At 35.6% G+C, this 72,089-nt stretch overlaps 2 protein-coding genes and 1 pseudogene across 2 annotated transcripts; all 3 read right to left on the bottom strand.

Moving 5' to 3' along the window:
* Positions 1–25,856: 25,856 nt before the first annotated feature.
* Positions 25,857–56,996, bottom strand: LOC130966840 (callose synthase 5-like). The gene is made up of 42 exons (XM_057891661.1): positions 56,810–56,996; positions 56,599–56,699; positions 53,749–53,870; positions 53,467–53,563; positions 50,325–50,435; positions 50,119–50,247; positions 49,916–50,008; positions 49,719–49,810; positions 49,496–49,622; positions 49,216–49,353; positions 49,051–49,127; positions 48,797–48,869; positions 48,572–48,697; positions 47,065–47,179; positions 46,630–46,964; positions 46,084–46,136; positions 45,917–45,977; positions 45,739–45,820; positions 45,581–45,630; positions 45,391–45,477; positions 44,685–44,807; positions 44,511–44,605; positions 44,319–44,403; positions 44,090–44,250; positions 43,787–43,910; positions 43,349–43,440; positions 31,441–31,558; positions 31,202–31,353; positions 30,707–30,816; positions 30,423–30,548; positions 30,281–30,349; positions 29,988–30,177; positions 29,758–29,869; positions 29,553–29,672; positions 29,355–29,470; positions 29,195–29,278; positions 28,575–28,687; positions 28,207–28,436; positions 27,195–27,992; positions 26,846–26,896; positions 26,505–26,690; positions 25,857–26,321 (listed from the first exon to the last, which is right to left on the bottom strand). The coding sequence occupies exons 1-42, from the start codon at positions 56,994–56,996 to the stop codon at positions 26,091–26,093; spliced, it is 5,742 nt and encodes a 1,913-aa protein (XP_057747644.1). The 3' UTR covers positions 25,857–26,090.
* Positions 56,997–60,064: 3,068 nt separating this feature from the next.
* On the bottom strand, positions 60,065–61,589 carry LOC130966839 (transcription factor TCP7-like; annotated as a pseudogene).
* Positions 61,590–61,825: 236 nt separating this feature from the next.
* Positions 61,826–66,074, bottom strand: LOC130966358 (probable inactive ATP-dependent zinc metalloprotease FTSHI 2, chloroplastic). Its single transcript, XM_057891149.1, is given in 12 exon segments — positions 61,826–62,027; positions 62,029–62,183; positions 62,273–62,329; positions 62,420–62,542; positions 62,648–62,726; positions 62,837–62,922; positions 63,033–63,191; positions 63,278–63,418; positions 63,576–63,740; positions 63,827–63,928; positions 64,147–64,319; positions 64,525–66,074. Coding segments are annotated over 12 exon segments (2,664 nt in total). The 5' UTR covers positions 65,891–66,074; the 3' UTR covers positions 61,826–61,969.
* Between the last annotated feature and the right edge of the window lie 6,015 nt (positions 66,075–72,089).

Below are 72,089 nucleotides of genomic sequence, written 5' to 3'. Positions count from 1 at the left end.
ACCGGTGCTTAAGCTAGCAGTACCAGCTCTAGTCTGTCCGGTACCATGTATTTTGGAAAATAAGATTTTGAAAAGGCAAAAATAATTTAGAATAAAAAACCAGACACTAATTTTAAAGGTTTTGGCCCAAAATGGGTCGAAGGGACCTTAAAACGCTAACGGGTTGGACCGGGTCCAAACTGAGCCCAAGACTCAACATATATGTGCTCACTAAATGAGTTTTCGGCTCATTTTCACCACCAGAGAGAGAGAGAGAGAGAGAGAGAGAGAGAAATGCGGATTGAGAGAGAAGGGAGAAGAAAAGGGTGTCACTATTCATTGTCACCTTCCGAGAGTGATAACTTGAGCTACGATGTTTCAATTGATGAGTCATTTGCGGCCACACGAAACTCTCGTCGAGCCTGTCATTTCTAACAAAGTTTTGTAGGTAAAAACTCGAAACTCATGCTCCATTTTTCAGTCCTATCAATTTTGTATTTTTATGTTTGATTTTTGAGTAGATTTTGTGATTTTATTTGTTTAGGGGTGATCTAGGATTAGAATATTGTTGGGTTTTACCCCTAATCTCATTGGGTAAGGTAAGATCTCACTAAATCCTTGTGTTTAGTTATTTTTGTGATCCCTAGGTTTGATGTTGGTATGTTGTATGATGTTAGATTGAGTTTTGGTGTTTGTTGGAGTTGGTTTAAGGCTTTGGATCGAGCTTGGTGACTTCGTTTTGGTATTTGGTGCTTTTTAGAAATCGGCCAAGGTATGGTTTTGGTTTTTTTTATGTAATATGTAATGTTTCTGGACACTTAGACTAGTGAACCTTAGGATAGGATTGAATTGGTTATTGAAAATTGTGGATTAATGATGTATGATGATTTTGATGAATGTGATGACTTTGATGATATTATGATGTTAATGTTAATGAATGATGTTGAGGATTGATATTGATGTTGAATGATATAATTTATGAGGATTGAAGGTGTCATAGGATAGATGGAATTTATGAATGGTTGGATTGTGTAAATTGGTTAATATTGATATTTTGATTTGGAAGTTGTGAATTGTGTTGGATTTGTGGTGGGAAGAGTTGGAAAAGAATGAGTGGGAATAGGTGTTGAAATTGATGGAAATGCTATGAAATGGTGAATTGATGTAAGAGGTAGTGTTTTATGATATTTGGATATGTTTTGGTTATGGAATTTGAAAATTAGAGAATGTTGATGTTCTGTGTAAAACTTAATTTTTAGTGAATTTTGGTGGATCATAACTTTAGCATCAGTTTTCAAAATTGATTAATTTTTATCTTAAATTAAAGATGATTTTAAGAGCTTTAAATTGATATAAAGTTTTATGAAAATGAATTTTTGTAGAAGAAGTTATGAACGTTTAAAGTTTAGTGTTTAAAACTGATTTCTGCAACTTTACAAAATTTTGCAAGTTTAGAGGGGTATGCGTATGCGAACCCACCATACGCGAGCGTGCCATTCTGTTTGGCACCTATGCGTATGTGAACTCTTGTATGCGTACGTGAGATGGACAAAATTTTAAGTATGCGTACACATACATTTGGCATTCGTACGCATATATCCTGTTTTGCTAAAAAATGATTTTCTTCATTTTTAAGGGTTCTCTAACTTTCCAAACTTCCTTCAAATGCTGTTTAAGAGTTTTACCTAGTAATTAGGCCCTAAAAATAATAGAGATGGATTAGTGAACTAAATTGGTAATTTATGCATGAGTTTAGGGCCGATGACTTAGGTCCTGGAATGTTGTAGACGAAATTAGTATATGTTGAGTTGTGCAGTATGTTTTTGAGGAGATTTTGAGAAAGGAGAATGATTATGATGAAAATGAAAAGTTGATGATGGTTATGATTACATTGGAACTTGAAAACGAAGGATTATGGTTAATAGAATGAGTATGAATAGAAGTATGCTATGAGCAGTGGCCTATGAGACGGATTATTTGACTGTGATATGCTTTATTCTTCGTCGTAAGGGCTATGTTATGGTAGTCTCCCGCCTATGTTCGGATATGAGGGTTGAAACTGGGCTTCCCACTCACATTTCTCACTCATGGAAAAGCTGGTAGGGCACTCATCCTTCGAAATTATTCCTCCTGAGTATGCGTTTTCTCTCTGGTTGTAAGGTGGTAGGGCACTATCCCTCGGAATCATGCGGCATTGGTGCACGAAATTGTGATCAATACAACTTCGCAAAACTAACCAGCAAGTGCACTGGGTCGTCCAAGTAATACCTTACGTGAGTAAGGGTCGATCCCACGGAGATTGGTGGTATGGAGCAAGCTATGGTCATCTTGTAAATCTCAGTCAGGCAGACTCAAATGTATAATGGTGATGAACGAAAATAACATAAAAGATAAAGATAGAGATACTTATGCATATCATTGGTGAGAGCTTCAGATAAGCGTATGAAGATGCCTTCCCTTCTGTCTCTCTGCTTTCCTACTGTCTTCATCCAATCCTTCTTACTCCTTTCCATGGCAAGCTCGTGTAGGGTTTCACTGTTGTCAGCAGCTACCTCCCATCCGCGCAGTGAAAGCTAATGCACACACTCTGTCACAGTGCTGCCAATCACCGGTTTGGTTCCCTCCCCTACCGGAATAGAATAACTCTTTTGCGTCTGTCACTAACGCCCAGTAGGTTACAGGTTTGAAGCACATCACAGTCATTCAATCATTGAATCCTACTCAGAATACCACAGACAAGGTTTAGACCTTCCGGATTCTCTTGAATGCCGCCATCAGGTCCTGCCTATACCACGAAGATTCCGAAGAATCCAAGAGATATTCACTAAGCCTCGGATGCTTGTAGAACAAGAATGGTTGTCAGTCACTTTGTTCATAGGTGAGAATGGTGATGAGTGTCAATCATCACCTTCATCAAGTTGAAGAAAAAGTGATATCTTGGAACAAGAACAAGCGGAGTTGAATAGAAGAACAATAGTAATTGCATTAATACTCGAGGTACAGCAGAGCTCCACACCTTAATCTATGGTGTGTAGAAACTCCACCGTTGAAAATACATAAGAACAAGGTCTAGGCATGGCCGAATGGCCAGCCTCCCAATGATCTAAGAACTAGATGTCCAAAGATGAAAAATACAATAGTAAAAGGTCCTACTTATAGAAAACTAGTAGCCTAAGGTGTACAAAGATGAGTAAATGACATAAAAATCCACTTCCGGGCCCATTTGGTGTGTGCTTGGGCTGAGCATTGAAGCATTTTCGTGTAGAGACATTTTCTGGAGTTAAACGCCAGCTTTCATGCCAGTTTGGGCGTTTAACTCCAAGTTTTATGCCAGTTCCGGCGTTTAACGCTGGAATTTCGTGAGGTGACTTTGAACGCCGGTTTGGGCCATCAAATCTTGGGCAAAGTATGGACTATTATATATTGCTGGAAAGCCCAGGATGTCTACTTTCCAACGCCGTTGAGAGCGCGCCAATTGGGCTTCTGTAGCTCCAGAAAATCCACTTCGAGTGCAGGGAGGTCAGAATCCAACAGCATCTGCAGTCCTTTTCAGTCTCTGAATCAGATTTTTGCTCAGGTCCCTCAATTTCAGCCAGAAAATACCTGAAATCACAGAAAAACACACAAACTCATAGTAAAGTCCAGAAAAGTGAATTTTAACTAAAAACTAATAAAATATAATAAAAACTAACTAGATCATACTAAAAACATACTAAAAACAATGCCAAAAAGTATACAAATTATCCGCTCATCACAACACCAAACTTAAATTGTTGCTTGTCCCCAAGCAACTGAAAATCAAATAAGATAAAAAGAAGAGAATATACTATAGACTCCAAATTATCAATGAAACATAGCTCCAAATTAGATGAGCGGGACTAGTAGCTTTTTGCCTCCAAACAGTTTTGGCATCTCACTCTATCCTCTGAGGTTCAGAATGATTGGCTTCTTTAGGAACTCAGAATCCAGATAGTGTTATTGATTCTCCTAGTTAAGTATGATGATTCTTGAACACAGCTACTTATTGAGTCTTGGCCGTGGCCCAAAGCACTCTGTCTTCCAGTATTACCACCGGATACATACATGCCACAGACACATAATTGGGTGAACCTTTTCAGATTGTGACTCAGCTTTGCTAAAGTCCCCAATTAGAGGTGTCCAGGGTTCTTAAGCACACTCTTTTTGCCTTGGATCACAACTTTATTTCTTTCTTTTTCTTTCTTTTTCTCTTTCTCCCTTTTTTCGTTTTTCTCCTTCTTTTTCTCCTTTTTTTTTTTTGTATTCACTGCTTTTTCTTGCTTCAAGAATCATTTTTATGATTTTTCAGATCCTCAGTAACATGTCTCCTTTTTCATCATTCTTTCAAGAGCCAACAACTTTAACATTCATGAACCACAAATTCAAAAGACATATGCACTGTTCAAGCATACATTCAGAAAACAAAAAGTATTGTCACCACATCAAACTAATTAAGCTAGTTTTAAAGATGAATTTGAAATCCTGTACTTCTTGTTCTTTTGTGATAAAAACAGTTTTCATTTAAGAAAGGTGATGGATTCATATTCATAGCTTTAAGGCATAGACACTAAGACACTAATGATCATAAGACACAAACATGGATAAACATAAAGCATTTTTCGAAAAAAAAAATAAAGAACAAGGAGATTAAAGAACGGGTCCACCTCAGTGATGGCGGCTTGTTCTTCCTCTTGAAGGTCTTATGGAGTGCTTGAGCTTCTCAATGTTTCTTCCTTGTCTTTGTTGCTCCTCTCTCATGATCCTTTGATCTTCTCCAATTTCATGGAGGAGGATGGCATGTTCTTGGTGCTCCACCCTTAGTTGTCCCATGTTAGAACTTAATTTTCCTAGGGAGGTGTTAATTTGCTCCCAGTAGTCTTGTGGAGGAAAGTGCATCCCTTGAGGTATCTTAGGGATCTCTTGTTTGCTCCATCCTTTTCTTAGTGATGGGCTTGAGGTCATGCCTTCTCAGTTGAACCGGCTTTGGATGCCATAAATGGTTATGGAAAAACAAAAAGCAATGCTTTTACCACACCAAACTTAAAAGGTTTGCTCGTCCTCGAGCAAAAGAAGAAAGAAGAGAGTAGAAGAAGAAGAAATAGAGGAGAGGGAAATGGCTTTGTGTGCGGCCAAGGAGGGGGAGAAGTGGTGTTGAGGTTGTGTGAAGATGAAGGGGTGAAGAAGGGTTTATGGTGAAGAGGTATGGAGGTGATTGGTGAATGGGTGAAGAAGAAAGAGAGTGGTGGGGTTGGTGGGGATCCTGTGGGGTCCACAGATCCTGAGGTGTCAAGGAAAAGTCATCCCTGCACCGAATGGCATCAAAATCCACGTTTTGAGCCATTTCTGGCGTTAAACGCCGGGCTGGTGCCCATTCCTGGCGTTTAACGCCAGGTTGTAGCCCTTTTCTGGCGTTTAACGCCAGTCTGGTGCCCCTTTCTGGCGTTAAACGCCCAGAATGGTGCCAGACTGGGCGTTAAACGCCCAACTGCTAGGCTTACTGGCGTTTAAACGCCAGCAGCTTCTTCCTCCAGGGTGTGCTGTTTTTCTTCCTGTTTTTCATTCTGTTTTTGCTTTTTTCATTGTTTTTGTGACTTCTTATGATCATCAACCTACAAAAAGATAAAATAACAAAAGAAAATAGTTAACTATAAAAGTTGCCTCCCAACAAGCGCTTCTTTAATGTCATTAGCTTGACAGAGGACTCTCATGGAGCCTCAGAAATACTCAGAACCGTGTTGGAACCTCCCAACACCAAACTTAGAGTTTGGTTGTGGCCTCCCAACACCAAACTTAGAGTTTGACTGTGGGGGCTCTACTTGGCTCTGTTTTGAGAGAAGCTCTTCATGCTTCCTCTCCATGATGATAGAGGGATGTCCTTGGGTCTTAAACACCAAGGATTCTTCATTCACTTGAATGATCAACTCTCCTCTATCAACATCAATCACAGTCATGATTGCTCCAAGGTATTTAGCAACTTGCTCTTCAGTGACATACTCATCCTCTTCAGAGAAAGAATACTCATCAGAGCTCATGAATGGCAGAAGTAAGTCCAAGGGAATCTCTATGGTCTCAGTTTGAGCCTCAGATTCCCAAGGTTCCTCATTGGGGAACTCATTGGAGGCCAGTGGACGTCCAGTGAGGCCTTCCTCAGTGGCGTTCACTGCCTCTTCTTCCTCCCAGAATTCGGCCATATTTATGGCTTTGCACTCTCCTTTTGGATTTTCTTCAGTGTTACTTGGGAGAGTGCTTGGGGGAAGTTCAGTAATTTTCTTGCTCAGCTGACCCACTTGTCCTTCCAAATTCCTAATGGAGGATCTAGTTTCAGTCATGAAACTTTGAGTGGTTTTGATTAGATCAGAGACCATGGTTGCTAAGTCAGAAGTATTCTGCTTAGAACTCTCTGTCTGTTGCTGAGAAGATGATGGAAAAGGCTTGCCATTGCTAAACCTGTTTCTTCCACCATTATTATTGAAACCTTGTTGAGGTCTCTCTTGATTCTTCCATGAAGAATTGTAGGTGTTTCCATAGGGTTCTCCTAGGTAATTCACCTCTTCCATTGAAGGGTTCTCAGGATCATAGGCTTCTTCCTCAGATGAAGCTTCCTTAGTACTGCTTGGTGCATTTTGCATTCCAGACAGACTTTGAGAAATCAAATTGACTTGTTGAGTCAATATCTTGTTCTGATTAATTGTTTGTATCTTTCCCAAGCTTCATAGAGGGATTCTCCATCCTTCTGTCTGAAGGTTTGGACTTCCACTCTAAGCTTACTCCATCTTTGTGGTGGAAAGAACTTTGCCAAGAAGGCATTGACTAGCTTTTCCCAAGAGTCCAGGCTTTCTTTAGGTTGAGAGTCCAACCATATTCTAGCTCTGTCTCTTACAGCAAAAGGGACTAGCATCAGTCTATAGACCTCAGGGTCTACCCCATTAGTCTTGACTGTGTCACAGATTTGCAAGAATTCAGCTAAAAACTGATGAGGATCTTCCATTGGAAGTCCATGGAACTTGCAATTCTGTTGCATTAGAGAAACTAACTGAGGCTTAAGCTCAAAGTTGTTTGCTCCAATGGCAGGGATAGAGATGCTTCTCCCATAGAAATTGGGAGTAGGTGCAGTAAAGTCACCCAGCACCTTCCTTGCATTGTTGGCATTGTTGTTGTTTTCGGCTACCATGGGTTCTTCTTCTTTGAAGAATTCGGTCAGGTCCTCTAAAGAGAGTTGTGCCTTAGCTTCTCTTAGCTTTCGCTTCAAGGTCCTTTCAGGTTCAGGGTCAGCTTCAACAAGAATGCCTTTGTCTTTGTTCCTACTCATATGAAAGAGAAGAGAACAAGAGAATATGGAATCCTCTATGTCACAGTATAGAGATTCCTTGAGGTGTCAGAGGAAGAAAAATGGAAGACAGAAGTAGAAAATTCGAACTTATCAAAGAAGATGGAGTTCGAATTTTGCATTAAGGATAGTGTTAGTCCAAAAGTAGAAGGATGTGAGAAGAAGGGAAGTAATTTTCGAAAATTTAAGTAAAAGATTTTGAAAACATTTTGAAAAACACTAATTGATTCTCAAAACTAAGAATAGAAAAAGAATCAAGTGATTTTTGAAAAAGATTTGAAATTAGAAATCAAAAAGATATGATTGAAAACTTATTTTGAAAAAAATGTGATTGAAAAATTATGGTTTTAAAAAGATATGATTGAAAAGATATGATTTGAAAACAATTTTAAAAGATATGATTTGAAAACAATTTTAAAAAGATTTGATTTTAAAAATTAATGACTTGCCTAACAAGAAAAGATATGATTCAAACATAAAACCTTCCTCAAGGCAAAAAATGTTCAATCAAATCATTAATTGTTAGTAAGTATCTTTGAAAAAGGAAAGAAATTGATTTTGAAAACATTTGATTGAAAAGATATGATTTGAAAAAGATTTGATTTTAAAAAACTTTGAAAACTTGAAAAAAAATTGATTTTGAAAACAAAATCTTCCCCCTTTGCCATCCTGGCGTTAAACGCCCAGAATGGTGCACATTCTGGCGTTTAACGCCCAAAACTATACCCTTTTGGGCGTTAAACGCCCAACCAGGCACCCTGGCTGGCGTTTAAACGCCAGTCTGTCTTCTTCACTGGGCATTTTTGAATGCCCCAGCTTTTTCTGTGTGATTCCTCTGCAGTATGTTCTGAATCTTCAATTCTCTGTATTATTGACTTGATAAGACACAAATTAGAAATATTTTTAGATTTTTAATAATAAGGAATAATCAAAATGCAACTAAAATCAAATAACAATGCATGCAAGACACCAAACTTAGCAGTTTGTATATATGAGAAACAACAAAACACTCAAGTCAATAGAATTCAAAGATCAAAACAAGGAAATCATCAAGAACAACTTGAAGATCAATTAAGACACATGCAAAAATTCGAAAAATGCAAGAAGAACAGAAACATGCAATTGACACCAAACTTAAAATGAGACTCTAGACTCAAACAAGAAATATTTTTGGATTTTATGATTTTGTAAATTTTTTGTGCTTTTTCGAAAATTAAGTGAAAAAAATAAAGGTATCAAGATTCTTAATGAGAATTCCAGGAATCATGCAATGTTAGTCTAAAGCTTTAGTCTAAAGGAATTAGACATAGCTAGCTAAGCTTCAGCAAGACATTGCATTCAAGAGCTAAATTGATGATGATCAATCAGCTTTGGTGATGATAAGAACATCACCTTGAAACACTAGAATTCATTCTTAAGAACTCTGAAGAAAAATAATACCTAATCTAAGCAACAAGATGAACCGTCAGTTGTCCATACACAAGAACAATCCCCGGCAACGGCGCCAAAAACTTGGTGCACGAAATTGTGATCAATACAACTTCGCAAAACTAACCAGCAAGTGCACTGGGTCGTCCAAGTAATACCTTACGTGAGTAAGGGTCGATCCCACGGAGATTGGTGGTATGGAGCAAGCTATGGTCATCTTGTAATCTCAGTCAGGCAGACTCAAATGTATAATGGTGATGAACGAAAATAACATAAAAGATAAAGATAGAGATACTTATGCATATCATTGGTGAGAGCTTCAGATAAGCGTATGAAGATGCCTTCCCTTCTGTCTCTCTGCTTTCCTACTGTCTTCATCCAATCCTTCTTACTCCTTTCCATGGCAAGCTCGTGTAGGGTTTCACTGTTGTCAGCAGCTACCTCCCATCCGCGCAGTGAAAGCTAATGCACACACTCTGTCACAGTGCTGCCAATCACCGGTTTGGTTCCCTCCCCTACCGGAATAGAATAACTCTTTTGCGTCTGTCACTAACGCCCAGTAGGTTACAGGTTTGAAGCACATCACAGTCATTCAATCATTGAATCCTACTCAGAATACCACAGACAAGGTTTAGACCTTCCGGATTCTCTTGAATGCCGCCATCAGGTCCTGCCTATACCACGAAGATTCCGAAGAATCCAAGAGATATTCACTAAGCCTCGGATGCTTGTAGAACAAGAATGGTTGTCAGTCACTTTGTTCATAGGTGAGAATGGTGATGAGTGTCATCATCACCTTCATCAAGTTGAAGAAAAAGTGATATCTTGGAACAAGAACAAGCGGAGTTGAATAGAAGAACAATAGTAATTGCATTAATACTCGAGGTACAGCAGAGCTCCACACCTTAATCTATGGTGTGTAGAAACTCCACCGTTGAAAATACATAAGAACAAGGTCTAGGCATGGCCGAATGGCCAGCCTCCCAATGATCTAAGAACTAGATGTCCAAAGATGAAAAATACAATAGTAAAAGGTCCTACTTATAGAAAACTAGTAGCCTAAGGTGTACAAAGATGAGTAAATGACATAAAAATCCACTTCCGGGCCCACTTGGTGTGTGCTTCGGCTGAGCATTGAAGCATTTTCGTGTAGAGACGTTTTCTGGAGTTAAACGCCAGCTTTCATGCCAGTTTGGGCGTTTAACTCCAAGTTTTATGCCAGTTCCGGCGTTTAACGCTGGAATTTCGTGAGGTGACTTTGAACGCCGGTTTGGGCCATCAAATCTTGGGCAAAGTATGGACTATTATATATTGCTGGAAAGCCCAGGATGTCTACTTTCCAACGCCGTTGAGAGCGCGCCAATTGGACTTCTGTAGCTCCAGAAAATCCACTTCGAGTGCAGGGAGGTCAGAATCCAACAGCATCTGCAGTCCTTTTCAGTCTCTGAATCAGATTTTTGCTCAGGTCCCTCAATTTCAGCCAGAAAATACCTGAAATCACAGAAAAACACACAAACTCATAGTAAAGTCCAGAAAAGTGAATTTTAACTAAAAACTAATAAAAATATAATAAAAACTAACTAGATCATACTAAAAACATACTAAAAACAATGCCAAAAAGTATACAAATTATCCGCTCATCACAACACCAAACTTAAATTGTTGCTTGTCCCCAAGCAACTGAAAATCAAATAAGATAAAAAGAAGAGAATATACTATAGACTCCAAATTATCAATGAAACATAGCTCCAAATTAGATGAGCGGGACTAGTAGCTTTTTGCCTCCAAACAGTTTTGGCATCTCACTCTATCCTCTGAGGTTCAGAATGATTGGCTTCTTTAGGAACTCAGAATCCAGATAGTGTTATTGATTCTCCTAGTTAAGTATGATGATTCTTGAACACAGCTACTTATTGAGTCTTGGCCGTGGCCCAAAGCACTCTGTCTTCCAGTATTACCACCGGATACATACATGCCACAGACACATAATTGGGTGAACCTTTTCAGATTGTGACTCAGCTTTGCTAAAGTCCCCAATTAGAGGTGTCCAGGGTTCTTAAGCACACTCTTTTTGCCTTGGATCACAACTTTATTTCTTTCTTTTTCTTTCTTTTTCTCTTTCTCCCTTTTTTCGTTTTTCTCCTTCTTTTTCTCCTTTTTTTTTTTTTGTATTCACTGCTTTTTCTTGCTTCAAGAATCATTTTTATGATTTTTCAGATCCTCAGTAACATGTCTCCTTTTTCATCATTCTTTCAAGAGCCAACAACTTTAACATTCATGAACCACAAATTCAAAAGACATATGCACTGTTCAAGCATACATTCAGAAAACAAAAAGTATTGTCACCACATCAAACTAATTAAGCTAGTTTTAAAGATGAATTTGAAATCCTGTACTTCTTGTTCTTTTGTGATAAAAACAGTTTTCATTTAAGAAAGGTGATGGATTCATATTCATAGCTTTAAGGCATAGACACTAAGACACTAATGATCATAAGACACAAACATGGATAAACATAAAGCATATTTTTCGAAAAACAGAAAAATAAAGAACAAGGAGATTAAAGAACGGGTCCACCTCAGTGATGGCGGCTTGTTCTTCCTCTTGAAGGTCTTATGGAGTGCTTGAGCTTCTCAATGTTTCTTCCTTGTCTTTGTTGCTCCTCTCTCATGATCCTTTGATCTTCTCCAATTTCATGGAGGAGGATGGCATGTTCTTGGTGCTCCACCCTTAGTTGTCCCATGTTAGAACTTAATTTTCCTAGGGAGGTGTTAATTTGCTCCCAGTAGTCTTGTGGAGGAAAGTGCATCCCTTGAGGTATCTTAGGGATCTCTTGTTTGCTCCATCCTTTTCTTAGTGATGGGCTTGAGGTCATGCCTTCTCAGTTGAACCGGCTTTGGATGCCATAAATGGTTATGGAAAAACAAAAAGCAATGCTTTTACCACACCAAACTTAAAAGGTTTGCTCGTCCTCGAGCAAAAGAAGAAAGAAGAGAGTAGAAGAAGAAGAAATAGAGGAGAGGGAAATGGCTTTGTGTGCGGCCAAGGAGGGGGAGAAGTGGTGTTGAGGTTGTGTGAAGATGAAGGGGTGAAGAAGGGTTTATGGTGAAGAGGTATGGAGGTGATTGGTGAATGGGTGAAGAAGAAAGAGAGAGTGGTGGGGTTGGTGGGGATCCTGTGGGGTCCACAGATCCTGAGGTGTCAAGGAAAAGTCATCCCTGCACCGAATGGCATCAAAATCCACGTTTTGAGCCATTTCTGGCGTTAAACGCCGGGCTGGTGCCCATTCCTGGCGTTTAACGCCAGGTTGTAGCCCTTTTCTGGCGTTTAACGCCAGTCTGGTGCCCCTTTCTGGCGTTAAACGCCCAGAATGGTGCCAGACTGGGCGTTAAACGCCCAACTGCTAGGCTTACTGGCGTTTAAACGCCAGCAGCTTCTTCCTCCAGGGTGTGCTGTTTTTCTTCCTGTTTTTCATTCTGTTTTTGCTTTTTTCATTGTTTTTGTGACTTCTTATGATCATCAACCTACAAAAAAGATAAAATAACAAAAGAAAATAGTTAACTATAAAAGTTGCCTCCCAACAAGCGCTTCTTTAATGTCATTAGCTTGACAGAGGACTCTCATGGAGCCTCAGAAATACTCAGAACCGTGTTGGAACCTCCCAACACCAAACTTAGAGTTTGGTTGTGGCCTCCCAACACCAAACTTAGAGTTTGACTGTGGGGGCTCTACTTGGCTCTGTTTTGAGAGAAGCTCTTCATGCTTCCTCTCCATGATGATAGAGGGATGTCCTTGGGTCTTAAACACCAAGGATTCTTCATTCACTTGAATGATCAACTCTCCTCTATCAACATCAATCACAGTCATGATTGCTCCAAGGTATTTAGCAACTTGCTCTTCAGTGACATACTCATCCTCTTCAGAGAAAGAATACTCATCAGAGCTCATGAATGGCAGAAGTAAGTCCAAGGGAATCTCTATGGTCTCAGTTTGAGCCTCAGATTCCCAAGGTTCCTCATTGGGGAACTCATTGGAGGCCAGTGGACGTCCAGTGAGGCCTTCCTCAGTGGCGTTCACTGCCTCTTCTTCCTCCCAGAATTCGGCCATATTTATGGCTTTGCACTCTCCTTTTGGATTTTCTTCAGTGTTACTTGGGAGAGTGCTTGGGGGAAGTTCAGTAATTTTCTTGCTCAGCTGACCCACTTGTCCTTCCAAATTCCTAATGGAGGATCTAGTTTCAGTCATGAAACTTTGAGTGGTTTTGATTAGATCAGAGACCATGGTTGCTAAGTCAGAAGTATTCTGCTTAGAACTCTCTGTCTGTTGCTGAGAAGATGATGGAAAAGGCTTGCCATTGCTAAACCTGTTTCTTCCACCATTATTATTGAAACCTTGTTGAGGTCTCTCTTGATTCTTCCATGAAGAATTGTAGGTGTTTCCATAGGGTTCTCCTAGGTAATTCACCTCTTCCATTGAAGGGTTCTCAGGATCATAGGCTTCTTCCTCAGATGAAGCTTCCTTAGTACTGCTTGGTGCATTTTGCATTCCAGACAGACTTTGAGAAATCAAATTGACTTGTTGAGTCAATATCTTGTTCTGATTAATTGTTTGTATCTTTCCCAAGCTTCATAGAGGGATTCTCCATCCTTCTGTCTGAAGGTTTGGACTTCCACTCTAAGCTTACTCCATCTTTGTGGTGGAAAGAACTTTGCCAAGAAGGCATTGACTAGCTTTTCCCAAGAGTCCAGGCTTTCTTTAGGTTGAGAGTCCAACCATATTCTAGCTCTGTCTCTTACAGCAAAAGGGACTAGCATCAGTCTATAGACCTCAGGGTCTACCCCATTAGTCTTGACTGTGTCACAGATTTGCAAGAATTCAGCTAAAAACTGATGAGGATCTTCCATTGGAAGTCCATGGAACTTGCAATTCTGTTGCATTAGAGAAACTAACTGAGGCTTAAGCTCAAAGTTGTTTGCTCCAATGGCAGGGATAGAGATGCTTCTCCCATAGAAATTGGGAGTAGGTGCAGTAAAGTCACCCAGCACCTTCCTTGCATTGTTGGCATTGTTGTTGTTTTCGGCTACCATGGGTTCTTCTTCTTTGAAGAATTCGGTCAGGTCCTCTAAAGAGAGTTGTGCCTTAGCTTCTCTTAGCTTTCGCTTCAAGGTCCTTTCAGGTTCAGGGTCAGCTTCAACAAGAATGCCTTTGTCTTTGTTCCTACTCATATGAAAGAGAAGAGAACAAGAGAATATGGAATCCTCTATGTCACAGTATAGAGATTCCTTGAGGTGTCAGAGGAAGAAAAATGGAAGACAGAAGTAGAAAATTCGAACTTATCAAAGAAGATGGAGTTCGAATTTTGCATTAAGGGATAGTGTTAGTCCAAAAGTAGAAGGATGTGAGAAGAAGGGAAGTAATTTTCGAAAATTTAAGTAAAAGATTTTGAAAACATTTTGAAAAACACTAATTGATTCTCAAAAACTAAGAATAGAAAAAGAATCAAGTGATTTTTGAAAAAGATTTGAAATTAGAAATCAAAAAGATATGATTGAAAACTTATTTTGAAAAAAATGTGATTGAAAAATTATGGTTTTAAAAAGATATGATTGAAAAGATATGATTTGAAAACAATTTTAAAAGATATGATTTGAAAACAATTTTAAAAAGATTTGATTTTAAAAATTAATGACTTGCCTAACAAGAAAAGATATGATTCAAACATAAAACCTTCCTCAAGGCAAAAATGTTCAATCAAATCATTAATTGTTAGTAAGTATCTTTGAAAAAGGAAAGAAATTGATTTTGAAAACATTTGATTGAAAAGATATGATTTGAAAAAGATTTGATTTTAAAAAACTTTGAAAACTTGAAAAAAAATTGATTTTGAAAACAAAATCTTCCCCCTTTGCCATCCTGGCGTTAAACGCCCAGAATGGTGCACATTCTGGCGTTTAACGCCCAAAACTATACCCTTTTGGGCGTTAAACGCCCAACCAGGCACCCTGGCTGGCGTTTAAACGCCAGTCTGTCTTCTTCACTGGGCATTTTTGAATGCCCCAGCTTTTTCTGTGTGATTCCTCTGCAGTATGTTCTGAATCTTCAATTCTCTGTATTATTGACTTGATAAGACACAAATTAGAAATATTTTTAGATTTTTAATAATAAGGAATAATCAAAATGCAACTAAAATCAAATAACAATGCATGCAAGACACCAAACTTAGCAGTTTGTATATATGAGAAACAACAAAACACTCAAGTCAATAGAATTCAAAGATCAAAACAAGGAAATCATCAAGAACAACTTGAAGATCAATTAAGACACATGCAAAAATTCGAAAAATGCAAGAAGAACAGAAACATGCAATTGACACCAAACTTAAAATGAGACTCTAGACTCAAACAAGAAATATTTTTGGATTTTATGATTTTGTAAATTTTTTTGTGCTTTTTCGAAAATTAAGTGAAAAAAATAAAGGTATCAAGATTCTTAATGAGAATTCCAGGAATCATGCAATGTTAGTCTAAAGCTTTAGTCTAAAGGAATTAGACATAGCTAGCTAAGCTTCAGCAAGACATTGCATTCAAGAGCTAAATTGATGATGATCAATCAGCTTTGGTGATGATAAGAACATCACCTTGAAACACTAGAATTCATTCTTAAGAACTCTGAAGAAAAATAATACCTAATCTAAGCAACAAGATGAACCGTCAGTTGTCCATACACAAGAACAATCCCCGGCAACGGCGCCAAAAACTTGGTGCACGAAATTGTGATCAATACAACTTCGCAAAACTAACCAGCAAGTGCACTGGGTCGTCCAAGTAATACCTTACGTGAGTAAGGGTCGATCCCACGGAGATTGGTGGTATGGAGCAAGCTATGGTCATCTTGTAAATCTCAGTCAGGCAGACTCAAATGTATAATGGTGATGAACGAAAATAACATAAAAGATAAAGATAGAGATACTTATGCATATCATTGGTGAGAGCTTCAGATAAGCGTATGAAGATGCCTTCCCTTCTGTCTCTCTGCTTTCCTACTGTCTTCATCCAATCCTTCTTACTCCTTTCCATGGCAAGCTCGTGTAGGGTTTCACTGTTGTCAGCAGCTACCTCCCATCCGCGCAGTGAAAGCTAATGCACACACTCTGTCACAGTGCTGCCAATCACCGGTTTGGTTCCCTCCCCTACCGGAATAGAATAACTCTTTTGCGTCTGTCACTAACGCCCAGTAGGTTACAGGTTTGAAGCACATCACAGTCATTCAATCATTGAATCCTACTCAGAATACCACAGACAAGGTTTAGACCTTCCGGATTCTCTTGAATGCCGCCATCAGGTCCTGCCTATACCACGAAGATTCCGAAGAATCCAAGAGATATTCACTAAGCCTCGGATGCTTGTAGAACAAGAATGGTTGTCAGTCACTTTGTTCATAGGTGAGAATGGTGATGAGTGTCAATCATCACCTTCATCAAGTTGAAGAAAAAGTGATATCTTGGAACAAGAACAAGCGGAGTTGAATAGAAGAACAATAGTAATTGCATTAATACTCGAGGTACAGCAGAGCTCCACACCTTAATCTATGGTGTGTAGAAACTCCACCGTTGAAAATACATAAGAACAAGGTCTAGGCATGGCCGAATGGCCAGCCTCCCAATGATCTAAGAACTAGATGTCCAAAGATGAAAAATACAATAGTAAAAGGTCCTACTTATAGAAAACTAGTAGCCTAAGGTGTACAAAGATGAGTAAATGACATAAAAATCCACTTCCGGGCCCACTTGGTGTGTGCTTCGGCTGAGCATTGAAGCATTTTCGTGTAGAGACGTTTTCTGGAGTTAAACGCCAGCTTTCATGCCAGTTTGGGCGTTTAACTCCAAGTTTTATGCCAGTTCCGGCGTTTAACGCTGGAATTTCGTGAGGTGACTTTGAACGCCGGTTTGGGCCATCAAATCTTGGGCAAAGTATGGACTATTATATATTGCTGGAAAGCCCAGGATGTCTACTTTCCAACGCCGTTGAGAGCGCGCCAATTGGACTTCTGTAGCTCCAGAAAATCCACTTCGAGTGCAGGGAGGTCAGAATCCAACAGCATCTGCAGTCCTTTTCAGTCTCTGAATCAGATTTTTGCTCAGGTCCCTCAATTTCAGCCAGAAAATACCTGAAATCACAGAAAAACACACAAACTCATAGTAAAGTCCAGAAAAGTGAATTTTAACTAAAAACTAATAAAAATATAATAAAAACTAACTAGATCATACTAAAAACATACTAAAAACAATGCCAAAAAGTATACAAATTATCCGCTCATCAAGCATCCAGAGGAAGGTGGTAAAGCACTGATGCGTGAGCATCTTGTCTATCTTTTCCTAGTGAATTTGCACTTAAATTGTTGAGTTTAATTAAGAATTAATTGTATTTTAGCCACTATGGATGCTATTTTGAGTCTTGGGTAATTTTATTTATTTCAGGTAGCATTCGGCTAGATTTGATGGAGTTTCCGCAGCACAAGAATAAAAGGAGATGGCTGCAAGGATCAACGCGTACGCGTGCTTGACGCGTGCGCGTGATCTGGAAGTTTCCACGGCGACGCGTGCGCGTCATTTGCTCAGCGACGCGTCCGCGTGACTGACGCGTCCGCATGACTTGCGAAAAAGACCAGCAACGCGTACGCATGACTGACGCGTACGCGTGACGTGCGCGATCTGCAGAATTTACAGAAATCGCTGACGTGGATTTTGGGCCGCCTTTTTGAACCAGTTTTCAGCCCAAAAAACACAGATTAGAAGCTGTAGAATGGACAAAGCAAGTGGTCCCCACCCATCAGCTGAATACTTGTTAATTAATTCGAATTTAAATTCAAGTCTTATCTTTTAGGAAAAGATATTTTTTTATTTTTAGATAATTAGATTTTAAAATCTATTAGGATTAGTTATAAATAGAAACTCTGTACATTTAGACAGGTACCTTATTGTTACAAGAACCCTTATTTTTCTTCTCTGAACCATGAGCAACTAATCCTTCATTTTTAAGGTTAGGAGCTCTATCTATTTGTATGAATTTATTCGTTTGATCTTTCTAATTTAATTCGTGTTTAGATTTATATTTCAATAATTATTTTTGTTCTCTATTTCATGAATATTGGGTGGAACGGAAGTATGACCCATGTTCTAATTGAGTTCTTGTAAAACTTGGAAAAGCTCTTTACTTGAACAACAGCTTGAAAACATATTATACTGAATTTTTAATTGTTTGTATTTAACGGGATACGTGACATATAATCCCCTTAATTGTGGATAATTAGGATTCTTTTGGCATATAAACTAGAAATTGATCATCACCCTTTAATTGGAATTAATTGACCAAGGAATTGGCAATTAATGAATTTTAGAGGAGACTAGGAAGGTCTAAGGAATTAGGGTCTAGTCACATATAGTTTGCCATGAAATTAAATCTTGCATGATTAAAATAGTTAGTAAGAAAAATAAATCCGGAAAAATAGATAACTCTGAAACCTTAACTGTTTTCTCAAATATTTTATTCCTAACTAATTGCTGCTTGCTTTCTGAAATTCTTAAAATGCTGTTTAATACTCTTTAAATATCTCAAAACTATTTTCTAATTGCCTAACTAAGCTTATCACTCAATAACTGTTGCTTAATCCATCAATCCTCGTAGGATCGACCCTTACTCACGTAAGGTATTACTTGGTACGACCCGGTGCACTTGCCGGTTAGTAGTGTGGGTTATAAAATACCGCACCAGGCACTCTCCCTTGAAACATTTTCCTCTGAAAGGAGAAGGTGGTAGGGCACTCATCCCTCGAAATTATTCCTCCTGAGTATGCGCAATAGAGAGACTAATCCAGGAGTTGCCGTCCGAATTTTGGGTCGGGTTTGGCACTATAAACGACATGTGGTATCACAGCCAATAGGACATGCATTCATCATATGCATCTGTTATGTGCTTGGTTGCTTTGATTACTTGCAGTTTGCATAAGTGTATAATATGCCTACTTGCTTCTTGAATTACTTGCTATACATGAATATTACCTGTGCTTTACTTATTTGCATATACTTGTGTTTGTCTGGTGTTGATGAGGTAAGGTAGGCGATGGCGATGTGATTGCACGGAGGTTAGGTTGGCGAAGGCTGTGGGATATAGTGGTGTGATTTAGTATTAGTTAGAAATTCCCTACGTTTAGATGACCCTGTTTATGATTTAAGTTATTTTTCTCGTTAAGCTTGAATATCTGTTTGGTGTGAAGTTCTAGGATTACATTTGGCGTCCCAGAATCTTACATCTTACATATTGGGCACTATTACCATACTGAGAATCTCTGGTTCTCATAACATATGTTGTTGTTGCTTTTTAGATTCAGGTTGTAACCCACCTCGGTGAGTTGCGGGATGGTGACAGAGTAGAGGATCTTTTGCTATCTTTTTTGTATTTTGATTATTATGTTGTAGTTCTCTCATCTTTTGTGTATTTTAATTTTGTTGTCTTAGAGGCTTTATTTCTGAAAACTTTGAGAGATAGGTTGTTGCTGTTTTAAACTTCAAAATTCTGTTGTATTCAGTTTGACTAGCCGGCCTAAACTCCGCAAGCTGTGACTAGTCCTCTTTTTGTATATCATATATATATATATATATATATATATATATATATATATATATATATATATATATATATATATATATTGTTTAATTTAAGTACTACCTTGTGTATCGTGGAGCTATCTACAAGGTTTTATATATGTCTTGTTCTATCCGTGCCTACGCGTTTAGTTATTGTGTGTGAACGCTTCACATTTCGTAATATTATTCTTTCATCGGACTTCTAGTTATATAAAATCCTGAATATATTTATATATTATAAGCATTAGAACTGTCGTGGCACTTTGTTTTCCTTTGCTTTATGGTTAGAGGTAAGGCTTATAGTAACGGGGTGTTACAGATCACACGTTGGATCTGTTATACTGTACGGATACACTAGAGAAAATGGCTACTATTAGAGGTGGAGCCGCCTAAGTGTGTGGCATTCGATTTTATTTGACTTCTAAAATGAGAACTCTCATTTTTGTTCATTCGCTTAATTACTTATTTATTTATTTGCATATTTACCTAATATGAATTTCTTATACCTAAAAGAAAATATAGCTTTCAAGGTAAAATTTGTATCATCTTGTGTGGACTATAGATATAACGTTTACTCACTAAGTTGTAAAACTCACCCAGTCATATTTTCATGTTTTTCAGTTACAGGTATCAATCCAAGTTCCATTCCACCTACTCCACAGTAGGTCTTAGTCATTACGGTGAGCCATTCTTCTATCTAAAGGATATATCTGTATGTAATAGAACATTTGTACAAAAATCTAGATGATATCAATGCTCCATATGTCACAGGCAGAGTTCTCGTGTGAGTTATATTATTTGAATCTCGAACAATTTAGATAGTAATTATGATTTGGTTATGTAAGACTAATGGATTTAACTATATGCTTTAGTTATCAACTTAGTATATATGATGTGACTCTTGATATGCTTGATTTGTAAATATATTTAGAATATGTTGTTGTTGTAGTTAGAAATAGATGTTTATTATTGATATAAAAAAATAATATTCAATTGACAAAGTCTTAAAAATAGAGGAGGTTCTGTCTATTTTTCTGTAAATTTTGTTGGTTGGCTTACTAAGGGACTTGTTCCTCGAACGCCAATTATATCTTGGTTCAGGCCATGACAGCCATCCACCCTTTTTTTTTCCCTTTCTTGCTTTTCATTGAGTGAATGACTTATTGAGATATGATAATGTTATTAGAACTATGACGACCTATATCAAAGCTGCATTGATTAAGAATTACTAACTTTCCCAACCTCCTTAGTCTTCTAGATAAGATTTTTGTAATAATCTTATAAGAAACGTTACACGGACTAATGGTCACATCTGCTTAAGGAGGGCAACCGGTTCAACTTTCAGGATAAGAGTAATAAGAGTTTCGTTGATTTCTTCCTTTTTTTAGAGAATCCCAAAAATGTCTTTGATCAAATTGCAAAGGTTAGCCTCCACTTTATTCCACTTATTTTGATAGAAGCATGGTTGAATACCATCTTTATCCAGAACTTTAAGGATCCCATACTAAATAATGATTCTCTGATTTTTTTCAATGGAGACGTTAGCATTGAGGTTAGCAAACTCAGAATAACTAAGAGAAGGAAACACATACTTAAGGACAAAAGAAACATCTAGCATATCATCCTTATATAAATTTGTATAAAAATTAGTCGCATCTCCTCAAGAGCCATCTTCTCCAAAATTCGGTTACCATACTCATTTTGAAGAGTTTTAATTTTATTATATAAAAGTTTCATGAGTTCTAACCTAGAAGTTACCAAAAGCATGTCTGGACTTTATAGTACTTTAATTTGAGAAAAATCAAACTAATGTTAGCCAAAATTAACAAATTTCTGTTTGATATTACTGTACTACATACTATCTGAAGAGCTTCAATAATTCCTAATCATATTTTGCTCAACTTCCTTATTTTATGAATATATGCAGACATAGGCCAAGTTGCTTGGTAACTCGAAGGACAATGTAGCTTTTAGAATCGAACAAAAAAGAAAAGACACATAGGACAACACATTAAACGCTGCTTTAAGGCGGTTTAATTATGTATCAACGATGTTCTCCGGAATAGGGGGATATTATTGGTATAAGATTTTTTTTCCAAAGATAATAGGTCATTAATTATTAAAAAATGAAATACAAAGATGTCCAAAAGCAAGACAGCATAATAAAAGGTGGGAATTTCCCAAAAATACTACACTGAAGGTATTCATCCAACGGTGCGTGGTCGAAAAACGAAGAAAAATCTTAAAGAAGAAATAATGATAAATAAAATTGAATGCACCTAAGAGCTTGTCTCATGGAGATGACGACCTAAACTGGGAGTTCTTTGGATTTCACGGAGCAACTTGACAGAGCTTGCTAGAATGGCAGACGGCATAGAAGTAGAACCTTCAAAAATCAACTGGTTGCGAGCTTTCCAGCAGTTCCAGCAAATGATGGCAAGCAATTGAGGATTACGGTCAGCATTCTTCAACGGGTTAAGTATCTCTGTTGATGCAGTCCACCATGTCCAAAAGTCGTTAGAACTCTGAGGGGGAAGACAGTCACGAAGATAACTCTGAGACCATACGTCTTTAATTCTAGAGCAATTGATCAAACAATGAGTGACTGTTTCCGTTGCTTCATGACAGCAAGGGCATATTGGTGATATAGATGGGATGCGGTGATGAATCTGAGCAAGCACCGGAAGTCGGCCATGGAGAGCTTTCCAGATAAATAGCTTAATTTTGTGAGGCAAGTTCAACTTCCATAGATCAATCCATGACTTTTTCTGTTGCATATAATTAGGGCAATGCTCCAGAGGCGGATGGTAAAATAAATAGCCAATTCTGTAACCTGAAGCTGTATCATATTGCTTGGATTTGTTCAAATCCCATTGCAATTTGTCCCTACTCTGCTGAATTTTAACTGACAAAATCATGTTTGCAACGTCTTGGGGAAATAGTTCTTGAATGAGATTCTGATTCCAATTTCTATCTTCAGTAATTAGATCTTTAACTCTTGGAAACAACTCAGAAATAGCCTGTCTATTTGGCATGTCAGAAATCATTAAAGGATACGGAGGAGGCAGCTAAGGATCCTCAAAGGTTCGGATATTCTCACCAGTACCCACAGCCCAATTAAGACCTTTTTCAACAATCTTTCGGCCTTCCAGTATGCTCCTCCATCCCCAAGAAGGTAAGACTCCAATTTCTGCCGTTATAGCATTACCATTGCTAAAGTATTTACCTCTTAAGATTTTGGATAATAAGGAAGTAGGCTGTGTTACAAGTCGTCAAAACTGTTTGCCTAAAAGCGCCAGATTTTGGATTATGAGATCTTTAAATCCAATGCCTCCTTCTTTTCGTGGGCGAGTCATAGTGTCCCAGTTAATCCAAGCCATCCTCCTTTCAGAACCTTTTTGTCCCCACCAGAACTGAGAAAGTAGAGAGTGAATTTCTGAAATTAAACCATCAGGCAACTTGAAGCAAGACAATGTATAAATAGGAATAACTTCTCCCACTGCCTTAAGCAATACGTGTCTACCACCTGACGAAAGAAGATTGCGCTTCCACCCTTGGATTCTTTTCCGAACCTTTTCTTTGATCATATTAAAAGAAGCCTTTTTCGATTTAGAGACTGTAGAAGGCAAACCAAGGTATTTATCCTGAGCCCCAATATGATTAATATTCATAGAGTTAGCCAGTAGTGTACGAGTAGTGGACGGAGTGTTGTGGCTAAAGAATACAGCAGGTTTATTAAGATTTACCCTCTGGCCACTGATGCTTTCATAAGAATTCAATAAATACAGGATATTTGAATATGCTTCAGGATTAGCCTTACAGAATAAAATGGAATCATCAGCAAACAGGAGGTGGTTGACCTTGGGACATCGCCTATGTATCTGAAGACCCTGAATTAGTCTGTTTTGTTCTGTCTTGTGTAGCAAGAAGGAGAGACCTTCTGCACAAAAAAGAAAAAGATAGGGGGATAGAGGATCTCCTTGTCGAATACCTCTATTTGGTTTGAAGAAACCATAAGGTTGTCCTTCCACAATAACAGAATAAGAAACAGTTGTCACTAATTCTCGAATCCACATGATCCATCGAGAGTCAAAACCAAACTTCTCCAATATAAACCAAAGAAAGTGTCATTCCACCCTATCATATGCCTTACTCATATCTAATTTTAGCGCCATTTCATTTTCGAGACCCCTTTTTTTGTTCTTCAAGTAATGCATACACTCGTGAGCAATTAGGATTTTATCAGAGATTAATCTGCCTTTAATAAAAGCACTCTGCGTAGGGCTAATTAGTCTATTCATCATACTCTGAAGCCTATGTACAAATACTTTGGAGATAATCTTGCAAAAGACTGAAGATAGGCTTATTGGTCTTACCTGAGTCATATCTTTAGCATCAGAAATCTTGGGAATAAGACAGATCTGAGTGTGGTTAAAACCCTTCAAGATTCTGCCCCCAGAAAAGAAGCTCTTAACTGCTCGAAACACATCACCACTAAGTATGTTCCAGAAGCTTTGAAAAAATTTTGCTGTCATACCATCATCTCCTGGAGCACTTTGAGGATGAATGCTAAATGTTGCGCGTTTCACTTCCTCCATAGTCACTGGTCTTTGAAGCCTACGGTTCATGTGAGCTGTAACCTTAGGTTCAAAATCAGTAAACAGAGGTTCAGGGTTCTCATGACAAGTGGAGGAAAAGATGTCATTGAAATAAGATTCAGCCACAGAAGCAATACCAGCATTTGAAGTAGCCACTTCACCATCATTGCCAGTTAGTTGCCAAATTCTATTCCTTCGGGTTCGATTTCTAAATTTCTGATGGAAGAAAGCTGTATTCTGATCACCAGATTTGAGCCATTTGACTCTAGACTTATCTTTCCAATAAGATTCCTCATTTTGCAGTGCTTTTTCAAGTTTGTCCTCTATTTCTGAAATGATGTTGCCTCCATGAATTCCTACTAAACGAAGTTCCTCTAATTCCGACTGTAGTAAATCAATCTCCACCTTCGAATTAGATCTGTGTTCTTGCTGCCATTTGACAATCTTATGCCGACAACGCTTTATTTTTTGAGCTAGGATATACATGGCTGAACCATCAATCTGTTCATGCCAAACCTCTCTAACAATCTGCCTTATTTCATCATTGGAACACCATCTTTCTTGGAATTTGAATCGGCGTTTAGATCTCTCAGTTCTCGGATTAGAGTCTAGGAGAAGAGGGGCATGATCCGAGCCTGATTCTGACAGTCTAAGAACCGTTGCATTGGGATAGAGTTGCTGCCAATCAACTCCTACCAGGAATCGGTCCAGTCTTTCCTGTATCAACTCATCACCCCTCCGTCTATTTGACCAAGTGAATGGTCTTCCGACCATACCAATATCAATCAGGGAATTATCATCAATAAAACTATTAAAGGTTTCAATAGAAGAATGAGATTTAGTACCCCCACCTTCTTTCTCCAATTGATTAGAAATGGCATTAAAATCCCCCATTAACACAACTTTACCATCGAACTGTTGGGTGACTGAAGTTAATTCAGCAAATTGAGCCATTCTATGTTGATCATTTGAACTGAGATAAACACCTAGAACACTATAGGGATCATTAGAACCAGCTGTCAGAACTGATGCCGCAATGAAAAATCTACCATGCTGTAAAATCTGAACAGTGCAACCATCCCTCCATGCCATTGCCAAACCCCCTGATAATCCATCCGGATCTACAATAAACCATTCCTTGAAACCACAAGATCTTAGTTTTTCTTCAACTTGTCGAGATTGATTTTTTGTTTCACAGATAAAACCAACCTCGGGGGAGTAGGATTTGCAAATCCCTTTAAGATTGTGGATTGTCAGGGGTCTCCCCAAACCCCGACAATTCCACGAGAGTAGTTTCATATTTCTTTGGGTGCCACTTGAAGGCTGACACCCTCCACCGTCATAGCAATTATACGAGGGTTCTGAGTCTCTGATTTGTTATTCATAGTGTAGAGAAAATCAGAATTGGTATTCAATGATTCCAAAGAGACATCAGATATATGGAATGAGTGAATTAGAAAACGGAATGAATTAAAAGAGCAATGAATTGGGAGAGAAAACGAAAATTAGGGAGCTAAGTGAAAAAGAAATTAAAAAAAATAAAAAATAAAAGAAGATGGAAAAGAGTTTGAAGAAGAAAAGACAAAGAAAGGTGTAACCATGGAGACGGCACAGTGAAACCCTAGCAAAGCGTCGGGCGCTAGATGAGGAGTACGTACTCCCTTATTGGTATAAGATTAATTATATAATAGAGATATAACAGAAATAGACCATATATGTGGGTAAGCGTGTTAATTGGTATGATAAAAGGACTTGCGTGGGGTTAGAAAACAGGCATTATTAGCTCAGGAAGATGAAGAAAAAATGCATCGAAAATTCGAAACTACTTGGGCCGAGTTGAACTTGAGACTCTATCATATCGCAAAAATATATATGCCACTGCACTTTGTTGGTACAACAACAATACAACATAACACTGCTGCCTAAAAGCTTAAATCTAACTGCTAACTGCTTACTGCTTACATTAGGAATTATCCTACTGTACAATTTCAATATTGAAATCTGCTGTTATAATTGCCTAAACCTTGCTCTGGTACCTGAGATATGGTACCGTCGTCTTTTGTATTGTTTGGTATTATCCTGTGTATGTTACAAGGGATTATTTATGCTTCTTTCCACCCGCCAGAATACGCTGGATTTGAAGTCCTCGGCTGAACGCTTGATTGAATAGCAGCCGAGTTTGGAATTCTGAAACAAACGGGAACCAAGCTAGTATGGCCACTGGTCCAAAGATAAGCAATCCCATCACGTATTCATACCCTCTTGATAAAGCTTTGACGGACCCCCACATTCCAATTGCCTTCACCAATGGCCTACATGCTTGAGATATCTGCTCATATAAAGATAACAGCAACATAAATCACGAGAGAATCTTCTCTGATTGCATGAATTAATCAAGTCAGCTTAGATGGTTTTGGGATTTAATATAAACAGAAATAACTTTGAGGCAATCAAATATGTTTTCAGCATGAGCAGACAAAGCAAGAGGCAATGGCCACTAAAAACAAATCACCTGTATAAGTGCCCATCCTGTTGGTAAAAAAGCTAGGAGGCTCCTAAGAATGTCTTGAACTGTGAGACTAAGTAGATTAAACATCAAGACTAGAGCAACAATGCTTCCAATGAACAAAAGCACTTTGAGGAGACGAAACATCAGCTGAAAATCAGCACTGAACTTCTTTCTACCCATAGACACAATCTGCAATTTCAGATGCCAGTATGCCACTGGTTAATTACTAAAGATAACTATCAAGCTGTTTGCTAATAGTGAAAATATTAATTATTTTAAGCACTGATAGAAAATGCTCCACTAACTCAAAATGAACTCTCATATATTTTTTAATAAATACCAACCTTCAAAATGATCATAACAGCTACTATGACTAGCCAGGACAGACCATAAACCTGGAGAGAAATGAACGTTAGAAAGATCTCCTTTATATATATATATATATATCCTTGTGTTTGTGTTTAGTATTTCTTTTCCATTTTCTGCATTGTGCCCCGGGGAGGGAGTTATTTATTTATTTATATTGGGTACACAGGGAGGGTGTTATTCGATAAAAGACTAAATTCACCTATAACCAAGGAGTTTCTTGGTCCAACATGCAGATAGATGTTAAAGCAGTTAAGCCCTGAGGTCCAGATGCTAAGAGTTTGACATGAAAATGTAAAATAAAACTGAATTGGAAAGCAAAATTACCATGATGCTTTTGTCACCTCTAGCTATATTTAGATGATACACAATTCCATACTGATAGACAAAGAAACGCAGGGCAAGAATCACCTCCGAAGTCCTCCCCAAAAACCCAGTAAACTGCAAATGCTCTTGTTCCTCATTCCACCATGATTCCCAGCTCTTGGTAGCAGGAACACCAATACCACCTCCACTATTCATCCATTTTGTCCAGTCATCCCAGTCCTCAACTATCTTCTGCCACTCAAATCCTGATGGATTGAAAAGGAAAGGACTAAACAACCAAGAACAAACCAAAAACCACATTGACCCTGAGAGAAGAAGATATGCAGTTGAATCAGGAGCTGCTGATCCATAAAGCTTATAACATATAAGCAATACAGCAAGCTCTAACCCTTTTACAAAGTGGCTCCTAGAGTACATCCTGTAATTCTCTGCGAACCTCTCATGACGAACTACAAAACCACGCCCAGTTGCTCTGTACTTTGCCCCTCCATGCAACAGAGTGCGCCCAAAGTAGTGCATCTTCGATCCTAGTGAGAAAGTGAAAAAAACGGGTGCTAGCTGCAGCTGCATTATTATGAGGTCACCTATAGCAGTTCTGAACCCTCTTTCTAATCCTATTTCCATGACCATGGGCAGAGTCATTAGAAGGCCTATTTGAACAAGACTTTGTGAAGCCATTGCTGCCTTTAGTGGATCGTCACCCTTTCTCTTTGCCAGTTTAACTATCGCATTTTCAAATCCACTCAATGACAGATAGAGTTTTCCATATAGGAAAGCATAAACTGTAAGGGACACTGCCTGTGAATACCAGAAGAAAACATTAGTGCTAGATGCAGGTTTAGCTAATTAAGCAAAAAGGATAAGATTTAGCGGTGTGTAAAACTGAAAATTGTATAGGCCAGTGACCAGAAGTAAATTTTCCATAATCTATTTAAATTAGTTGGACTTATTTTTATATGAAAGATGTTTGATAATTTTATGCTTAATCCTAAAGCAAAGCATTAAGCAGTACCATAGAGCTGACATAAAATCCGACAGTTGTAAAATAGAATGATAGCATTCGGAAAAAATCAAATCGATGCCCCAGCCGGTATATATCCCTGCTTAGTGTCTGCTCTCCATTGCCACAGGCCACTTTTGCTTCAAAAAGAGAAATTTGATTGAGGCCAACATCCCTACCCTTTCCAACTTGGATATATTCATGATGAGTAACGTTTCCACGTCTTAGTGTTGAGTTGAATCCTACATAGACAAAGCCATACGATACAAAGCCAATAAAGAAATATCAAATACATACCAGCTAAAAGATAAAATAAAATAAGGAGAAGAAGAAAGAAACAAAGATAAGTCATTGCTAAAAAGATGTTACAAAAGCATTACCAGCAAATATGTCCTCACTTAAATTGATGCCACGAGAAGCCTTGCTGAAACCTCCACGGGTGAAATGGAAAATTCTATCAAAAACATCAGGATGACCATAGTGGAACCGAACCCTACAATAGGAAAACTAAATCATAAGCTGGATGATGTCTATTCTGTATTACATGTATTCCTTTTTTCCACCCCCAAATTCCTTCTTTGCATGCAACAATGTAGAAGATATTGAAGATTATTGTCTTCAAATGTTCAAATAGCACAGGAGATGTCATTTAAACAAGAAAATCAAACAAGACATAGGGAGGAAGCACAAAGTTCATCAGTAAGATAAAATAACTATACTTTGAATAAGTTAACTCGATAAATTAGTTTTAAATGCTTTAAATTTAGAGTAGATTTCATTCAAAATGTTGCCTTGATTTGTGAAGCGGTAATAGCCATGTGCTTGTGAGAAGGTGCTTATTTATCGCACTGGGAAAACAAGCACTTCAAACAGTTAAAGAAGTTAATAACTGCTACTACAACAACTAAGCATTCTCCTACTATGATGGAGTACGTGACATGGATTACAAATCACCAATTTGCCCTGTCATAAACTTACTTCAGGGGAGATAAAAACTTACTTCAGGGGTCTTGCAAGAACTCTCTGACCAATAGTGACAAAGCTAGTTTCTTGATTTGACATAAACCAGGCCAAGGAGGAGACACTGTAACAGGTCATGAAATTAAGTAATATGGATCTGAAGATGGCAATGTGTTAGCTCAAAGTAGAACATTCATCACCTGCCAGTAAAAATATGTTCACGTACACCTAAAATGCTAGGTGGGTGCACTCCATGATCCTCATGAAATTCTTCCAGAAGGTTACGCATCTTCAGAGCTTCTTCTAAGTAGTTATCCTAGAGTAGATTTTCAAATGCCCGGGTTTAAAATGCCCCAAATAACCGTAAACGAGTTCCAAAAAAATGTATAATGTTTTACCTGGTTCATGTCAATAGTCTGAAGAGCTTCCCCCCTGGTAAAAATAACTGCATGATTTTGGTTTTCAGGCTTTCCTTCTCCTATCTTTGCCGGACCAGGAAGTTTAATTCGAAATATTTCCTTCGGAGAAGATACAGAAATAATTAATTCTAAAGTAACCACCAGTAATTAACAAAACCTTTTTTTTATATCAAGATGCTGTTACTTGGTCAAGATTGTCTACAGTTTTGATCAGTACAGAATAATAAACTTTCTGTACTTTATCACCCTCTCTTTCTTCAACTTCGTCAATATATGCAACACGAAGCGATGGATTGCTACAAATGAAGAAGCAAGCACACATTAGGTTATCAAGCGAAGTGGATTTGGGAAATTAAAGCTAAATGTACACTGGATTTAGGAGACACAACTTAATTTATTGATAGGAGAACATACTTAACCATCAAATTCAGGATATCTGTTGCACGACGGTCTCCACTGCGCTTCTGATTCCCATAGTTTTGACAGGTAGCAACGTATGTGAATTTCATGTCAGCCATGGCCTCTAAATTGCCATATAGGGATTTCTGACTCTTTTTATCTTGCTCAGATGGAACTGCAATAGCTTTATAGCCATCGAGTATTTCTGCCCACGTGACATAGAAAAAAAATCATGAAATCATCCTGGGGAGATAACTACTGCTTTTTCTTTCTAGCGGATTAGAAGAAAAAAAAAAACTTAATATCACCTTGTTCGTTAGCCATATCAAGAAATGCCTGGAGCTTTATAGCCCGCCGGTAGTACATCATTCCCCTTACTATATTAAGTGAAAAATATTAGTCGATGAAATCCAGCATGAGAGGCGGGGAAGGGGAGTCATCATCATGTACCTGTCCTACAAAGAGTTTGTCCCCTCAACGACGCCCAGTGACGTAACTGCAATACATTCTCATCTTTCTCCCATACCTCACTATCTTTCTTACATTCTAGTCGCTCCATGAAGTTATTCCACTCATCTGGCAAAATTACTAAATGATCAAAATGGAGAATAGTGGGGTTTGTTTTTAAAGTGAGAACTGAACCCTCACTTATATCAAAATACAGTATCAGTTTGTACCCAAAAAAGGAAAATGGAATGAATACAGTCAAAGCTATATTGTGAATTATCACTAACCAGGGAAGATCTTTTGCAGGTAATATATGATTGACACGCCATCTTCATTCTCAATCTCAAGGTCATTCTTAGAAAATACAGTCTCTTCACTATAGTATGGCGTTAGGACACTGGAAAGAAGAAAAAGAGCTCTATAAGCACAAGACAGCCTTTATAGTGCTCACATTTGAATTTTATGCATAAATAGCTCCATGAAAAATAAAATATCTAATAACTTGAAAGCTTTATGCCTGATGTTTTAGATATCTGATAATCCTTCAACATTTGAAGTCATTACAGTTAAAGAAAAACATCATATAACATGGATAGACATGGCTTAGATGTGAGGATGTTGCATTTAATTTGCGTAGTTTTGTGTGCACAATAAGAGCATCATTTTCCTGCAATTTCTAATCCCCTTTTTTATTGGTGATCAGCGGGTGCAATTTCTAATCCCTACAAAGATAAGATGGACATATATCTCTGTGGCCAAATATTAAGGAAACTGCACCAGACCTGAATGAGAGCATTTCACGAACAGGTGGAGCACGTGGCATCTCCATGAACAATGAATTGGAAAAGAATGCAATCCTTCTCCGTACTTCACCGTTTGTTGGAACCTCATTGGCAGATTCCCTCACAGTCAATACTAGATAAAGACGTCTTATCTGAAACAACCGTAATCATCATTGCTTAATGATATATATAATCAAGAATAAAAAAAAGAATTCGATGGTGATTTCATTACTAAGTACCTGTTCCTCCCATTGTGCTGTAACCACAGGAGGGTACACTATAGCAGGTTTTACCTCAGTACCAGCAAAAACTTGTCGTCCAGTATCCTTGCTACTTTGATTAAGTTCTGCCAACTCACTTATGAGCAACACAATTAAAAGAGATTGTTATTTTTAATGGAAGAGTCATAAGTATTGTTTGTTAGGGATCATTAGAGTCACACACCCTCCTAGCTTATTAAACATTATTAGCATGAGCATGAGCGCACCAAAATTGATTTAGAGTATCATCAGAAAATACAATAAGCAAATACATACTATGTCACCAATCGAATAACATTCTCAATTTAACGTGAAAAACTTTAAAATTATCGGAGAAAAACTATGGGCCAAACTCCGAAAAATATTCACTATATTCAATGGTAATTATAAAATAGGGTGATCATAGTAGAATACTCTTTTACAATTTGTAGTAACTAATGGATACTAAAAAATCTACCTAAAATCCAGTATTTACTCCTCATAACACTCTAATTTTAACTTTATCATTGCAATTAGCATATCATCAACATACAATAGCAGATAAATTTGCGAACCATCTAAAATTTCTTTAGAGTAGATACAATTATCATATTGATTTTCTGTTATAACCAACAATAATCATAAAAGCATCAAAATTCTTGTTCCATTGCTTAGGAAATTACTTTAAGTCATATAATAACTTTTTCAACAAATAAACATGATCGTTCTTCTCTGAATCTATAAATCCTTCTGACTCATGTAGATTGTTTTCTTTAACTCACCATGATCTTACTGAGAATTTATTTCACAGAAACTATAAATTGCTTCTATTTTGGAGGAGGAACAATGCTTTATATATGAAGGGTTCTATTTATAGAAAAAAATTGAAGACAGCTGGTAGTGCCAATTTTTTCTTCTTCAATTCAGTGGCTATTTGCACCGTTTTTTCCTTTTATTTTACTAGCCAATAATGTTGACTTTTATTGCAAAAAGACAAGCCACACACACGGTTTTAACGATCTCCACTTTGGCTTGCATTTTGCAATAGTCTTCATCTTCTCCGAACACATTGACCAAGTTTAAACAATTTTTAAATTTGCTAATTGGTAGTGATTTGGTCATCATGTTTGATGGATTCTCAGTTATAGCTATCGTCTAAATAACAACTCCAATATTAATACTTTTTTGGATAAAATAAAGTCCGACAACAAGGTGTTCAGTGGTTTTATGATAGATTGGATTCGTAGTCAAGTGAGTAATACTTTGACTATCACAATGTACATAATAACCTCTTGACTCAATTCAAAACTATTCAAAAGACCACACGTCCAAATACTTTCTTTGACAACAATGCCATATAGAGTGGCGGATCTATGGGGGCCATTGTTTTCTTATGCATTTTTCATAAAAAAATTAAAAAAAAAATTTCATACTACAGCAACAACTAAATGTGCTTTTGTAGATATGAAAAATATTTAGGTATTTTAAACAAAAATGAAATATACATTTTTAACAAATTACATCATTTTATATATTAAAAAAAACTATTTTAAAATTCACTTCAAATATGATAACGAATTATTTTAGTTGTATGAAGCATTACCAAAAAATTTATAAATACTAAAGTTTTAAGGTATGTTGCTGAATGTAACTACTTTATAATATAATTATTGACTTGACATACGTATTATAAATTATAATTTGTTAATTTATATTATATTATATTTTAATTTATTTTATTTTTAATTTGTCATATGCTTAGTTTCAGTTGTCGATAATGCAACATAGATTGCAACATCATCTTCCAACTAATAGTATATCCAAAAATTGTAAAGATATAACCTGTCATTGATATCCTTTTATCTAGATCACCTGCATAATCAAAATCAACATAGCCGACAACTTCACAATTTTTCTGATCATTAACACCAAACATACATATGTAGAATCTCTCAAATACCTCAGTCCATTTCACAGCTTTTCAATGTACCTTTACAGAATTGTTTATAAATCTGCTGACTACACTTACTACCTGCGAAATATGTGGTCGAGTGCATACCATGTGTAATAACCGAGAGTGTGAGAAAAAAAAAAAGAAAGAAAAGAGAGAGAGGTTGAGAACACGTGGGGGGCACATGCCCCCACTTAAAAATTTTCTTTCTCTCTTCTCATCTTCTTCGACACTCCCCCTCCCCCTCTGTTCTCCTTCCCTTTCATTTTCTTTCAAAAAAATCAAAATGTAAAACCCTCATTTCTCTTCTCTTACCAACTAGATTTCTTCATCTCTTCTCCTTGCAACCAACCACTCAATATCATCAAATTCACCTTCATCATCTTGCTTCCTTTTCTTCTCTATTCTATCTCCATTTATTCAAATCTCATTTTCTCAAAATCTCCAAATCAGAAAATTTCAACTTAATGAGTGAAGGAAGCATTCAACTTTGAGTCCCGGTTATTATTGAGGCTTCAAGGTAACTCTTTGACTCAATAATTAGCCATATCTCCAATTTTTGTCATCTCTATATTTATGGGTATATATAAATCCGAATTAGGGTTATTAGGGGTTAGAAAATTTGGGGCTTTTGTCAAGGTGAGTAAGATTATGTTAATTGACAATAGTAGTAGCTCACAAATATCATTATTGTCATATTTCTAGAGTTGTAGAATTATTGGACATCATTTGGTAGCTCGTTGACGCGCTCAGAGTTGCTTCCGGTTCTTTGGAATCAAGTTGTGAGTGGATATTATATCTATAATTGTTTTTAAATATATTATTATCAATATCTATGTTGAATCATTAATTTTGGAGTTTGAAAATATTTTATTATTGTGATTTTTGAATTTTTGAAAATAAATATTGATTTGTGAAACTTACAATTTTATAAAAATACACACGAGATGATATTTATATATTTTGTAAAGTATAAATGTTTTCTTATTTGACCTTATGTAAATTTTAATTAAATTTTAGTATGCAATCATATATATATATATATTGATTTGCTATGGAATTTAGTAGTATGTTATAAGCACTAGAGATTTTTATAAGTGATTTGGTTTGGATTGGTTTGGGAGACTCTGACTAGAAAACCGTAGTTAACGGCGGTTATGACGTTAACCTAGATGCATCTGGCTCAGACCTCAGCTAGCAGGGGCGTTGCTAGCCTAACGTGTAGGCCACATGTTGGATCTGTTATACCGTACGGGCACACTAAAGGAAAGGGCTACCCTTAGAGGTGGAGCCGCCCTAGATGTGTAATATTTGATTTGATTTGACTTCTGGAATGAGAACTCCCATTTCAGTTCATCCGCTTAACTATTTATCTAATGTTTGTATAATTAATTAATATGAATTTCTCATCTCTGAAAAGAAATATAATTTTCAAGGTAAACTCTATATTGTCTCGTGTGGGTTATAGATGTAATGTTTGCTCACTGAGTTGCAAAACTCACCCTATTATATTTCCATGTTTTTCAGATACAGGAGTCATTCCAGGTTCCATTCCACCTGCCCCTCAGTAGATCTTAGTCATTTTGGTGAGCCCTTCTTCTTTCTAAGGGCTAAGTAATTATGTAATGGAACCTTTGCTCAAAATCTAGATTATGTCAATGCTCCATATGTCACAGGCAGGATCCTCGTGTGGGTTATGTTATTTTGAATCTTGAACTGTTTAGATAGTGATTATGATTTGGTTATGTAAGACTTATGGTTTTAACTATATACTCTAGTTATCAACTTGATATATATATATATGATGCGTATTTTGGATATATTTGGTTGTGGATATAATTTGGAGTATGTTGTTGTTGTTGTCTTGGAAATGGAGGTTTATTATTAATACAGGGAGTTAATATTAATGTTGGTAAGGTCCTAGAAACAGAGGAGATTCTGTCCGTTTTTCTGAAAATATAGTCGTTTGGCTTGCTGAGGGACTTGTCCCTTGAGCGCCAGTCATGGCTTAGTTCGGGTCATGACACCATGACATACATGAGACTACCAACAGCATTAGAATATGGTTTACAAGACATAAGTTCTAACTCATCCTCACTTTTTGGGCATTCTTTTGAGAATAACTTAAAATGAGAAGCTAATGGGATTCTAACTGGTTTAACTTGATTCATATTGAAGCGTTGTAGTATTTTTATAATGTAACCCTATTGTGTTAAATACAATATACCACAATACCTCTCCCTATGAATCTCCATTTCCAGATTTTTTTTTTACTACTACACCCAAGTCCTTCATCTCAAATTCCTTTTCCAATTGAGTTTTTAACATATTAATTTTAGCTTTATGATTACAATTAGTATATCATCAACATATAATAACAGATAAATTCACGAACCATCTAGAAGATCCTTAGAGTAGATGCAATTATCATATTAGTTTATGTTATAACCAACAATAATCATAAACGCTTCAAAACTTTTATTCCATTGCCTAGGAATTCAAGTCATATAGTGACTTTTTCAACAAGCAAACATGATCTTTCTTCGCAGGATCTATAAATCCTTCTGGTTGACTGATGTGGATTGTTTCTTCTAACTCACCATGTAAGAAAGGTGTTTTTACATCAAACTGTTTAAACTCTAAGTCAAGCATACTTATATAGTAGCTAACAAGACTTGGATAGAGCTATGCTTCGCAATAGGAGAGAATATCTCATTGAAATCGATACCCTCCTTATGAGTATAGCCTTTTGCTACTACTCATGCCTTGAACCTAGGAGATTCAATGCCAGGAATTTTTTTTTCTTTTGAAGACCTATTTGCATTCAATCGATCACTATGTTCCCCTTTAGAAGTTCCACCAGTTTCCATGTCTGATTTTTGTGAAGAGATTCGATCTCCTCATGCATTGTATCTAGCTACTGCTTTGACTCGTTGCTATTAATTGCTTCATGATGGCAAGAAGATTCATTTCCTGTCACATCATTTGTCACAGCCAATGCAAAGGCTATAGGATCTGCCTCTGCTGGAACATATGCACAGGAAACATATGGATTGTCTTTTCTCTTTGCTGGTTGCAATACTGTATGGTTCTTCTTCTTTGATTTCTCCATCATTATCTCTATCATTGGATTCATGTTGTTGTTCTACTTCAGGTTGAGTAGTACCTGAGGTACTATGCTGATTTTCTTTTTCTTGCTTTATTTTTTTATTGTCAAACTCTAACTCCACCTGCTTCTAGACACTATCATTTATGTCTGCCTGATCTACTTTAAACTCATGCTTCTAATTTATCATTGTATCCTCGTCAAAATGATATCTCTGCTGACAATAATCTTAGGAGAACCTGATTTCTCTGTACACCACAGATTGTAGTCTTTCACCTCTCGTGTATAACCTAGTAATATGCATCTTTTTACCATTAACTCAAGTTTACCATCACTCACACAAGCATATGCAGGGAAACTAAATATCTTCAAATCGACGGAGACTGATTTACCAGGTACGCAGCTGTATTGACTGCTCAATCCAAAATGATTTGGGAAGACCAGCATTGAGTCGCATGCATCATGCACGCTCCAGATGTGTTATGTTCATCTATTTTGAAACTCCATTTTTTTGTAGTGTTTTTTTTTTTTTGACTTAAAAGAAAACAACCAACAACAAAGAAAGAAAGAAAAATAAACAAGAAACTGCTTAAAAAAGACAGTTCCGCTAAATACTACTCTCAAACTCCTTCCAAGGCAACGGAAGCTCCACTTGAGGAGAAAGGGTCTTCATTACAGTCTTTGTCATGATGTCTGCTACTGTGTTTGTATCTCTTAAGATCAGCCGGAGATCAGCATGCCATTTTCAAGACATGATATCTCGGATTTTTAACACCAAAGGATCAATAAAACCAGAGCAATCCTATAAATTATTGGCAATAGTAAAGGTCTCCACACAGTCTATCTCACATATAATGTCTCTTTGTCCCGAATATCATGCTAAAAGAAAGCCTCTCCAAATAGCAAACAACTCTTCTTGCAAAATGCTACGACTCTCAATTGTTTCCAGACAGCCTCGTTGCCACATACCCTTCTAATCTCTGCTAACACAAACAAAACCAACCCGAGCACCATTGCCAGGATAGCTAGTATCACAATTAATCTTAAAGGTACCCATTGAGGGGGAATCCAAGAGCCACTAATGGTGGAGGGGATAGACAGTCTTTGCAACTCAAAAATATTCCGGAGCTCTTTTTCTAAGGACAAAGCCATATCAGTCACCTTGTCTGTGGTCCAATGCTCGTGAGAATAAAAGATCTCATTATTCCTCGAACGCCAAATCCACCAGAGATCAGAAAAAAATCTAAAGGGGCACTGTTTGCTATTATGTATGAACCAACTCATCAAATCCACTGGTTGACTAAAGATTCCCAAAGCTTGCCAAACTAGCTGGGCTTTTGGACAATCCCGAATATAATGTAAAACCGATTCCTGACCTGAAAAATATCGTGGACACCTATCCATGTGCGAAACGCCCCTCCTAAAACGAAATGTAGCAGTAGGAAGAGCCTCCCGAAGACATAGTCAGGCCAAAAATTTGTGTTTTTCCGAAACATGTTGACTCCAAAGCCAAAGCCAATTATCCCTATCCTCCTAACTAAACATCTTCTTACTGAGCCACAAATAACCACTATGAGTATCATAAACTTTTAAAGCCGTACCAGTTTAACACCAACCGACCTCTGAACCAGCTTGAACATCCGGGTTGTAAGAGTTAATGTTGCTCTCCAGAGATTGATTCAGAGAAAAATAGATATTCTCAAGGTTCCACTGTCCAGATGACCAAAGGTCCAAAATCCTGAAATCCGAATCAGAAATGTGAATATAATCCATCTCATGATACAGTCGTCCCTATCTTCTCTATTTAGAAAACCAAAAGTTCTATTCCAAATCCTCAATGCACCAAATAAAACCTTCCTTCAGGATATCTCAAGCTCAACATATACTCTTCCAAACAGAAGATCCCCTTCCTCGAGACCGACTGAAACAATCATCTTTAGAAGAATGGTATTTCTCCGTCAATAGTTGAATCCATAGCTTGTCAGGATGGTGAAAAAGTTGCCAAACTATCTTTTCAAGAAGAGCAATATTAGAACAAAAAGGATCTTTAATTTCCAGACTCCCAAACTTCTTACGGGTAGGTGACCAACACCTTCAAGTTAACTAGATTCAAGTCTCCACCATCAGTTTGGCCCTTCCATAGAAAGTTTTGCATCATGGATTCTATCTTATTAGTTACCCCTTTAGGAAAGAGAGATACTTGCATGCAGTAAGTAAGAATCGCAGTCACTACTGAATTGAGCAAATAGAGTATGCCCGCCTTATTAAAAAATCTCCCTTTCCAGCTAGCTAGCCTCCCCCGAATCTTGTCCAAAACATCATTGAAAGTTATGCGTGTCACCCGAGAGTGATTAAGGTTCACCCCTAAATACTTGCCCAAGTTCTGGACAAATCTGATGGAAGACATTCCAATGAAAATCTCTTTTCTTATCGCCGAAATATTCCTGGAGCATAGCGCTTTAGATTTCACTACATTTACCTTCATCCTAGAGGCTTTGCAAAAATTTTCTAAAGTTACCATCACAGTTTGAACTTGCTGTTTTTCGGCTTTACAGAAAAGAAGCAAATCATCAGCAAACATCAAATGAGAAATTCTTGAACCCCCTCTAGAAATCGCAATTGGCTTCCACAAGCCCCTATCAACTTGTTGATTAATAGAATAGAACAATCTCTCCATACACAACACAAACAGATACAGTGGGATCTCCTTACCTAAGACCCCTGCTTGGAGGGAAGCTATTTAATCTATCCCCATTCCAGAGGATAGACAGTGAGAAAGCAGTGACAATGCATAATCAGATTGACTGTCGGAGGAGGAAAGCTAAAACTCACAACGGTTTATTTCAGAAACCCCAAATCCACTCTATCGTATGCTTTCTCCAAATCAATCTTAAAGGCCAGGGTGCCTTTCTTTGACTTTGTCTTCTTCATTAAATGGAGAACCTCTTGTGCTGCAATGATGTTGTCTGGGGTTCCTCTTCCCGGGATAAACCCTCCTTGAAGGGACCCAACAATCTTTTTGAGATGTGGACAAAGTCTATTTACTAGGACCTTCGTTATAACTTTGTAAACCACATTATATAGACTAATAGGTCGAAAATTCTTCATGGAAACCGGATTTTCTACTTTCGGAATAAGATTCACAAGAGTTTCCATCATCCTTGGATCCATATCCAAACCAGAGAACGCATGACGAACCATAGTCCAAACATCAAAACCAAGAATCTCTCAGTATTCTTTAAAGAAGAAAGCCTGAAACCCATTAGGGTCCGGCGCCTTAAAAGAATGCATATTGGAAAAAGCTGACTTAACTTCTTCCAGAGTAACTGGCACTGTGAGACTACAACAAGCTTCATCATTCAGAGAAGGTAGCGGCACATCACCAAGACAAACTAAACCTACATCCTCCGACTGCCAGAATAGGCGTTTATAAAAGGATTCAGCTTTGTACCCCGGATGAGTTGCCCAAGCTGCAATAAACCGAAAAGGTCTATTCTTTTTCGGTTGGAGACGACCTGTACATCGTTTTAGGATAGAAAAATGATCAGACTTGAGCCTATTTAAAATTTTGGCATAAGCCTCTGGAAAGAGAGATAACCATCCACTGTTGATACAGACCCGATCAAATTTTTTTGCCACCTCAACACCATTTTTTACCCTTCTGTACCAAGAAAACTGTCTTCCAATAGTTTTCAAGTCAAATAGATCACTATCCCCTAGAGAGGCAGCAAGCCGATTTGCATGGCAACTCGAAAAGAGGCAACCCTTAAATTCGTGAGAGAATAGTACTTCATTAAAATCACCAAGAACAATCCATGGCCCACATAAAGACAAAGACTGAATAACAAGATAATCTCATAGCAGAACTCTGGTATTAAACTGAGGACTACCATAGATACCACTGTATCTCCAAATTACATTATTTACCTGAACTTCAATTGTAATACACTGATCGAAAGCATCAATCCATTTGCAATGAGCACTCTGCATTGCAGAAAGAAACCAGATACCTTCCTTATGTCCTGACATTTCCACTATACTAATAGAGTGATAACCAAGTCTTTCCCATAACAGTTTCAAGTGTTGAAAAGGATAGTGAATTTCAACCACAATAAAAATTACATATTTAAATTTTCTAACCAACTCTTTACAATTTATCGGGACTAACTTATTAGAAGTAACCCTAATATTCCAAGCTATTATATTTAAACTATCCATAATATAAGATATAAAAATATAAAATAAGGATATCAAAGTACTTCACCAACCTGAAACCGAGGCTTCCTAGCGGAAGTGACTCCCGTGGAGGTACAGTTTGGTGCCTCACTATAGTAGTATTTCTATAGAGCTTTGCAAATTCTTGATGGAAAAACTCTTCGCCATTGCCGGTTCTTAGTCTCTTGACTAAACGCCTGATTTGTTTCTCGACCATGGCCTTTCATTGCTTGAATTTGCCGAACACTTCATCTTTTTTCTTCAAAAAATAAATCTAGACCTTTCTGGTATAATCATCGATAAATGCGAGAAAATAACGAGCTTCACCTAGCGAGTTGACAAGGGGAGGGCCCCAAACGTCTGAGTGGACATATTCCAATATCCCCTTGCTATTATGTTTATAGGAGTTGAACTTGACTCGTTTTGATTTCCAAAGACACAGTTTTCACAGAAACCAAGTTTACAAATCTTCACGCATTTCAGCATGCCTTTACTAGTAAGTATGGATATTCTTTTCTCACTCATGTGACAAGTCTCATATGCCATAGTCGTGTAGCATCGTTATCACCTTTCTTCGAGGATAAAACAACAGCATTTCCGCTACCTATGGTCTTCTACAATAGATAGATCCTACCATGAAGCTTTCCTTTCATTACCACCATTGAGCCTTTTAATACTTTCAAGAAATTGCCTTCACCAATGAATTTGTAATCCTTTTTGACAAGGGCACTCAAGGAAGTCAGATTTTTACCTAGTTCTGGTACGTGCCATGAATTAATCAATATACTAGTACAATCATCTAATGTGATTCATACCTTTCCTTCACCTATAACTGGAATAGTTTGTTATCTCTCAACCTAACCTTTCCTTCTCTATTTTTGTAGGAAGTGAAAAGATCTTTCGTAGGTGTCATATGGAAGGATGCGCCAAAATCCATGATCCACTCATCTCTGTAGTTATCAGTAAATACAATTACAGTAGAACTAGTATCATTGTCATCAGAACTTTCAATTATTATATTGGCAGAACTTTTTGATTTCTCCATCCTTTGTGGGCAATTTCTTCTAATGTGTCCCAATTGTTAGCAATGAAAGCACTTAACAGACTTGTGCTTCTTGGACTTTGATCTTTTCTTACTCAAGCTTGTAGATCCTCTTTCTTTATTACGTCCTTTTGTCACGAACAATTCATCTGCTGGTGATTCAATAGCGGACCCAGACACTAATATCTAATATTCTTTTGTCATCGGTGCATCTTTGATTTTATACTGTAATTTCATATCTACCATATAACATGGTATCATAAAAATTATCGTACGAGAAAGGTAGTGACGTCAACAGGATTATGGCTTGATCAACATCTTCTCCTATTAGTCTAGATTCTCCAACATTGGATATCATTCTATTGAAGTCATCTATATGTTCTGAGTTTGCCTTGTTTCCTGCATACTTGAAGGTGTACAATCGATCCTATTGGATAAGGTCTTTCTAGACTATTTATTCTCTGAAGTCTTCATAAAGAATCAACAGTTATTTCTTTCATATCCTCTCGCAAAGCTTTGGCCATTGCCTCTTTCTTTTCTTTTTAAGAAAATGTCGCTGGCAATTTACATCAGCTTGCAGTGCATCTACTATACCATAATGGTCTAGTAGAGACTCCGCCTTCAACTTCCACAAGCTAAATCATTTGAACCGTCAAGTTTCTTCATTGCAAATTTTGGTACCGACATCTTGAATTTGAAATCAAGAATATTTTTCTAATAACAAAGAACAGCTCTTTTCTTATGTGAAAGATCAGACAATACTTCAATTACAGAGCATATTCAGATTGATGTTTACCCTAAAACCAAATAGCTGTGATATCACTTGTTGGGAATAATTGGAATCAGGTACACTCCTAGCGTACTAAACCCTATGAGGGTGAGTGGAAGCGCACCAAAACTGATGTAGAATATCACCAGTAAATACAAGAAGTAAAATTGTAAACGTTGTAATTTCGTACAGGTGAATGATAACTATATAGGTAAATAGTACTATATAGTGAACAGTACCCGTACAATGAACACTGCAATGTGTATACTATGTCAGCAACAGAATAACAACCCTCAATTTAACGTAAAAACTCCAAAATTATCGAAAAAATTTACCAACCAAACTCCAAAAAATATCCACTATATTCAATAGTAATTATAATAGTGTGATAACAGTAAAACACACTTTTACTATAATTTATAATGACTAATGAATATTAAAAATTTTACCTAAAATCTAGTGTTTATTCCTCAACACTCTAATTTTATATCACACAGCTTTTCTAATATTACACTCACTACAAGAGAATTATTTCATAGAAATTATGAATTGCTTCTGTTTCGAACGAGGAACAATGCTGTATGAAGGGTTCTGTTTATAGAAAAAAAAATGGGCACTGTAGCACAGCTACAATACAGCTCTAGTGCCAATATTTTCTTTTTCAATTCGGTGGCTACTTGCACCGTTTCTTTCTTTTATTTTACTAGCCAACAATGTTGATTTTTATTGCAAAAAGACAAGCCACATTCGTACGGTTTCAACATTGTTATCATATTAATTAATAACTAACATATTTGAAATTCAATTCACTTAAGTGAAACCAACCTGATTTCGTTGACCATCATATCAGTAACCACTTCTAAGATGTCTTGCAGCAACACTACCACTGTATTTCGCTTGGATGGATCCGCATCTTTCTGTGATAAGAAAGCATGGCACAAGTTTCCAAATACCAAGTCAAGACACCATTCAAGAATACAAGCTACAGAATTATATTGTATTAGCAAATTGGTAGAAACTTCATGCCTAGAGATTTACATTTTTATTATCGCTTAAATAAAAAACTTATTTTGAGAAAAATTAGTTCCCAATAACTGAGATGCGAGAGAAAAAAAAATTGAAAATTAAGCTTTACATTCAAAATGACCTGAGTATGTGTCTCTCTCAATAAATTAAAAAAAGTGATCAAATACAGTTATTGTTTCCTAGAGGCTTTATATAAGAAAGAATAGAGATTAGAGATGCATATTCTAAATGACTCACCAAGATTTCCACAAGCTCTACAAACTTTTTAAAAAGGGAAGGTAAAAAGCTCATTCGGAAATTGGTAGTAAGTGTATTCTTTGATATGTTGTTCTTAACTTCTTTAGTGATGATAGAAATTATCCTGTTCCAGCACAATAAATTCATAAGTGCTGATAATCATTCAATTTTAATGAAATTTCATAAGGCATCTTCAATCACATGTGCTACTAAATAAAAATAACAAATAGCATATAGAATGATCCTTTGTATCAGCACAAAAAAGAAGGAAAAGAAAAAAGAAAAAAGAACCCTTAATGGTACCTCTTTTCATTTTCACCGACAACCAAATCACGAAGAACATGTTTAAGAGATTGATAACATTCGATCACAGCACACTTCATATATTGATCTGCACTTATGCGCTTCCAAAGATCAGAGTCCTTTCCTCGAAATTGAGTTGCCATATCCAGAGCTACAGGAATCTGTAAAGGCTACAGTCAATCACAAGAGCTGGTCAAACATAAAAATATTAAAATCCAGTTATACAGACCTTGCTTGCAAGCAAAAACGGTGGCCACTGAATTGTTTTCAGACGAGAATCTGAAGAGTAAGGAACCAGCAAAAGGTCCATTTCCCTGGATTATGCACTTAGTAATAAGTGATGAGCATAGTAAATAAGGATCAAGGAGAAAGTAATAAAAGCCAGGTAAGAGCAACTAAGACATTTTCTTTGAGGCCTTGCCTATCGCTAATGAGATCTTCCTCACGAAAACTGCAAATAATTTCATTCCATAATTGGGCAAATTTGGCAGCTTCACTTCTTCTGCTAGCAGAAATCTATACAAGCATGGAAATTGAAGTGAAGAGAATAACGAGATTTATTTTTAATGTACTAAGCAATGAAAATGTAGTAGACCTCATCAAATTTCTTTGAGAAAGAGAATTTCTTTCCTTGCTTCTTTTGGGAAGGAACCAAGAATGTGTTGAATGCACCAGGCAATGACTGGAACCGTGATCTCAGCATGCTCATAGTGTGTATCTGTATAACCAAATGGATAACAACATTAACTGAATATCAAAGCATTACTGTGAACTGATTATTCCATAAAAAGTTTTCCCATCTCAAGTTCACCCTTAAATGAAGAGGACAGTCCAAGTTTATCAACAAGTTGGAGACTTTGGAATTCATAAAACTGTTGTAAATGATTATCCAGCATCATATGTCTCCAAATTGCTCCTTAAAATTTCTCAAATTGATTACGTATGTTTGATTGTTAGTATGTGAGTGTGTGTTGCAAAAATGTAGAAAGCAGAAAAGATTATGTATCACAAATCCTGTTCAGAAATAGCAAGCTAAAGGAAGGATAAAATTGATAGCGGCCTCTCCTAGATTTTGGTCCATAACTGAAAATTAAGGTCCAAGTTTCTTTATAGATTGGATACTTCAGAAGTTCATAAAAACATAAGCAGATGATGATCCAGTACTATGTATCCCAAAGGATCCTAATCATTTTTCATCTTGATTAAATAAGTTCAATTTTTAGTTAGATGCGCAAGTCTGCATTAGTTTATCGCAAATACTCCTCAGACATTGCTAGTAATATGACAAAATTGATTACGACCTCTCCTAGACGATCAAAGGCTCCAATAACACCACCGTACAAAGTTGAGAAGACTGCGTACCAAATTTGTGCATCCATGAAATAAACCTGTATTGAAAATTCAAATAACGACATAAAATTTCTGATAACTCATCTGAACAAGTGGAAAGATTTATATATGAACATAAACATGAAAATATAGCATTAGCACCATGAGTACAGGAGCCCAGAGTGCAACGACTGCGCTATAGTTATGCCGAGCTGCATAGACCAGCAAATATTAGATCAACAAAATGAATAGCATGCTACAATACAAGGTAATCATGAAGGGGGAAAAAAAGAAGAAAAGAAGCAGGAGGAGGAGAATACCATCGGGGAAAAACTCGTGCCAACCATAGTCAACATGTTTAATGGCCATTATTAACTTTGTTGGCTCAATCAGAGGTTTTATCTGAAGATAGACAAAGCAGTTAAAATCTTAAATGAGGCCCAATAACTTCACAAGCTTAGTTTTAATTAACAAGTACTGAACATATAGGGTTTTTACTTGGACAAAATAGCTGAACGAAAATTTGGAAGCCAATAGTAGGACCCAGAAAATAGTGTACCTGGCATTCAAGAATGGAACATAAATGATGGAACAATAATTTTCAGACAATAAACAAAGGGACAATCCAATAATTACTTCAGTAAAATAGTTTGCATGAAACTTACTTTAGGAGAGCAAATTGGTTTTCGTGCATTCCTCTTCCAACATATATTCTTGGCTGCAGGGGGAGAAAAACAAATCATTTAGAAAACGAGAAAGGGAGAGGAATTACTTTGACCAGCCTATTATGCCAAATAAATGTTTTTTATATGACTAACCGTCACTGGCTCATAGTATTTGTGTATTCAAAACATAAGGGGAAAAATAGTGGATTGAGTAACGATATACATCTAAGTCTTGTTATGAACCAAGTCTAACCAAATTAAATAATAAGACTTTAATTAATGTTAGTCATAACTGATTTTTGTTATGTTAGATTAATTTAATTGGACTTAATTAATAAAAAGACTTGAATGTATAGTATTATTTTATATTTCTATTAGTTTGATGTTCTTCCTATGAAAGAGATCAGTCTTTTCCATGTCAATAATATTCAGTTAAGAAACCGTACTACATGAGAAGTTTCTTACAAACCGAAAATTTTCAACATATATTATCTAACAACGAACAGAAATAGTTCAATACGTTAGAGAATAAGACAACATGAGTACCTGAGACCACCACAAGAAGAGTCTGACTATGTGCCAGTCTGAGTTTTCAATCCAACGCCTAAGCATTGGGAAAAGAAAGAGTATAGCTGCTAGTAGATTTGGAAGCATATACAATGCAACTGCAAAGAGATACAACGGTGGAATGCCCTCTATTTTATCAAGAAAGGAAAGCAGCTGCTTGAGAGCTTGAGGGGAACCCTTGATGGCATGCACATAGAAGGCTGAAAGAATGATAGTCCAACAAAGACTGACAATGACTTTAAGAATATTTCTTAGCACATCAGTGAATTTCCATCGATGATAGCCTGGAAAGTTCAGGAGCAGGTCCAGGATACCTAAATAAAGACAAGAAATAGTAAATTTCTATGACAATGCGGAAGAAGAAAAATAGGACAGTAAAAAAAATTAAGAGCCACTTAAGTAAATGTGTCAAACTTTGAAGTAAGCGCAGAATGGATGCTGTGATGAAGATACTAGAGAGATTAAATAAGACATCTTTCTGAAAGATATCCATCAGTGAAATCCCGTCCCATGCAATAATGAACATCACCTGTAATAAGAATCCCAAAGCATTGTGCAACCAAATTAACCACATTTAAATCCGCGCGTTGAGCGAAATTAAAAGAATTAATTTGGATATATAAAAAAATTTTAAAAATTAATATTAAATTTAAATAATTATAAGAACATTATATATTTTAATGTTTGAAAGAGTTTATTACTTAACACACACACACACACACACACACACACATATATATATATATATATATATATATATATAGTAAACTTAAATATTATAGTACAAGAATAAAATTATCATATATAATATAAGTATGAATATAATATTTCAATTTAATAAAAATAATATTTATTTTTTCATAAATCATGACATCATACATTTTTATTATTATTAATACAATTAAATAATATTAAAAATATAAACTGTTAAAAAATAATATATAAATAACAAAGACAATATTTAATTAGATTAAAAATAAAAAAATTTAAAAATATTATAAAAACATCATACATTATTATAGTATTTTAAAAATTCATCACCCAACATATAGGAAATAAATTATTTGGCAAAGTAAAATAAAAAAAATGTGGCCATCAACCAAATTTTTTAAACAATTGTGCAAAATATTAACAAGAATAGAGGATAAAAAGTGAGAAGCATAAAATTATGTGAGAGAAAATAAAGAAGATGTGTGAAGTGAATATTAATTTATATAGTAAACATAAATAGAGGTGAGAATAAAAAGAAAAAATAAATTAAATTTTATTAACTAATTTATATTTATTAAAAAAATAACATTAATATTAAAGGCATAAAATAACTTACATAGAAATAAATAATAAAAAATATTAACAAGTAAGAATAAACACTACATAAGAAGAACAAAAAATAATGTACTAGTAAAAACATTATAAAATAATAATTTTACAAAAATATTTATGTAGCAATATTAGAAGATATCTAATATGTTGAGAATTTATTGTGTCAGTATGTGATTTTTTTATACATTATAATAAATTGATAGATAAATAGATAAATAAATTTTTATAAAATAAAAATTTATTTTTTCAATAAAATATATAATATTAAAATTGTCTACAATTTATATAAACAAACAATTTTTATATTATAATTTTTTTAAATTAAATATTTTAGCATGTGAAATTAGAACATTAATACTCAATCAATTATAAAGATGTTATTTTTTATAATAATATAAATGTAATTCTAAGATATAATTTTTTATGTCATTATAAAATAAATGACATGACAGTTTTATATTAAAGTTAAAACTTAAAAGCTTATACATCAATTGTTCACTATAATATTAGTTTGGGTCCTCTCTTATATATTATAATAAATATGGAAAAATACTTGCTTAAGCGTTTCCTTAATTGCTTCTATTGAAAAAAAAAATACCTGTAAACCCAGTATAAAAAAGGTCCAAAGTCTATCGAAACTGTGGAAGAGGTGCCAGAATGATCGCGTCTCAACAAAATTTGATTTCCCTGTTTTTCCAGATTTTCTTGGAACACCCTTTTTTCCCTAATATTACATTTTTATAAGTTGAGAATTAAATAAGTAGTATTTTACAATCGGACCAGTAACTTCGTAGACTATGTATACTTTATAGTCAGTTTATACCCGATCATTTGTCGATTTAAAAAATTCACCATCATCACGCATTGGCCATCCAAGAGAAAAGCAATCAGGTGACCTGCAACACAGTGCATAAAATAAATAAATAAAATAAAATAAATTTATGAGAAGTTAATAATTAATAATTATTAAATAATAATTTAATCAAACATATTAAATTTAGATCAAATAAATTCAAACCATGCTGACAAAACGGGCCAAAAAGTCTGATTCAAAGATAAAATACAGAGGAAACAAACCAGAAATACTCATTTAGATCGTCATAGTTGCACCATGCTGAGTGAGGAGCCGTTCCACTTTTGCTCCTCTTGGCTTCCTGTATTAATTAACTGGGTTACTAAGGGACACAGGTACCTAGACAATATAAATACTTGACTATTGCAATGTCTCAAAGAAAAGCATACCGTGTCTATTACTCGGTAGAGGGGAGTTATAACCTTGCGTAGAAATGCCTCTTCATCACCACCATAAGAAGGCTTGATATTTTCACCCGTAACAATGCTGACATTTCCAGCCATTAGACCGTGTAGTTCATATGCCATCTGAAGTTAGAATTGGCCATTATTAGCAGAGCAAAACATTACTTAAAAACAAGGATTACAGTAGAAAAACAGTGATAGCACATTTACATGAGATTCAAGCACAAACAAAATGAACCATGCGCAGATTAATTTGTACACTCACGTTGTGAAATATGTAGCATAGGCACTCAGGCATAAAGCGAACATTGGACGCCTCACCCCAGATGAGAAGGTACAAGCCCATATAAAGCAACTTCCTCTGTTGCACCTCTTGCTGACCTTGAGGAAGTCTATGTGAGAGAATATGATAAAGTGATCATTAAATTTTTTATGATGAGCTAAAAGAAGCACAAGTGTTCACTCATGCATATACTGTTATGCCTCACCGTAAACTATGTTTTCGTCCCAAGAATTTGCACCATTTTTTATAATTCTTAAAAAGCTCTTTCATCACTTCATCAACAGCACGATCATCGAGCTGCAATTCATTCAAATAAGATAAAATACAAATAAAAATAAAAATAGAAAGAAACAGCAGAATAAAAACTATTAGGCCAAAGCCAAATACAAGACAGGTACGTGCCATGTTTAGAGGCTCAGGTTTAGGGTGTAGCCTTATATGAGAATTAGCAAGAAGCAGAATCAGATGCTCTCTCTGATTCCTGACGTTGTCCCTCTGCACACAAATTTACCATATGCAATAACAATTTAAGCAGATTATACAAAAAAATGTAATGAATCATAAATCATTCTCCTCTAGCATTGTGTGTTGGTCAAAATACATGCCTGGAAACCAAACATGGCTTTAAGCCAATCAAGCATGTCTAAGTCTCCTGTTCTCTGTCTTTGTTGCTCGAAAGAACTAGGCCAGTTCAAGCCTTGTGTGTTCCATAGCGCAGAAACAGCAGCTTTAATCTAATAAGGAAAGAAAGTCCAAGAACTCAGTGCAATCATAATCAACAACGAAACTTCACTACCAACAGAAGCAATACCTCTTCAAATTGCATAATGGGTAGAGAAGCACCAGCAGAATCCAGAGGAAGGATATTATAAGGTGTATAAATTTCCTTTTTTTCCTGGACATCTCTGGCAGCCGCGATAATCTGCAAAAGAAAATTTACGCTCCAGGATCTGAATATTGAAATGATAAAAAGAGGGATGAAATTCCCATTTTAGAACAAAATTAATATTTTTTTCGGTAATAATATTACAGAAATATAAATCTTTTAAAATTATGTTAATCCTACCATTATAGATTATTACACAAAAATTTTATAGTATTAAACTATTTTTACAAAAAGGTCATAAAAGATAAAAGTCTCCATCAGTATAGATAAAAAAATTAAATAATAAAATTTTAGTTATTATTTTTATATGAAAGAATTTAATTTTTTATTAATAATTAATTTTAATATTCGTTATCTAAAATTTAAAATAATTTAACATATATATTTTTATATTTGATTAGATATTAAGTTTATTGCACAATAAAAATAATTAATTTTTATGTTTGTTATTTAAAAAATAATATTTTTTATATATAAAAATATAATTAGATATTAGCATAAAAAAATTTATAATGATAGTTGTAAAATTAATTCAATTTTTTTAACATAATTGAATCTTAATTCTAACTTTTAATTATAAGTATTTTTTTAAATTATATATAATAAATATTTAAAATAAAAATATAAATTAAAAAGATAAATAAAAAATTAAAACTAAATAAAAAATATGCATATAATAATATTTTTTATTTAAATTATATTATGTTGTTAAGATAGGTAGAGAAAAATAGAGAATAAGATAAAAGAGAGAAAGATAAAGAAGAAGAATGAGAAAGGAATCATAGTTTATTAATTTTGAAAGTTAAGAAAAAATTTTATTTAATTATAATGAAAAAATATTTGGTAACACATTTTGATTTGTCAAACTATTAATATAAATTATAAATTATAAATTATATTAGAGTGGGAAAGATAGAGAGAAATACAAAAAAAGGGAGATAAATAAGAGAGGGTATAAAAAAAGTTTACTAATTTTGGAAAAAAATCTATTATATATATCTATTATATATTCTATTATATATATATATATATATATATATATATATATATATAATTTTACAACTAAAATATACCACATGTCACTTTTTTATTGCAATTGAAATCAAATTTTTTCACCAAAATTAAAGAATTTTATCCTCTTTCCTACTAATTTTACAATTAAAATGTGCCATATGTCACTCCCATATTACAATTAAAATCAAATCTTTTCCTCCAAAATTAAAGAGTTCTTCCTTCATCCCTACTAATTTTACAACCAAAATATGTCAGATGTTATTTTTTTATTACAATTGAAATCAAATCTTTCCCTCCAATATTAAAGAGTTCTTCTCTACTGCCTCTTCTTTTATCTATCTCTCTTATTCCTTCAACCACTCTATCTCTTTTATATATCATTATCAATGAATAATTAAAAATTTCACAATCAAAATGTGCAACGTAACATTTTTTAATTATATTAAAATTAAAATTGAAATATTAAAATTATAATATAGCTATATTATATATTATATTATATATTATTATCTAATTTAATAACAAAATGGGTCACATGACACTCTTATTAAATTTGAGAGAAAATAATTCTTCTAAAATTAATAAACTTTCTTCCTAAATTCTCTCATCTACCTCTCTCCTTTTTTTTTTATTTCTCTCTGCCCTTCTCACTCTATATATTATTATTTAATTTAATAACCAAATGTGTATATAACATTCTCTTATTCAAATTGAAAAAAAAATATTTCCTTCCAAAATTAATAAACTCTCTTCTTAAATTTTCTCATCTATCTCTCTCTTTCTGTTTTTCTTTACTCTTCCCACTCTATATATAATTTGTAATTTATATTTTATATTAGTAATTTGACAAATAAAAATGTATCATCAGATATTTTTTATTATAATTAAAATAAATTTTTTTCTTTCAACATTAATAAATTTCCTCTCTCAGTCTTCATCTTTATCTTTCTCTCTCTTCTCTCATTCTTTATTTTTCTATCTTTTTATTCCACAAAAAATAAAATTATCAAAATAATATAATTCAAATAAAAAATATTATTATTCTTATATACACATTATTTTAGTTTTTTTATTTAGTTTTAAATTTTTACTATTTATCTTTTTAATATATATTTTTATTTATTTTTTTAAAATATTTATTAAATATAATTTAAAGAGAATACTAATGTTATGATTAAAAGTTAAAATCAAATTTCAATTGTTTAAAAAAATTAATTTTGAGTTAATTTTATAACTATCAATATAATTTTTTTCATGCTAATATCTAATTATATTTTTATATACATATAGAGAAAAAAATATTATTTTTAAATAACAAACATAAAAATTAATTATTTCTATTTGTGTAACAGACTTAACACATAATCAAAAGTATCAAGTTAAATAATTTCAAATTTTAGATAATGAATATTAAAATTAATTATTAGTAATAAATCAAACTCTTTCACATCAAAATAATAACCAAAAATCTTATTATTTGATTTTTTATCTACGGATATCTTAGTCTTCTTAGCCGTCGGAGACTTTTGTCCCTTACAATTTTTTTTTGTAAAAAGTAGTTTGATTCTATAAATCTTGTGTGCTATAATCTATAATGTCAGAACAAAACCGACATAATTTTAAAAGATTTATATTCCCGTAATGTAATTTCGGGTAAAATACTATTATTTCTTTTAAATTTTAAGAAAATAATGTCATGTGACATATTTTAGTTATTAAATTAGTTAGTAATATATAAATATAGTATATAATATAGCTATATTTCAATTTTTATATTTTAATTTTAATTTTATTTTAATTTGAATGTAATTAAAGAATGTTATATTGTATATTTTGATTGTGAAATTTGTAATTAGTCATTGACAATGATATATAAGAGATAGAATAAATGATGAAATAAGAGAGATAAAAAAATAGAGAAAAAATAAAAACTCTTTCATTTTAGAAGAAAATATTTGATTTTAATTAGAATGAGGGGGTGACATATAACACATTTTATAAAATTAGTAATATGTAATCCATAAAAATTCGAAGGATATGAACCTAGACCAACCTCAGGAGCTACTTCTTCGACCTTCTCAGTCTTATTAACAGCACAAAGAACTTCGAAAAGCACCCCGGCAGTCTGATAAGCTTTACTGAGCTGGGCTCTGCAAAACAATTTCAATTTCAGTGGCAATGGGGAAGTAATTATTTACTATGGAGGGGGAGGTAAAAGCTAACATCATATCAAACGCGACTTACAAAATCCGCCACAAGCAACAATTAGAGAGGCACAATAATTAATACTTCATTATAAGAACTACGAAAACTCCTAAGGCTTATATGTATGTACCTGTCTGCCTGATCAGCCTGATCAAGGGTTCTGACATAATGTTCATAGTATTGCTGATAGAAAGCCTGGATTTCTCTTGCATCTGTCTTCTTAACTCGAGAGGGAAGACTAGTTGCATTGTCCTAAAGTTGGAGAAATTATGTAAGTTACAGTAATAATAAAATGGCAGCTCTTCTCCGCGGAAAAAGAAATGCTGCTCGTTACAAATATTTTCCTTTCCCATTTTCAATTCATGGAATAGAGTTGATTGCTTCAACTCCTTAAGAAGACCTCCCCTATTCCAAAAGAATTTTCCCAAAAAACCCGATGGAATTCCTGAATCCCATCGCTATCACGAAACAAATTCTTCGAAGAGGTAAGATCGTTTTTCATAAATTATATAATGTGTTTTTTGTAAAATAGATTAAAAATACACGATACCTACTAATATCTACAAATAAAATATTAGAGTGGTGGATATGTTTAGTTAGACTTCATATAAATAACATTTACCATCATATATATTTTTAACAAAATATTATTTACACATAAAAAATAATTATTAAATTAGTTATTATATATTTATATATAAAAATATATTTATTTAATTAATTTTTAATATATATTTTATATTTTAATATATATATTATATCGATAATTAATTTAATAACTAATTTTTAATGTAGTTATTCTTTTAAAATAAGATGTCATGAATATATAATGCGCAACATTTGCACCCATAATAATAATAATAATAATAATAATAATAATAATAATAATAATAATAGGCTGGGTCGTCAAACTTATGGTGGCTAACCATGGCTAAGTGCTGACAGGTCTGACGACACCTGACCACATGGTTGTACTACGTTAGTTTAATCAGAAGCACTTATGGGTAATTACTAATTAGGCTGTTTTCAGGTGCGGTAAATTTGGCGTCATTATCGCAGCCTCGCAGGGCATAGTTGAAAATTGTAGGCCGAAAACGATGTGTACATGGTCTGAGCTCAGGTGGAACCGGATAATAAAATCCAGAAGAGTGAAAATGAAATTTTTAACCCAAAAAATGATTTGTTGGGTGGGATGAAAACCATATAAGGAGGAGAATAAATCCAATAAAAATTAATATTAGTCCAAGTTGGTAGGGTTAGGACAATAAAACCCCGTGCTACTGAATTCTCCGAGGCATAACAAAAAAATAAAAAAATAAAAGTAAAAATAAGCACTTATGAGTCGGTTGCTTTGAACGGTGGAAGCTACTAAGAATATTGTTAGTTTTATCATGAATATGTTGTTAGAGTAATGCCATATTATGTTATGTGTTCTCCGAATGAAAAGAAAGGTGTTAAACTTGTAAGTTGTAATTGGAAAATATGGTGGGATAGAGATCTCAACTTAAAATGGCAAGTTTAATCTTACGTTATGAATGGTGAGTCTTGTGAGGGTGGATTAGAGGATTGACAAATTAATAAGATAAATAGGAGAAGGTAGTTTGTTGATGGTTGGTACACACAGTCCCACTAATATAGTAGATACGACTTTCTCTCAAGTCTCAACCATGCCAATAAGGAGGGGGGTGGAAATAGCGTCTATGACTTCTCTCCAGATCTTACTCCGGCAATAAACGACGGCCGGTAAATACCGTCTGGTGCCGTCGAAACTCACGAATCAACCTCAGTTATGAGTTAACCGACTCCGTCCATTGCGACGATTTGCTAGATTCATCTACCATTGTCATCTCCAATTTTTTCTTCCTCAAACTCTAATTCTAATTTTTCTAATTTTTTATTTATCTCCAACAATTTCTTCCTCAATCAAAATTCAATTTCCTCTACTAGCCCTTGTCCACTGTTATAGTAGCATGTGAAATTTACCGTACTTAGCTAATTAACCGCAAATCATATTTGCGGTCAATTTAATTACATACATCAAAATGTCATCTTTTTCTTCATGTCACGTCATTCGACCACCATAGCCACGACAAAACCATGGCCACCGCCGATTAGAGACGACACATAATAATAATAATAATAATAATAATAATAATAATAATAATATAAGTAAAAGTATATAAATAAACATAATATTAATAAATTTATTAAGAATTTTATTTTAATAAAAATATAATAAATATATTAAAATTTTAAATTGTACTTATTTTTTAAATTAATTAATAATTCTAATATAATCAAATTTTTGAACGCGTATTAGTTAAATAATAATAATAATAATAACAAAAACCTCTCATCTACGAGATTTTAGTTGAAAATTTATCACCACAGCCGTGAAAATTTGGGCGAGAGGAAGATCACCAGTAGACCATTATTAATCACTAATAGAATAAACTTTTTTTTTCAATTAGAGAAAGATAAAAGTTTTTTTATACGGTAATATTAGAGAAATAGTAACTTAAAACAACAATAAAAATGCAACAAAGTTACTGAAACTAGAGAACAACGCACAATTTAATCTAAAAAAAATATAGATAGACAATAAAATTATTAAACAATGTGAATAATAAATATATTGAATGTTCAATTTACTAAGTGTATATATAGTTATTCTAATATTAATATTTAAATAAATAATTTAAAAATATAATATATTTTTACTTTATTAGGCTAATTTTAGACTTCATTCTTCATATTATTCACAAAAATCATTCTCTACCTATCAAATTCCATTAATCTAATATTGAACGTGCATGAACTTCTTGCATGAAGGGAGATTAGAGCATTATCATGTGCTGTGTTTGTTTCACACGCACGGTATATATACTCACACTCAGGCTTCAGCAGTCCTCATTCACGCATGAAATACATAATGCAGAGTTAGTTGAGAAAATCGAAACAAATGAAACTACAGGCTTACCCTCTCTAATCGCTGCAGCAGCAGCGTCTTGAACTGCCTAACGCCACGGCCGGTGGAGGTCTGATCCAGCCTGTGCGCTTTCTCGAAGGCATAGAACCTACCTGCCAATCATCATTATTACGCGCTCAGCAACATTAATTTGCACATCATATTTCAAAATTCAATAACACAAAATCACTATTATTATTATAATGATCGATCCGTTACGTACATAGATAGGCAACCCTGGGACGCTCGGCTTCGATCTCGTTGGCGACACGGAGAATGGGAGAAATGGAGGCGAGTGAGGACGGCACCACTTCGTTGTCGAAAACCTCCATGTTGAAGGTGGTGGAGGCACTCCTTGAACCCCGCCTCACCAATGTGGGCGGCGGCATTACTCCGTCTAGTTGCGACATTCTTCTTTACGTACGTGACTCGCTCTGTCTATACCGTAAAGATATCTCTCTCTATTCCGTATCCTCTTCTTCCTGCAGTTCTCACTCAACCACTCAGTTAATTAATTCGCTTCTCCAACACAAAATCCAAGTTAAATTAACAATCTCTAGCTAGATACGATCTAGGAAAATTCAACTCCGATCCTCATGTGTAAAATCAAATTTAACACAAATTATTATCCTTCAATAATAGGAATGAGACTCATATATCAATCAATATGCATTATATTGCAAGAAATGGTTACTACCGTCCAAGAACGTGAGAATGTTTGAATATGTTTATAAAATCTCGGATTGATTATTGTAGAAATTCACACGTTATTGTTCGTACCTGTGATCAAAGGTAAGGGATCGGAGAATCACATTGTGGATTTTGGATGATGGTAGAGTCTCTGTATGCGCATTATATATTTTGAAGCGAGATCCAAGACGCAAGAACAGAAATCAAAAAGAAAGAGAAAAGAGGAAAAATAATCTGCAAGAAGCAGAAATATAGAGGTGAGTATAGAGAGAAGTGCGGTGAGATAGATGTGAGAGTGAGAATGATTGGAAGATAGAGCACCGTTTCCGGAGGTGAAGGGTAAGAGAGAGAGAAGAGTGTGAGAGAGTGAGTGAGCGCGCGTTGACAAGAGTTTGAACCCTTCGAAGTCCTCGCGTTGACAAGAGTTTGAACCTTTCGAAGTCTTAGGGAAGGACTTCAATTTCAATGGAAATCCGTTTTCCTCTTAACACGCCAACCCATCCCACGTTCGGTTATCCTATTATTCTTCACGTCACAAGTCACTCTTTGCTCCAATATTATTCGTGAAAAAATTCAGCTTCTTTTAGTATTTTTAATGAATAAATTTTAAAAATTATAGATATAAATTGTATTAATTTATATATACCAAATTTTGATAAATATAGCTAAAATTATATATTTTTATATGTAAAATATTTATAAACATGAGTATAAATTATTATTGATTAAGTGTTAATTAAAATTAATAATATTTATTAGTTATATAATATTATTGTTCTTTATTTATTTATTAAAAATATTAAAAAATTATTAAAATTTATTATTTTTAATTATTATTTAATTATTAATATTTAAAAATATAAGATAAAATATATTGTTAGATTATTAAACTAAAAAATTTAGTCTAAGAGAAGGTGTGGTTAAAAAATGTTTACATTCTTAGGAATTTTTACACACCAAAATCTTTATTATGTTATTTTACAATGTAAGATTTTCAGGAATTTAAAAAACTACACTTTCTAAAAGAATTAAGTTATTGACTACATAATATCAAAAAATAATAAATTCTTAATATTTATTATTTATTGTTTATTTATATATAAATTGGTGAAAAATCATGTGCAGTCGACTTTACATGAAGTTGATAATTGAGAACTATTAGATAATTTAATTGATTTGACTAAATTTTTATCTAACGACTCTCAAATATCAACTTCACCTGAGTTTTCACCATATAAATTATATAGGATTGCTATACATTTAAATATTTTTTCATCCAAATTTATTTAAATAGGTTCAACACTAACAAAACTCACTTTCATTAAAAAACGTCATTACACGCACTTCTTCTTGTATCAAATTTACGCAGATTCTTTTTCTTCTTCTCTTTCGTTATCGTTACCACCAATAACACCAATATTTTGCTAACATTTTTATTGGTTCTAATTTTCTCTGGTACTATCATTAAATAATTTCAGTTCATTTTTTTAGTTTATTTTAGTTCATTTGTGAATTAATTTCAGTTCATTTGTGTGTTAATTTCGGTTCACTTATGAATAAAAAATTTGATCAAACTTATGAGCAGCATTAATTGAACTAAAATTAACATACAAATGAACCGATAATTAATACACAAATGAACCGAAATAAATTAAGAAATAAACCGAAATTATTTAATGATGGCAGTGAAAAAATCAGAATTAATAAAGACATTTACAAAAAGTTCGTGTTATTGGTCATGACGATAAAGAAAAAGAAAGTGGAAAAAAAGAAGGAAAGAAGAAAAATTTGCGTGTGCAAATTTAGAAGAAGAAAAAGAAGTCTGCGTATACTTCGTTAAAAGAAAAAAAAGAAGAGAAAGAGAAGAAGAAAGAAGAAAAGAAGAAGAATCTGTACAAATTTAAAAAAGAGTAAAGGACAAATCCGTCCCTGACTTTTTTTCGCGGTCATTTTTGTCCCTGAGGATTAGAAAATACTTTAATGTCCCCTGACCCTCCAAAAAAGTGGACATATTTACCCCTCCGTTAGAGTCTCTCTGTTTGCCTTGACGGAAAATGGTGAAGTGGTTCCCGTAGTGCTGACCTGGCCGTTACGAGCTGCCACGTGGAATAATGGACTTTTGAAAAGAGGACGTATTAGTCCCCAAGAACAAAAAAATTGAGAGCAAAATTGAGTTGAGCTTGACCACTGTTAACACTAAATCTACTAGTAATTCCACTTCAACTGGCTGCAACAACAATCAAACTTGTACACTCCATTAGGATTTAGGATATGATGAACGAGAGTAAGTGAAAAACTCAAAAACCAAGCTACCAATAATGTAATCCTATTATCATTACAAAGCTTATTAGTCTCTCTAACTCAGAGAGTCTTACTTTTTTTCAATCACAACTAATATTATAAATTTACAAGTTGCATTTGCACTTGCACACAACAAACACTGATGATCAAGGTCCTAAAAACCGCTTCTAGTCTCAATCTGTCAATCTGTAGCAATTCATCATCGTCGTAATAAATAACTTAAAAAATAAATACATCACCTCTCTCTTCACCCCATTTTTTTTCTTATCTTCCAGCAAAAATCCCAGATTTCTAAACAATTTTGAACTTCTAAGAAGTCTAATTAATTCTTCAAACTAGAAGGGATTAAATTAAAAAGAAAAAATCCTAATTGAATTCATGGACTTCTCCACACAAAAAACTAAAAACAAAAGAGAGGCTCATAAGTGAATTCCCACCATCATATCTCAGCCAAGTTCATATCTCAGCCACCAAAACCACTGCAAATTCAGCGAGGCTCATCGTCTCTCTGGCCAGAGTTTCCGGGCTTTCCCGACAAAGAAGCCAGCAAATTCAGATGTCCAGGAAGGTAATTTTCCAGCCTCGTCGCCGAAGCTTCTCCAATGGCTTGTTACTGCTGCTGATGCTGATGGTGAAACAAAGAAGCTTGCTGCTGCTGAGACACCGACACCGCCGCCGACTACACAACCATCTCCGGCGGAGGAGCAGCCGCTGCGAAACTCCAATTTTGACCGAAATCGGGCCTGGCCGGGAGGGCCCAGAGCCCCGCGGGAGCTCTGGGACCTACTAAGGACCCCACGGTGGGCCCACGGAGACGCCTTTGTCCTTGGTGGAAGCGTCGTCGTCGGTGCGTATGTGCTTGCCGAGTATGAAGGGAGTGGGGGCGAGCAAGGGCTTGTGGTCGAGTGAAGTCGTTGCGGAGGTTGAGGAAGGAGAAGAGAGAGAGCCAGCACCCCCGCGTACGGAGACGGAAATGGAGGAGAAGCTGGCAGAAGTGGTTCCGGTGGCGGCGATGATTGAGGGCTCGGCCTGGCGGAGGAGTCACTCGATGGTCTGGCCGTCGGACTTGTGGCCGAGCTCCGTCGGATGTCATGGGACGGAATGCTCCCTTTCTTCTTTCACCCGCTTCACCCTCACACTGCACTTGAAGGATTAGGACTCAAGGATTTCATAGATTAGGGGTGGGAGAGAAACGGCGACGTTTTGGTTTCTGAGGATTGATATGTCCTCTTTTAAAAAACGGTCCATCCCACGTGGCAGCCCGTAACGGCCAGGTCAGCGCCACGGGAGCCACGTCACCGTTTTCTATTAAGACAAACGGAGCAATTCTAACGGAAAGGTAAATATGTCCACTTTTTCGGAGGGTCAGGGACATTAAAGTATTTTCCAATTCTCAAGGACAAAAATGTTCGCAGAAAAAAAAGTTAGGGACAGATTTATCCTTTACTCTTTAAAAAAAAAAGAAAAAATATCAGAAGAAAAAAAAGAAAAAAATGTAAAAGAAAAAAAAAACACAATTTAAAAAATTGTTATAACGATTTCAATAAACTTAGATAAATATTTTAATTGAAGGAAGAACTTTATTCTAAATTATAAACCTTCAGTCATGCAATATGCACCGCTATCGTTTGGACTCGTCCGTGTCTTTAACCTTTTTTTTTTTATATATATTTTGGTTCACCAATCACCAACAAAGAGAAATTCTTGTTAGTAAACCTTTTTTTATATATTAAAACTTAAAAAGTGTTATCTTTCAGCATGAGCTTAATTTTAATAAATTAATTAGTCAGATTTATGTACTTTAATTATTTTTAAACAAAAAATTTTAAAATTAATTATTTTTATGAATGTAGTAATATATAACTAAATATTCATACACATTCTTTTACAATAATAATTTATAAAAAATCAAATTTATATTTAAAATATTAATTATATCCAAAATTTGTGTTCACATTATTCATTTTTATTATTATTATGTTTTTTTTTTCACCATTACCACTTACCACCATCCATTACATTCATTAAAATGCAATAAATAAATTAATGAAGTGTTGATTTCAGATAAAAATAAAAAAGTGTTGGCTTTTGTAACTTTGGACTCCGGGCCGCCCAAAACTCCCAGCATTAACTTAAGAAAAATCCGCTCAAATTACCAACACGGCCAGAAATAATGAGCTTTGAATCAATTATTAATTATATACCATGGATTTAACTGGTATTCTAAGAGTATATTTTAAAAATATAATAAAAAATTTTAATATTTTTTTATGTATTTAATATATTAGAAATTTAATTTTTACAATATTTTTTATAAAATAATTTTTTTTATATAAGGTACAATAAATATGACAATAAAGTAAACTAGTCTAAAAATTGGTTGTGCCATTTCTTAAGAGTTGCTCTCCAAAACTGTCTGGTTTTCATCATTACGAAGTTGTTGGAATTCTCTGCTTGGCAGCTCTAAGGTCAAGAATGCTGGGAGGCATTGGTTTTATGGAGCCATGCAAGTCCACCAGATGAAAGAAGTCTTGTTTTGTTATGTTTTTCTTCTCAACAAGTTCATTCACCACTGCATCCATCAGCACTTTATTTTCATGTAGGATCTGTTTATGCAAAAACAAAGCAAGCTCGCTCTTATTAATCAACAAGATACGAAATGAAATTGTTGAATTGTTCATCAATCACAGCATACCTCTTTTGCGCGTTCATAACACAAGTTCACAATCCGCATTGCTTCCAAGTCAATGTCCTGACAACGAAATGCAACAAAGTGTGTTATTTCAATAATGTGGTTGCAATGAGAAAATTGAAGTTGAGACTTGAGAGAGAGAACCCATACGTTTATCCGGTCTGCCACCCAGAAATTGGTAATTCCATGGTGCTTCTCTGAAAGCCCACCAAGAACAAATATCCTTGCTGCAGACCTCGCATTGTCTGCAGTTTCGGCCCATATCGTACTCAACTGAAATATTATAAAACAAGTTAAAACAGCAACCAAAAAGAATCAATGAAGCAAATAAAAAGGACTGAGGAAACTTGAGGAAAGCAAGTAAGAATTTTATCTTACTTGACCACTCCCAAACCAAATTTCATCGGCTGCACGGGGAGCTAGTTGAACGGTAATATGATCCAGGACAGATTGTCGACTGCATGACATTAGTAGTTACAAATTAGAGAAACAATGAAAGGCTCTAAACACAATTCTGTAATAGTGCAATGTAATGCAGTTTAATTGATCTAAGCAAAGAATCCATACGTGAGCATTCCTTCGTTAAATTTGATAGGATCCATCTTCACCCGCACATAACCCAATTCCCTACCAGCTCTGGGAGCAATTGTGACCTGCATCAACAGCAACATAAAGCTAAAATGTCAACTTTTTTCCACCAACAATCAATCAGATAAGGTGAGATTATGTCAATTACAAAATGGATATAGTGTAAATTCCATACAAACTCGATATTTTTAAGATCAGGAAAGTTCACAGCTACGACAGCCATTGCAGCCTCATTAATAGCTACTTGCTTCCAAGTCTCCATGCTTCTCTCCTTTTTATCCAGCATTCCTCTTTCTTCCATTTGTGCAGCTTGTAACAAGTCATCAGTAGTAATCTGCCACAGTGAAATGCAGTAAATAAAAGTATGCAAGCTACAATTGGTGGTCTGACTATCAAATCCTTTTCAATAGGAGATATTACCTCAGTCCTTGAATCACGCATCATGTTGATGGCAGCAACCTCAACTATGTTAGCTAGCTCTGCACCAACCATGCCATCAGTCATACTAGCAACAGCAAAATAGTCCACATCTTCTGCCATTGGCTTTTTACGAGCATGGACCTATCAAAGTATCACAAGGAAGGGAAAGGAAGAAAGATTAGTCAAAAATCACAATAGCCAAGTTTTGAAAGGATGACCATAAACAGTATTGTATACTTGAGAAAACTGAAGCCTGAAGCCAAAAACCACAGATGTAACATAGTAGAGGAGGAGCAACCTTTAGAATTTCTATGCGACCAATGAGGCCAGGCTTGGGAATAAATATTTTTCGATCAAACCGACCAGGTCTCACAAGTGCAGGATCCAGAATGTCTGGTCGATTGGTGGATGCAATAGTGATCACCTCTCCTCTTCCTTCAAATCCATCTAAGCACACCAAGAGCTGGAACATTCGGTAAATAGTAAACATCAACCAATATATACATACTTCATGAAAGCAGTTGGAAGTTAAGTGGTGCCATGTTTAACCTGATTGAGAGTAGCATCACGTTCCTGTCCACCTGAACCCTTAATCAAGCCACGCTCCCTTCCCACAGCATCCAGCTCATCAATGAAGACAACAGATGGAGCCTGAGAAAGATTGAAGAAAATTGTTGGCAATTGAATGCAAAAACTAAAGCAGAAGAAAGTAGGTAAATTTCAGGTGATTCTGTAAAAGTGTAGCATGATTGGAAACAATAGACTACTATCTGCTCAATGCAAATAAATAAAAGAATTGCAAGAAACAAGATCTTATTTTACTCTAAAGAAAGCAAGAGCACAATGACAAAGCCGAAACAATCACATACATTTTCCCTGGCTTCCGTGTACAGTGCTCGCACACGAGATGCCCCTACACCAACGTATATCTCCACAAATTGTGAAGCGGAAATAGAGAAGAAATTAACCCCTGCCTCACCAGCCACTGCTTTTGCCAGCAATGTCTTTCCCACCCCAGGAGGGCCACAAAGAAGTATACCACCTGATAATGTGACCAATCCAACGTTTAGAAAATCAAGTATAAAACATAAGCAAATTGTGTTTTATCCTTTCCTTCTTTCTTTATGTTAAATGAAAAACGTAGAACCTGTAAGAACAAACTGTATGCGAACCACCAAATAGGCTTTCCCTAAGGCTAAGGCAGTTCAAATTAATGCATTCTATTATCAAGTGTTGACTGGAGTTACCTGGTATTTTCACTCCTCTCCTTCGGTACATTTCCCCGTGAGTAAAGAACTTGACAATCTCCTCCAATTCAAGACGTATCTTACCCAGCCCTGCAACATCACTAAACTTCACATCTACACCTCTCTCTAAATACTGAGGAAGACTCTTGTTCTTAGCTCTCCGAATGCGTGCCCCCGACTTCATAAACTGCTTTGCCATCTTCAAATAATCATTCTGCTCCTCCCCTTTCTCATGCTCACTCTCATCATCATCATCATCACGTTCAACACCCTCCATCTCCTTCTCCAACTCCCTCATCTTCCTTCTCTCCTCAGCCTCAGCTCTCTCAATCTTAAGCCTATCCTCATAATCCTTCTTTTGCTTCCTATAATTAAGCACCACAATCCTATAGAAAATGTAGAAGAAAACCAAGCCAAGTGCATTGACAACATTAGGATTATTTGCCAAATCATACCAAAGATCAGCCATCCTCACATAATTATCCCTTGCCCGAATCAATGACTCCTGATACTTCCTCTTCCTTATCTCCTTCTTTCGCCGCCTCTCCTCGGCCTTCCTCTGCGCCTTCTTGGCCCTCTCCAACTCCTTCCTCTCTTCCCTCATAGCTTTCAGCTCCTCTTCCCTCTGCCTCTTAAGTTCCATCCTCATCTCCCTATACTCTTTCGCCTTCTTGGATTCTATCTTCGGTTTCTTCTCAGCAAGCTTAAGCATAAACTTTTCAATAGCAGGTAGCACCGGACCCCTTGCCCATATAGGAAGGGGCAAGTTAGGCCTCTTAAGGGGTGGTGTGTATGTATTCATACACAAAGAACCAATTTTTAATTCATCCCATGATTCCCAAAACTTCCTATGAGTCTCAAACGATGGCAAAACCGTCCTGAACACTCTAGAGTCTTCTAGAACCACCAGAACTGGTTCGGCCTTTTGCCTCAAGTTTATAGAACCGGGCTTAATTATGTGTCTGAGCTTCTCAGCCTTCTTTAGTTCAATAATTTCGCTGTAGGGAAGACGATCAGAGACCACTGGAAGACCCTGAGCCCATGACTTCAGCTCCTCCAGCGTCAAAGCTTCGGCCTTTTTGGGTGCCCTTTTCTTTCCCTTCACGGCGGATTCAGCAGCAAGGGTGGTGGCTTGTGGCAGGGAAGCAGAGATAACAGTAAGGGTCACTGTAAGCTTGAGGAAACTGAGGTTTTTGTTGCGAGTTTTATCTTTGTTGTCGTCATTTTCGGGTTCTGGTGTTTGAATTTGGGATGATACAATGGAAGTGGAATTGAGGCGTATGGGAAAGGTTCTGAATTTGGGGTTTAGGGATTGTGGGAAGGGAGATGAGGAAGGAGGATAACGGAGGAGGAAAGGGGAAGACATGGGAGTGTTACGCAAAAAGAAAGGGGTATTGATATTATGCTACATTAGGTTGATAGTTGGTAATGTAGGTGTTGCCATTGCCATTGAAGATGATGAAGACGAAGATGAAGAGCAAGTTCAGTAGTTCTGAAGAAGGGTTTTCTCAGTTGTCTTCTCTTTGGATAAATGTCATGCACTCACTGAGGGCGAATGAGTAAATTACGAGCTTGTAATTCAGGGGTGGATCCTTCACAAAAAAATTGGCAGCATCAATTGTTTCATCTCAACCATTAAAATCAACCGAATCAAATTAACGGTAAAAAATAAAAGAACAAAGTGACAAATATATCCCTAAAAATTTATACTTTGGACAGATGAATCTTAAAGGAAAAAAAAGTATTAACAAAATCTTTTACGATAATACCCGTGGACAAATTAATTCAAATTAAAATTTTTTACCCTCGTCATAGGGACTAATTTGGAGATAATGTGTCCACATTTACTATTCTGGAGAACTTTATTACTATTTTTTTCTTTAGAAATTAATATATCAAAATAAAATTTTAAAAACTGGATCAATTATTAAACCACTCTAATTATTAATTTAATGATTTATTAGTCTAACGAGTTTAACCAAAATAATTATTTTATAATAAAATAATAAATATAAATAAACATATTAAAATATAACTTTTATTAAGCTTGTTGATATTGATAATATACTCCAACTTAGAACGAAAATGACAAGAGTTGAAGTTTTGATTTACTTCGATACCATGTCAACGACCATCTCACCTTATATATCTAAAACTATTTCAAAAACTTGCACCCAACGAAATCTATAAAACTGGTGCCTGAAGTTATCGTTTATAAATACACAAACTTACTCATATTATAATGCACAAACTTACTTAGAGCTCATTTTCAACTTAAAATATATTTCTTTTAAATACGCAAAACTACTACTTCCCTACATATGCATTCTTGAATATCATATAGTGACATATCCACAATCTGAACTTAGGTTCTGTTGATCCACACTTATCTACTTTGCCGTTGAACTGAACCGGAAACACAAAATAAATTTACAGATAAATTCTAGTTTCTATCCCTGCCAACCCAAATTTCAGCACCTCTAAATTCTATTAAAAGCTCAATTCTATTAAAAGCTCAGATACTAATATGCAAGGTTAATTATTAGAATGTGATCCTCAAAATCTTAGTAAAACAATATAATTTCGATTCAGCAACATTAAACCAAGATAATCCATATTGATCAGCATCATGCCATAATTCAGTTTTACAAAGTTTTAATTTATTGTGGTCTATATATTTCAAGGTTTTAAGAACCGGACCGATCATCGAACTGCTCTAATCACTGATTTGGTTTGGTTCGGTTTGTTCGGTTTTTTCAATCAATTCAAAAAAATACTACCATACTTGTCTGGTCTGACACAACTAGCACCGAATGTTTGTTTAAATTGAAGTAATCCCAAATACAAGCCTAACATAATTTTTAACCAGGAAAAGAAAAGAAAGACAAAAGGGAAAGCATTATTGATTACAGATGAAGGAAAAAGAAAGCAAAACATAACTACATAAGAAAAAATATAAAAATAAATAAATAAACACCTTTTTTTGTTCTACTCCTTTGATTTTGCACACCAATTCATATAGTTCCCTTATGTTCGCCTAAAATATATTAGAGAAACAGCAAAGCAATAATCAGAACTACGTTGGTCTAACATTTCAATTATCACATTATGCCAGGTTAGAACCAAAGAGTAGATGGCCTTGGATTCGATACTCATCTATACTTAGTGCAACATAACCGAAAACCAACAAGACAACCCCATATGAAATCAATTGGTACCTTTTTGCTTAATTTTACAGTTAACACACTGTTATCTCTGGCATCAGTCAACTTCAAAATGAGTGGGTGAACCTCAACACTATATTGCTTCTGTGCAGCACCCTGCGAGATCAACTTCCTTGGTAATGCTGGTCCACCTTTATACCTAGACCATGGTAAACAGAAATCTGTTACATATTCTACAAATCATGAAATCAAGCGGTAGTGACCATCAGATGACACAATTGAAATATAACCTTAACCGCCCAAGTTCCAAGACTTCTCCATTTATATGTTACCTTCATGATGTCAATACTAAACCTATTAAAAGATAGCAGATACAATGACGGAGGTAATCTAATACTTCAAATCTGCTTCCATTTTCTCATTATTCAAATTTATCCTACCATACTGATTTCAATCTCTTGCTATCAGGATCCAGAACCTCCAAGACTTGATCACTTCAAAAGTAATTTTTTATTTTATATTATTTTTCCAGAAAAACTAATAATAATAATAATCAACCAGGAGCAGTTTCAGATAAAGTTTTCAGATATTATCACTTTATCAGATAACAGATATTCAACAATACTAACAATACAAAGTCCAAACCAGGCATTTTCAGTAATTCAACAGAACAGCAATTGAAAATGAACAACAAACAGAACAGCAATTTCAGTCAAATTACATACCTGACTCAGTGGCTCGGGATCCATCTCTGACTTGAATCGGTGACTGGGTGGGAGGTGTTGTGTTGTGGGTGACCAGAAACGCTGCTGGGTGGTGGCGTGGTGCTCTGTCCGCTGGGTGGTCCTGGGTGAGTGGGTGGTGCTGTGCTACTGCTGGCCGGCTGGGTGCGACTGTGCGAGGGTGGTGCTGGGCAGCTGGGCGCTGGCTGTGCCTGGGGCTTCGGGGTGCTCTCTTTGTCCGCGAGGAGGTCCTGGGAGCAGTGGGAGGAAAGATTCGGCGGCGCTGGGCGGAAGGCTTCGCGGCGCTGCAAGGTGGTGGGAGGAACGGTCTCGCCGGCGCTGAGGGTGTAGAGAGCGAGACTGTGACAACTGAGAAGAGAGGGGCTAGGTTCCGTTTGGGGGGTGGGGCGTGGGGGTTACTGGGTCAGAAGAAGTTAGGTCACGTTCATTTGGGGGTGGGGTGGGGGGCTTGGTTTTTTTACTTTACCGGTTCGGTTCGATTAGAGTTTTCATTGTCAGAATTAAAAACCGAACCGAACTACAATAAAAAAAGCAAAATATATTTTTTTCAGTTTTTAATTTATTCGGTTTTCAATTTTTTCGAAGTTCGGTCTGATCGATTTTGAACACCCTTAATTAGCTTCTATAGCTGGGTCATCAATCCCTATGGAATTCTTGAAAATGATTATCCTATCAACCTCATCACCTTTAAGTTCCTCACCACCAGGAGGAAGGAGAGACGACACAAACCTTTTAACCATCGGAAAAGAAAAACAAGCAAATGAATCATGTGATGCATAACCCACATAGCCAAAATCATTATCACTACCCAGGCCTGCTAACAAGCAACAAGTCAACAAAAAAAAAGCACTCACTCGGCGTATATATCACAAATCTCTGCCTTAAAAGCCTCGTCTTGCTTGCTCACACCATACCTGAAGTAAAAAAAAAAAACAAATAACAAAGTCAGCTAACAATGAGCAGTGAATCAATAGCACAGGCAATGCAATTTATCATAAAGCAGTAACCCAGTAACAAAGTCATCAAAATTGAAATTTATCATCAAGCAATGAACAAAGCCAATCAACCAAGAACCAACGCTGAGCACTGACTGAGCATTCAAGACATTACCTTCGATTTGGTGTCCATTAGATGTTAACTTCCATTAGATGTTAACTTCCATTTAAAAGTGTCCTCACCTAGCTCTCGATTTGATGCAGGTCTGATGTTTAGAGTTTCAATGATTTGTTTAGGGAGATATTTGCTGAGTAGATTTAAATTCCATTCACTTAAGTTGTTTACAAATTGTATTGCTGAGAGATTTTTCTCTGTATCTGAAACTGTTACTGTTGCAAGCTCTATAAGCTTCCATCTCCTTTCATCCACTCATCCTCCTAAAAGATAATTTGCTCCCCAATGTCTAAAGCCCATACCTAGTTTTCTCATCCAATTTTCTTTGTAGTTTAGCAAGTTTCTTCCATAGAGCTGAGTCCGATTTTTTGCTGACCATATCCTGCCTTAATGGCTCCCCTTTATTGTACTTATGAAGAAAGACTTGAACTTATAATGATTTAGGCTCCGTCCTTAGTCTCTAGAGGATTTTTAGGAAGAAAGCTTCATTAACAGCTTGTAATTTTTTGCACCCTAGTCCTCCTTGTTCTTTGGGGAGGCATAATATTTCCCACCTTATGTGATGCATTTTTTTCTCCTCTTGCATTTCTCCCCATATGAATTTTCGCTGTAATTTTTCTATCTCCTTGCAAATCCCATTATGCACCTTGGAATGTTTCATTTCAAAGTTCACTATAGAACTCAAGACTGATTTGGCTAGGGTGACTCTCCCAGCTAATGAAAGGCATTGAGCTTTCCACCCCGGCAACTTCTCTTTGACTCGATCCAAAACATGTTTGAACTTTTCTTGCCCCTTCCTTTTGTTTGTGAGTTTGAAAACGGCAGATTCTTTTAATAGTTTCCCTTTATTCTCTTTTGACATTGTTCGAGAAAACAATGGTGGTTTTTGGCCTCGCTAATTTTCAGTCCTAATGCACTGCAAAATCGATTTAGAGTCCTCTCTATGTTCTCCATCTATTCCATGTTATCCTCTGCAACAATCAATAAATCATCAACAAAAAGGAGGTGCAAAATGGCTGGTCCATTCTGACCAACTCTGATAGGCTTCCATGTTAGCTCTTCCACGTTGTCCTTTATAGCTTGAGAGAGCTTGTCCAAAGCTATGATAAAGAGGTAAGGGGATATTGGTTCTCCTTGTTTAATACCTCTTGAAGGAGTGAAATCATCTGTTTTTCTTCCATTTCAAAGAACATTATAAGTGACTATAGAGATACAAGTCATAAGAATCTTGTTCAGCTTGTCTAGAATCCCAAACTCTTTAAGATAGTCCTGAATAAACTCCCATCTTAAACTATCATATGCTTTTTCGAAGTCGTATTTTATTACCATAAAACCTCTTTTTTTCTGACTTTCTTCATTATATGTGTGATCTCTTTTGCAATAAGAATGTTATCTTAGATTCTTCGACTAGGTACAAAACTAGATTGATAAGGGATAATTCGGTTCTCCAAAGCTAGCTTTATTCTTTCTACTAAGATTTGAGTCGTGCATTTGTAGCAAACATTCACAATGCAATAGGACAAAATTGAGAGATGTGCTCTGCCATCTATATTTTGGGTATGAGGGTGATCAAAGTCTTATTTAAATGTTTAATCAGATTAGGATCCAACCAAACTTTTTTCATTGGTGAATAACACTCCTTTTAATAGTCTTCCAGTTATCTTTGTAGAACAAGGACAGGAACCCATCTGGCCCAGGAGCCTTTTGGGAATCTGATAGGAATAAAACACAATTCCCTACTTGCAAGAATCAGAGGAGCAACAATATCCACTCACAACAAATATTAACACCAGCACAATAATACCCAATAGCAGCAGAAAAATCACATAAACCAAAAATTATAAGCAAGCTAACACACCAAGATTTTTAACGTGGAAAACCTCCTCAATGAGAGAAGTAAAAACCACGAGTCACCAAGACCAGGATATAGCTTCACTATGATGAAAAATAGGGTACAAGAGAGTCACAAATTACTGCACAAAACGTGCATACAACAAGCTAAACAACCCAAGCTTCAAAGCTTTCAAAACAAGAACAAAAAGATGAAAATACCACAAAAATAGAGCTACTGTGCGTGGCCAATATCTCCAGCTACAGATGTTGAATTGAAGATCCGAACGGTGAAATCAAAGAACCAGATTTGTAGAACACACTGTCCAAATTTGAGCTCGATCCAACGGTTAACGAATCTGCAGTGACCAATTTACAGAGACAGCTTTGTGTATGTGCGAAAATGACTTTCTCTCCTCTCTTCTCTCTAGTGTTTGGTGTTCTCCTTGCAAATGACCTCTCTCTCTCAACCCTAATTCACCTCAGCCACTTCAACTAATCATGGGCTTGGATACTAGCATTTGGGCTTTTTCTCCACATAGGAAGGGAGCCCAAAAACCCAACAAATCTCCCCCTCACGACTATGTGGAGGTAACCGCCAATCCGGCGATTAAGCAACAAACTTCAAACTTCCATCTTGGTAATGCCTTGGTCATCATATCAGAACCATTTTCATCAGTATGAACCTTTTCAAGTTCCAACAACTCAGCATCCAAAA

This window comes from Arachis stenosperma, chromosome 3 (assembly GCF_014773155.1).
Source record: "Arachis stenosperma cultivar V10309 chromosome 3, arast.V10309.gnm1.PFL2, whole genome shotgun sequence".
NCBI classification, from domain to species: Eukaryota; Viridiplantae; Streptophyta; class Magnoliopsida; order Fabales; family Fabaceae; genus Arachis; species Arachis stenosperma.
The sequence above is the reverse complement of the archived record's forward strand: the minus strand, read 5'-3'. Positions and strand labels throughout refer to the sequence as shown.

Coding starts and splice junctions, on each gene's coding strand:
- LOC130966840 (XM_057891661.1), bottom strand. CDS start 56,996: ATGTCGCAACTAGACGGAGTAATGCCGCCGCCCACATTGGTGAGGCGG. Junction 50,436..53,466: donor TCGAAGAAGTAGCTCCTGAG/GTTGGTCTAGGT, acceptor TTTCTTTTGCAG/ATTATCGCGGCTGCCAGAGA. Junction 48,870..49,050: donor GATCTAAATGAGTATTTCTG/GTTTGTTTCCTC, acceptor ACTGTGTTGCAG/GTCACCTGATTGCTTTTCTC.